We start from the raw sequence: 72,089 nt of genomic DNA, 5'->3' as shown, positions 1-72,089 counted from the left end.
TTAAGGGGAAGGAATAAAGGGGGACTTTGTACCTATGTGTCAAATCGCCTAAATGATTTGATAGTAAAATCTGATACAAAGTTCGAACATTATCAGATACTGCAGATGACCGTTAAGGGTTGCCAAAAAATACTTCGGATACATTTTTACAATAATATCCCGAGACCAGAAGTAAGTAAGATTCTAGAGGTTATATGCCAAAAGCTCAAGAACATAGAAGAAAAACAGCATGGGGACACGTGTTATATGGGTGGGGGACTTCAATTGCTTTTTATGCCCGCATAGTCACCTGGGCATTTGTGGTCTGGGTCAAGGAAGAGATGACCCCTGTACACATTTTTCCCACACAACCCTGGGCAATTACCTCAATGATGTGATTTTCCAATTAGATTTGGGCTTTGCTAACGAATTGTGTTCTCCCTCGATCCCTTTTGAGCCCACATTCATAGGAAGGGGATGTAACTCTGTAATAGAGTTTGCCCTGATATCTAATAGATACTCATTCCATGCCCTTACCTATAAAACGTGCGATATGGCAATGAGTAATCACTTCCCTAATAGCCTATACCTCTCTTTTGCAGGACGTAACAAAAAAACCCTAATATAATGGAAACACTATATAGCTATAAACGAAACCTTGCAAAGGCGAATGGTTATGCTATAAAATGGAATAAAGTAGAGCCTGTGGCCTTTTTTGAAACCCTTATTTCCAAAAAATATAAGGATTTCGAGACCTGTTTAACTGTGACTGGCGAATGTGCTCTAGTCAGTGAGGCCTTCCTTAAAATTGTGGATGAAATACGCAAACTTCTTACAGGGCCACTAAAACAGGGTAAATCTAAGACGTTGGGATGGTTTGACTCGGATTGCAGTAAGGCCCACGCTCACTTACTGATGATGACTTACTTTGACCTCCTTGTAAAACAGAAGACTCCGGCGAAATGTACGGAAATAGGCTCTGTTCGTCGTAAACCAGATTGGATACATGCCCTTACCCGGCCCGATCTTTTGGAGAAATTAAGAGTCAGCAAACCCGCATTAATAGGTCACACTCTGACAGATAATCAGCACTTCTGTGAGTGGCTGGCAACATTTGGTTCATCCTTGGACCTAACGAAGAAAACTAAAAAGTCAAGTTGCACTAAAAACAGAAAAAGAGTGCTCCATGGTTTTCATTATCCTTAAAAACAGAGTTAGGAGGGGTGAGGTCACTTGAGCGGAGGTGGCGAAGGAATTACGAGGCGGTCGCCCGTGATACATATAAATTGGCACGTAGGAACTACCATGCCGCAATCAAATCGGCAAAAAAAGCATATTACCTAGAGGTCCTCTCCTCTTCTGGCAAGGGACATAAGGAGATTTTTAAGATAGTTAATAGTTTTACCAATCCCATAGCACTCCCTCAGAAAATTCCCCCCTCTCTCCCGCTTTGTAACACCATAGCTAATTACTTTGAGAAGAAAATCTTAGACATTGTAAAGGATTTTCCTCCTGTGCTACCCTCCCTGACGAATGCAGAAAAAATGAGGATGGGTATTGTGACAATCAACACCCCTCGTTTTGACTCATTTGCGCCTATTTCTCTGGAGGATTCATATCAGGCCATCTTAGCAATTAAATCTGGATCTCCATTTGATCCTTGTCCGCCTATGGTTTTGCGGGCATTGGTAGAGGATATAAATCCAACCATTAATAGTATTATTAATTCCTCACTAGCTATGGCAGCAATCCCAGATGATTGGAAACGCGCAGCGGTCATGCCACTTCAGAAAAAAGCCCTACCAGATCCAACCACTCTTTCCAACCTGCGTCCTATTTCCCTACTCCCTGCGGTGTTTAAGTTGACGGAGAAATTCGTTAATAACCAACTTACGAGTTTTCTTGAGGAGAATGACATCCTACACACCGATCAATCAGGGTTTCGATCCAAACATTCGACTGAATCTGCCCTCTTGTTTACGGCAGAGACTTTACGAATGGCAATGGACCAAGGGAAGAAGGCCGTCTTGATTTTACTCGATCTATCGGCGGCCTTCGATACGGTCTTTCACACGATCCTGGTAGACCGCTTGAGTAACGCAGGTATAGGAGGAGTGGTGTTGGCTTGGCTTACAAACTTCCTCACCCAGAGACGTCAGGTTACGGTATTAGGCGACTTCAAATCTGAAGAAAAAGTCATCAGCTCAGGGGTCCCACAGGGCTCTAGTTTGAGGCCTGTACTCTTCAATCTTTATATGGTACCCCTGATTGAGCTAATCGCCTCTTACCAGATTAGTACTATATCGTACGCTGACGACACGCAGCTGATCCTGGTGCTGGACAGAGAGCTGCCTGGTGCAGAGGAAAACCTGAAAAATTGTCGTACGGCTACATTTGAGTGGATGAATAACAATCACCTCAAATGTAACTCAGGGAAGACAGAAATATTACCTTTTGGGTCTCAGAATCTGTTTTCCCCTAAGCAATGGTGGCCTGAGGATGCGGAAGCTCCCCCTAATACTATCTCCTCTGCGCGAAACCTGGGCATCAAGTTTGATGATCAACTATCATTTAAGCAGCAAGTGATAGGTGTGGCCAGCTCGTGTTTCCATATTATAAAATCACTTAGGAAGTTTTTTGACCTTCTTCCTCTGGCAGCAAGGAAAACAGTGGCAGTATCATTGATAACATCTAGACTGGACTACTGCAACAGCCTGTATGCAGGTACCAACAAAGCAGTGCTCCACAGGCTGCAGATAGTCCAGCATGCTGCTGCCCATCTTGTACTTCGCTGGCCAAGAAGGTCATCTGCTTCGGCCGCGCTCAAGACCTTACATTGGTTACCCATTCTTAAGCGGGTCCTATTTAAGGTCCTCGTCATTACTTTTAGAGCCTTCCAGTCACAAGGACCGAGATACTTGGTTAATGGCTTCAAACACTATCTGCCAGCACGCTGTTTGAGGTCTTCTGATCAAAATCTCTTGGTAACCCCCAGATTTAGGTTGGCCACTAAAGGGGGGAAATCTCTTTTTGTACTAGGCTCCAGAGCCTGGAACAAATTGCCATCTCAGCTTCGGCTTATAGCTAAGGAGAGCCTGTTTAGGAAATCTTTGTAGACATGGATTTTCTCCCTTACTGATGCGGCCTGTATGGCACTGGTGTAAGCTTGCAATATGTTCGAAGTTACCTGTTGTCCACCAATCTTTTCCAGCGGGGTTGGGTGTTGAGTGCCAAGATGCTCCCTGGAGCGGTAGTAGCGCTATACAAGTGTGAATTTACATTACATTACATGTTAAAAAGTGAACCGAGAAACATGGTGGAAGTAAGACTCGTCAGAACTGTATACCAACGTGCTGTTAAAAACCGTAAGAGCCAACTGAAACAGGAAGCATGGCAGGCGTTACATCAAGCCTGCCTATCCAAAGATAATATTGGTTTTTGGAAGGCCGTAAATTCCCCTTTTTTCGCAGATAGGGTAACTGACATAATAGAAGTGGCAATCACCGAAGACAGTTGGGTCAATTATTTTAAAGAACTCTCCAAGGCAGATGAGCCAACTGAGAATCTCAGATTAGAGGAAACTGGAGGAGATGATATTGTGCCCCAGGAAATATTCCCAATTAACATCAAATTCTCATTGATGGAAGTACAAACCGCCATAATGACAGTGCCTCAGGGAAAGCCCCAGGACCGGATGGGGTCCCAGGGGACATATATAAATCTAACATCGAGTTATGGGCCCCACTTTTAACTAATGTCCTAAACAGCTGTAATAAAAGTGGTTTTTTTCTCACATGGCAAGAGGCTATCGTGGTCCCTATCTTCAAGAAAGGTGACTGCAATGAACCAAAATGCTATCGCCCAATATCCTTATTGAACTCACTCATGAAGGTAGCCGGGAGGGTCATACTCAATAAATTACAGCTATGGGTGAAGGATAAAGGTATATTGTCCCAGCTCCAATATGGGTTCAGGGCTGGGCTTGGCACAACTGAGCAGCGCCTGAACTTAGCGTTGATTATAGCCAAGTATGTAGTGGCTAAAAAAGAAAATTTGTTTTTAACATTAGTCGACTTAAGTTCGGCCTTTGACTGTCTAAATCATGATAAACTTTGGTCCATATTACTGCAAATGGGCATAGAACCAGATCTGCTGATTTTTTTATTTTTTTTTATTTTTATTGAAATAATAAACACTAAAAATAACAAACTACACAAGGCATGAACACGGTCATGGGTCCATGCAATCGGTGCTCCAACATTGCAACATATACAATACAGCCGATATCCGTAGTGGGGGGGGTAGCGAGGAAACCATCAGCAATACAGTGAAAGTCAATACTTGAAATGTCAGTTAGGGGGACAGGGTAACATCAGGAAGCAAATCATGTGGGGGGTGCATATATTCCCACGATATGAGTTCCATTGTGACCAGATTCTACCCCATTTCCTGGGCGTGCCCCGTGACAGATACAGTTTTCTCCCGAAACATGCACCAATCCATGTTCTCCTCCCATGATGATACAGTAGGTGGCCTATGGGAACCCCAGAGCTGCGCAATATCCCTTTTTGCGATCATATTACCAAGGGTCGCCCAATTGATCTGCGCCGTATTATAATCATTGGGTTCCCAGACATTCAGGAGACAGCGCCTGGCTTCGGGCATTAGCGCCACACCAGTAACCCCTTCCATCACGACATGCACACGGGACCAAAACTCAACAACCTCCGGGCATTCCCATAGAATGTGGAGGAAGGTGCCAGTCATGCCGCAGCCACGCGTACACAAATCATCCAAAGAGTAACCCATGCGAACCAGGCTCGGACCAGTGACGTACACACGATGGAGGATCTTAAGTTGAACAAATCTAAGGCGAGCGGGTATGGCAACCTCCTTAGGCGAGGACAGGGCGGATTGCCAATCCTCATCATCCAATTCCAGACCGTCGGTGGTCCACGAAGCCCTTAGGCGTACAAGCAGATCAGCCCTATTGTTTATCAGCTTCTTGTAAATCAATGAAATTGTGCTATCGGGCACATATCCGTCCAGGATACGATCTTCAAGAGGTGAGGACTCAGGAATATCTGTACCCACAGCAAAAACCGACAATAGGGCATGACGGACCTGGGCGTACCTGAAAAATTCTCTGTCCCCGAGTTCGTATTCCGCCTTTAGTACCTCAAAGGTCTTGACATTGCCTTTTGACCAGAGATCCCCCACCTTGCTAATACCAATCATATCCCATTTATCAAAACCTTTAGATCGCCACAAATTACCCAAACCTTCGGATTCATACAAAGGGGTCGCGCGGGTAAGTCTATCACTCCATCCAAGAGCCGCATTCGCATCGTGCCACAGACGTACAGCAGTTTTGGTGGGTCCAGCCAGTGTTTTACAGAGCCTCTTGGAATACAGCGCCCTATAGAAGTTCCCCCCCGGCAGAAGGTGTTTATCCATTGCAAACGCCGGGGCAGTACCGGGAGCATATGTTGCGTGATTAACCGCACTCATTATGAGAAGCCCAGTAGTAGCGCCTGATGTCAGGGAGGGCAATGCCTCCGTCGTACCACGGAAGCGTGAGTTTAGACAGGGCGATGCGTGCACGTCCATCCCAGACCAGTCGTCTTTGCAAACTCTCCACCTCTCGAAAGTAACCCGAAGGAACGGGGTCAAATGAATTCTGGAGAGCGTATAAAAATCTAGGCAGCGACATCATTTTAAAAAGAGCCGCACGACCGAGCGGCGACAGTGGAAGCTGACGCCAGCGTGCAACATCAAGCTTCAGCCGTTGGAGAGGGGGCAGCAAATTACGCTCATAGCGAACGGTGGAATCCAAGGAGCCATAGATCCCCAGGTATTTAAAACCAGTCTCAGTTACTTGAATTGGAAATCTACGAGGCAATGGGGGGAGGCCTCCAGCCAACACGTAGACACAGGATTTAGTCCAATTAATAACGAGACCCGAGTTCTTTCCGAAGGAAGTCAGGACATCGAAAAGTACATTAAGGGATTTCTGAGGGGAGGTAAGATACAGGAGGATGTCATCAGCATATAGCGAGATACGATCCTCGAAATCGGGAGCCCACCGGATGCCCTTTATAGAAGTCTCCCAACGGAGCCATTCAGCCAACGGTTCCAAAGCGAGAGCGAAGAGCAGCGGAGACAGCGGGCAGCCCTGTCGAGTGCCCCGCCCGTGTGTAAAAACACCAGACACCTTCCCGTTAACCACAACCTGAGCCAGGGGCTTCTCATAAAGGAGTTTCACCTAGACGATAAACACCGGGCCGAATCCAAACTTTGAGAGAGCCGCCCAAAGGTAAGGCCATTCAATGGTGTCGAAAGCCATGGTAGCGTCAAGAGAAGCTAAAATGGCCGACTCAGTGAGAGTCTCAGCCCTCGCGAGAACTCCATGGAGTCTCCGAAGATTAAGGGCGGTGTTTCGGTGTGGGAGGAAACCTGACTGATCCGGATGGACCAAGTCCTCGATCACCTTAATCAAGCGATTAGCTAACAATTTAGCTAGAATTTTGGGTTCGGCGTTAAGCAGGGAAATAGGTCTGTACGAGGCACAGCGGTCACGCGGCTTACCCTCCTTATGGATGACCACGATGGTGGCGAGTCTCTGATCAGCGGGAAGGGAACCAGAGTCCAAAGCCTCAAGGAACATCCCCCTTAAGTAGGGCGCCATTTTGTCGGGCCGCAATTTATACAGTTCAATGGGTAAGCCATTGGGGCCCATTGCTTTGCCAGAGGGGAGGGAACGTATGGCCACCGCGACTTCGTCAACCGTAAGGGGTGCGTCCATGAGGTCTCTGTCATCGTCGGAAAGGCAGGGTAACGCAATGTCCCGAAGCAACAACCGAGAGTCATCCTCGTCTCTATCACAGACCAAGGCATACACGGTTTTAAAGTGGTCAACAAAGCACTCAACAATCCCGACTGGGTCAGTCACGCATTCACCATCAGGCCTCTCGATCACAGGGACAACACGATTCACTCTTTCTTTCTTATTTAGCCACGCAATCAGTTTACCGGCCTTGTCCCCCACATCATACAACCTGCCCTGTTGCTCTCTGCTCATCACCTTCGCCGCATCAGTGACGAGGGCTCTGTAATCGGCCTGTTTCAAACTGAGGGAATGCAATTTTGAACGTGTTACTCCAGAATCAAGATCAATCTCAAGTGCAGTTATGTCGGTTTCACGGCACACAAGTTCCTCATCTTTAGCCTTCTTGGCAGCAGCAATCAGTGACAGTGAATGCGCACGAATAACGGCCTTGAAAGCCTCCCACAGTGAAACAGAAGAAGAAACAGACCCAATATTGTCATTGAAGTAATGGTCCATAGCTTTCACGAGTTCAGAACGGGTTTTAGGATTACGGAAATACCAGGGGTTAATGGGAGCCACTCTACCCGCACTGCCCACCCCAACCACAAACCGAAGCCACAAGGGGGAATGATCAGAAATACCCCTGGGAAGATGACAAACCTCACTGACGGAGGAGGATTGGGCCGATGGCATTAAAAAATAGTCTAACCTGGAGAGGCTACCATGCGCCCCAGAGTGGAAGGTGTATTGAAGCTGTGTAGGGTGCATCAACCTCCAGCTATCTATCAGCCCAAAAGGGTCCAGCAGGTCGCTCAGCCACATGTGAGATCTAGCCAGATCCCGGGGGGGAAAACGATCAGCAGTGCCGGAAACAACAGAGTTAAAGTCCCCACCGAGGATAAGGAGACCCTCTGGCAGCCCTAGTATGACCCTACCCACATCAGCATAGGTGGAGGCCTGTAGGCCCGGAGGGATATATATCGTGAGTATGGACAGTGTCTTCCCCTCCCATCTACCCGTGAGCTCAGCATAGCGCCCTCTGTCGTCCAGTAGCACTTCATCGATTTCAAAGGGGAGAGAAGACCGGATGAAAATGCCATCCCCCCTGGAACCAGAAGTAAAACCAGAGTGAGCGACTAGTCGGTATCCACGTCTATTCATAGCTTGACATTTGTTACCTACCAAATGCGTCTCCTGCAGAAGAACAACATCGGGGGAATGGTGTCTGAGGAACTGCAACACCACCCCTCGCTTTATTCTGTCTCCCAAACCATTAACATTCCAGGATAGTAGTCTCAACTCACCACCCTCCATCCCAGAGTAGGAAGCAGAGCACCCCACTCACGAAACTCAACGACCTGAGCATTTAGAAAAAGCAATACAATGCCTTGTGAAAAGAAACAGTCACACACACACCCCCCCGTCACCCCCCCACTGAAACCCGTTACAACGCCCCCCACCCTGCACCCCTGCGTATGACTCAAAAGCCACCCCAACTTGCAGTGTGCCTGTCGCCCGTCATGAAACTACTCTACACCAAGAACCCAGGAGGAGGAAGAGTCCCCATCCACCCCCGCCACCCTCAGGCTAATCTAAAATAAAAAACAAAAGAACCAGTGTCCAGACTCAGCTGAATAGTTCGAAAGTTCAGACGTCAGGATCCACAACATCACTCCCGCTCCGGCGAGCCGCCGTTGGCGCCGCCGGGGTGCACAGTTCGACCATCCCTTTTTGGCAAAGAATCAAGCCAGTCACTGACACTATCCGGCGTTCAAAGAAAAGCGTTCGTTCCTCATATTCGACACGAAGTCTGGATGGAAAAAGCATGGCATATTTGAGGCCCAGGTCCCGCAGCCGTCTCTTGACTCCCTGAAACCCCAGGCTTGCAGGATAGCGTCCCTATCCCTAAAGTGGAATAGTCTAGCAATAATGGGTCTCGGGGGGGCACCCGGCTGAACCTTCCCGCCTGGAACTCGATGTGCCCGCTCAACCGTGAAAAAGTTAGTAAGTCCGGCGGGAGCAAGATAGTTCGGGACCAAATCTTCCACAAGGAGGGCGGTTGTAGAGATCTCGGGATTTTCAGGGACCCCGAGAATGCGCACGTTGTTGCGACGGGACCTATTTTCATAATCCTCCAGACGACGGGCCATCACGTCACGAGAAGAACGCAAGTTCCCGATCTCAGTCTGAACTTCTGAAACATCTGCAGTCAGGCTGGAAGTCTTCAGATCCAGCGCCTTGACCCTCTCGTTGGTTTTCGCCAGGTCCGCTCTAATCAGCGTAACATCAACGGCCACCGTGTCGATCTTAGAGGCAAGTGCCTCATATTGCTGTCCCATGGAGGCCTTCATACTGTTGATGGCACTCATGACATCATGCAACGATACTTCAGAGGGCGCAGCAAAGACAGCCTTGGGATCGTCAGGAGTACGACCAGCACCACTGGGGGATCCCTTGATGTGGGAGTAGTGATCCATAATATTCGTCTGGGTTTGTCCTCCACGGAGCGGTGTCTTAGTGTTGCGTCTCTCCGCATCGGGTTTGGTGGCCATATTGAAAAAAGGACCCCGGCGGGGCCAGCGCGACCTAGTGAAAATGGCCGGTCGTGATGTGATAAAAAAAAACTGGACCAAATTAGCACAAATGCCAATAATGCTAAGAATAAGGCGATCCGTCGGGATGGCACACAGTGGTGTGATAGCACCAGGCAGGATCAAGGGTAGATCCGAGCAGCCGTCCAGGTGATCCGAGCCGGGAGTAGGAAAGCGAAACCGAAAGTTAGGCAGAGGCCGTCTGGGGAAGAAACCCCTCCGGCCGTTGTTGTTCAACTACTCCCCGGCCTGAAGAGCAACCGAGCCCCCGGTCTCGTCTCGGGGCGGGCCGCAAAAGTCTAAGACGACGTAAAAGTGGATCCCAACGTCCGAATTCGATTCTTCAAAGAATGTTGGGATCAGCCAGAGTCTGTCTTCAAAAGCCCATCTTTCAATTCAGGATGTAGTAAGGATATTTGCGAAGGGCGGCGCGGGTCTCGGGAGCTCTGTGCTCACGCGACCATCTTGGAGGCCCACGAAGCTCCTCCTAGATCTGCTGATTTTTATTAAGGAGTTACATCTGGGGGCTGGGGCGAGGGTACGGTTTGGGAACCAGGGCGAGTGCACCTCTAATTTTGACATAAAAAAAGGAGTCAGGCAGGGTTGTATACTCGCTCCACTCCTTTTTAACTTCTATATAAATAGTGTAGCTTCCCATTTTACCGAAGATAAGCAGGATTATCAAGTTAATAATACCCCAGTCCCCATTTTATTATACGCAGACGATGCAGTAATCATGGCACAGACACAAGTTGGCCTTCAAAGATCCCTTGCCAATTTCTCAGAGTATTAGACCGATAGAGGTCTAAAAATAAATATAAGTAAGACATTCACTATGTGCTGCACCACCAAAAGAACCTCTACATGTAAAATTCATCTCTCAAACACAAAAATAGATACAACTGATACTTTTTCGTATCTGGGTATCAACTTTGATAAGAAAGGGACCTGGTCCTCGGCGGCCCAAGCCAGAAAACTGGCATTTTCACGAGCAATTGGGGCCGTTCGAAACTTTGCAAATACATTGGAGGGACGTCCTGTGCCAGTGTTAGTGGACATATAAAAATCTAAATGTGTCTCCACGGCGACATATGGGGCAGGCATATGGTGCATAATAGAGCCCCACAACATACAGCTTTGCGAGAATGCTTTTCTTCGCTATTTATTAGCCGCCCCAGGGTCCACTTCTACTTATGTGTGTCACAAGGAATTAGGTCTACATTATATTTCAGATCTTATCAAAGTTAATCCCCTTCTTTTATGGCATAAGTGATGGTGTACTGATGAGACAGGCCTAAACAGAGATATAATTACGGACAGTCTTAATCTCGAGGGAGCTTTAAGAATCAACTGGATTATGTACGTAAAGAAACTATCCAACAACATAGGACACCCTGAATACTTTCATTCCCCGAGTAGTCTAGAGACCGTCTCAAGGAAGAATCTTAAAGAAAGCTGTTTGCTCTTTTTAGAGAGTAAACATTGACTGTTAAAGAAATATAAGACTTCAGTCATGGAGAACCATTTGATTCTCCAAGGACAGGGGATCCAGCCTTATTTGATTCAGACACAAAGCGGTTATTCTCGTATGCTACTCACACGATTTCGGGGGGGTGGACCTTTTTTAGACTGGTCACATTTCCAGAAGTAAATTGTTGGTCTAGAAATTTGATATTATGCCCCTGCGATGACACCTCTGTTCAATCTACGTTACTGTCTACTTTTTTGTAAATTCTATACCCTGCCGAGGATCATTTTTTAAATTCCTGTGATGCGAAAATGGGGTTTGAGACAATGTAGAATAGCTCTCTTAAGATTACAAATGTTGGAAGATGAATTGACAATGCATTCTGTGTCTTTGTTTTTAAAAACTGTTATTAGATACAGGACTTCAATGAACTGATTTAAAATAATCTTTCAAATTACTGTAAACTATTTTTAATGTTTTTCTGGATTTATGTAGACCATGAGAATGTGTTTTAACTTTCTTTGCTGTGCTTTTATGGTTTTTTTTATAATCAAAATCGAATAAAGCAGTTTTTGATTTGATTTGAAGTTGGACCACTTACTTGATTAAAAAATCCATATCAAGTCGCAAGAATACAGATCCATATCAAGTCGCAAGAACACAGATCTATGTGTTCCATTCATGTTGATAATTTTCACAGAAGTAAAACTAGATTGTTGACAGCACCATCTCCACAGCTGACAGGATATGGGAGGAGTGTGACTAGGCCCAAAGACCTACTGCAGTTCGCCACTCACAGACACTTATGTATAACTTCACTCAGTCACTTACTTCACCTTGTCACTTTATCTTTATGGCACTGATGTAATTTGATGATTATTGAATTTGACAGCCCTACATGATTTACAGAGTAAAAAAAATATTTAATGTCAAATAATTTCTTGCTACGTGCGTTCTATCCTGAAGTCTATAAAGAAATGTATTAACTTGTTTTTGCATGATTAATACTACATAGATTTAAAGCAACTGCTCTACCCGACAGAACCATTTGTAGTTTGCTTTATGTATACAGTTTAGAGGGACACAGGGTTACCTCATTGACTCTTTCAATTCACAGACAGGGCAGTTACTAGTTGAAGTGCATATGGGTGCGGCCTGCATGTTGCAAGATCCAAATGTTCGTGGTCCAAACCACAACACGCTGAGGCGAGGGCAGATCAATGAAGTGCCCTCCGTAGATAAGCAACACACAACCGCAGACCTGAGTTCTGCAACAGGAAGTAATAACATTAAAAGACAAGTTAATTAGCAAAGGATATCACCTATCATAAAATAAAGAAACCTAACAACACTGTTTGACACAGATCAAGAGGGCCGCAGGAGAATGATGCCAGAATCACATGGTACAGCACAACCTGCCCCACTGATGGCAGTGCCAATGTCATTAGCACAGCTACACTGAGGAGCAGCATACGGCGCCAAGACTGGGGAGACCCACAAGTGCAAGGAACCAAGAGGATGATTTAATGAAAGATGGAATGCCCATCACAGGTAATGCAGCTAAGCGCTATATCACTCACCCGTACTACTCACACATGGGGTAACTGGGGACACAGAGAGAAGGTGTTCTGTCCAACTGTGTTTCCCCATCAGATTTGGATAGCCTTTACACTAGAACCAGTAATCCTAGCGCATACTGAGGGGTGGGAGTGAAGAAGGAATAGAGATAGTGATGGATAGCTAGAGAAAGATGAAGAAAGAGTGTTACAAAATGATTATAACATTATGTATGTATCTTATGAAACACGCAAATGTTCGTTTATAACATGGTGTAAGGTGGGCTCCACCCTGCACCAAGGCATGATTTAGTATAAATAGCTGCACGCTGTTCACAAACCTGCTCTCTCTCCTCTGGAAGGATTAATGTGTCCAGTGAAAGAGGGATGCACTATTAACACAAACAAGGTATGTAACAATGGTGGTGTCTGCAATGATCTGACAGCAACGTGCTTATATCATGTTGTTGACGCTATTTCACAAGCGCAAACGAGGGCTGCAGTAAGACTGCTGGATTGTAACCCCAAGGCAGAGAGCAAATAATAATATATTATTATAAGACCACTGCATGAGCGCACTTTTGAAAACACCGCACCGCATGATGATGTCCATGTCTGAAACCACACTCTAGAAGTAAAAGTTTCGAGGTTGGAGGGGGTGGGGGGGTGCTCATTGTTCCAGCAATATATAGTGTGGAGATGGAGGGGCTCTAGGAAGGAGTGAGAGAACAATAAAGCCTCGTTAACAAGTAAATGGTCTTTTACAGACCTGTGAAGTACTTGGTGTGGCTGCAGTAAGACAGACGCCAGACCAGCCAGCCCACAGCAGCTCAAAAACTGTGTTTGTGCCGGGGAGGTTGTCTCACCCCGGGATGACACACACAACAGGGGTGGGGGAGGGGGCATTGCGCGCCTGATCTGTTGAGCACCCAGTGTGGGACTCTAGTCTGGCACAGAGCTCCAAGGGCACGCCAGTCTGCGCCCTGACGCACCCAACGCCCAACTTTCTAGCTAGCTATCCTTCCAGCTGTGGTGAGTCACGGCTGGTTTATTAATCAGCCCAGCATTTAATTGTTGAAATTAAGCCGCCACGACTAAAATTACTGAAGAAAATCTGTGGTATGAATCTCCCACACTAACTGTCAGCCCCCGTACACGCGGCTGATGACCGCCGAAGAGATATTCTAAAAGCTTTTCTGTCTAATGTGTCATTGAGCACAGACTCGGACATGACATTTCTAACACTTTAATAGACGAAAAAACTATCTTCTCTTCTTACAGAGACCTCATTTAGACCTATTTGGAAGGCTGGTCGTCCGGAAACTGTACAAGACATGCAAGCAGGGGCGGCTGGTGACATTTGAAAGTGGTGAGCTGTAAACTAATTTGCATATTGCACCGCAGCGAGCGCAGCGAGCGAGCGCAGCGAGCGAACCCGAACCACCTTGCATCCATCCATACATCATTCATGCATCCACCCATCCATCCATCCACCCACCCACCCATCCATCCACCAATTCTGCATCCATCCTGCATCCATCATTCATTCATGCATCCACCCATCCATCCAGCATCCATCATTCATTCATGCATTCACCCATCCATCCACCCATCCATCCTGCATCCATCATTCATTCATGCATCCACCCATCCATCCATCCACCCATCCATCCTGCATCCATCATTCATTCATGCATCCACCCATCCATCCACCCATCCACCCAGCATCCATCATTCATTCATGCATTCACCCATCCATCCATCCAGCCTGCATCCATCATTCATTCATGCATCCACCCATCCATCCATCCACCCATCCATCCTGCATCCATCATTCATTCATGCATCCACCCATCCATCCATCCACCCATCCACCCATCCATCCTGCATCCATCATTCATTCATCCACCCATCCATCCATCCACCCATCATTCATCCACCCATCCATCCATCCACCCATCCATCCATCCATCCACCCATCCATCCACCCATCCACCCATCCACCCATCCATCATCCATCCTGCATCCATTCCTGCATCCATTCATGCATCCACCCATCCATCCTGCATCCATCATTCATTCATGCATCCACCCATTCATCCATCCACCCATTCACCCATCCATCCTGCATCCATCATTCATTCATCTACCCATCCATCCTGCATCCATCCATCCATCCATCATTCATTCATGCATCCATCCATTCACCCATCCATCCATCCACCCATCCATCATCCATCCTGCATCCATTCCTGCATCCATTCATGCATCCACCCATCCATCCTGCATCCATCATTCATTCATGCATCCACCCATCCATCCATCCACCCATCCTGCATCCATCATTCATTCATCCACCCATCCATCCACCCATCCAGCATTCCATCCATCCATCATTCATTCATGCATCCATCCATCCATCCATCATCCATCCTGCATCCATTCCTGCATCCATTCATGCATCCACCCATCCATCCATCATTCATTCATGCACCCATCCATCCACCCTGCATCCATCCTGCATCCATCATTCATTCATGCATCCACCCATTCATCCATCCACCCATTCACCCATCCATCCTGCATCCATCATTCATTCATCCACCCATCCATCCTGCATCCATCCATCCATCCATCATTCATTCATGCATCCATCCATTCACCCATCCATCCATCCACCCATCCATCATCCATCCTGCATCCATTCCTGCATCCATTCATGCATCCACCCATCCATCCTGCATCCATCATTCATTCATGCATCCACCCATCCATCCATCCACCCATCCTGCATCCATCATTCATTCATCCACCCATCCATCCACCCATCCAGCATTCCATCCATCCATCATTCATTCATGCATCCATCCATCCATCCATCATCCATCCTGCATCCATTCCTGCATCCATTCATGCATCCACCCATCCATCCATCATTCATTCATGCACCCATCCATCCACCCTGCATCCATCCTGCATCCATCATTCATTCATGCATCCACCCATTCATCCATCCACCCATTCACCCATCCATCCTGCATCCATCATTCATTCATCCACCCATCCATCCTGCATCCATCCATCCATCCATCATTCATTCATGCATCCATCCATCCACCCATCCATCCACCCATCCATCCACCCATCCATCATTCATCCTGCATCCATTCATGCATCCACCCATCCATCCTGCATCCATCATTCATTCATGCATCCACCCATCCATCCATCCATCCATCCTGCATCCATCATTCATTCATCCACCCATCCATCCACCCAGCATTCCATCCATCCATCATTCATTCATGCATCAATCCATCCATCATCCATCCTGCATCCATTCCTGCATCCATTCATGCATCCACCCATCCATCCATCATTCATTCATGCACCCATCCATCCACCCTGCATCCATCCTGCATCCATCATTCATTCATCCACCCATCCAGCATCCATCCATCCATCCATCCATCATTCATGCATCCATCCATCCATCCGCCCATCCATCCACCCATCCATCATCCATCATCCATCCTGCATTCATTCCTGCATCCATTCATTCATCTACCCATCCACCCATCCTGCATCCATCCTGCATCCATCATTCATTCATGCATCCACCCATCCATTCATCCACCCATCATTCATCCTGCATCCATTTATTTATTTATTTCTGGTATTTGTAGAGCGCGACACTCATCCCAAGGGATATCACGGCGCTAAAAAGAGAAAGGGGACTGCTGAAATTATGCGGGGGGAGTTAGTTTATAGGGAAAAGGTGGGTTTTGAGTTTTTGCCGGAATTGAAGGAGGTTTGTAGTGTGTCTAAGATCCATAGGTAATTCATTCCATCGTTTGGCCGCTAGATGTGAAAAGGCTCGTCCACCCGTTCTTGTTTTGTAGATGCGCTTGGGTTTTGCTAGGGCTGAGTTGTTGGATCTTAGGTTCCGATTTGGAGTATAGAACTCGATTTTTCCTTGCAGGATTGTAGGGCCTGTTTTGTGGAGGGCTTTGTGCGCGTGACAAAGTAGTTTGAAGGTGGCTCGCTGGCGCATTGGCAGCCAGTGGAGTTGTTTCAGGCATGCTGATGCCGAATCTCGTTTGCCTTTGTTGCATACCAATTTGGCTGCCTGGTTTTGAAGGACCTGTAAGCGGGAGAACAGTTGCTCGTTCATCCCTTCGAATAGGGCATTGCCGTAATCCAGGCGGCTGACCAAAAGGGCATGGGTAATTGTACGCCGACAGTCCAGTGGGATCCAGGAGAAGATTTTAGCTAGAAGTTTCAAAATTGCAAATCCTTTACCCCAGAGTATGCGTACGTGGTCTTTCATGGACAGTGCGTCGTCCATCATGATGCCAAGGTTTCTAGCATACTGTTTCGGGGTGGGGGCTGTTCCCAGTGTCGGTGGCCACCACGTATCATTCCATGATAATTTTGCTCCTCCGAACAGTAGTATTTCGGATTTTCCGGCATTGAGTTTAAGGCAGTGGTTGCGCATCCAGTCTGCCATTTCGGAGAGGCAGCTGTGTAGTTTTTTTTTGGTTGTTTCTGATCTTTCCGATCTTTCGTCCATGGTCACCATCAGCTGTGTATCGTCGGCATATGAACATATGCCGATGCCCCACTTTCTTCCAATGTCAGCCAGAGATGAAACGTAAACATTAAAGAGAGTGGGGCTTAGGGAGGCCCCTTGTGGGACTCCACAGCCAATGGGACGGGGTTTAGAATGGAATTGGCCCATGTGCACTGCTTGGGAGCGGTTGCTCAGGAAAGATTCAATCCATTTTAACGCTGTGGCTTGTACTCCTTTGCTCTGGAGGATGTTTAACAGGCATTCGTGCGACACTGTGTCGAACGCTGCCGACAGGTCTAGCAGTATCAGAGCCACCGATCCCCCTTGATCAGTGATGCATCTGACACTGTCCGACACTGCCAGCAGCGTAGCCTCAGTGCTGTTGTTAGATCTGAAGCCGGTTTGGGTGGGGTCCAGAAGCGAGTTGTCCTCCAAGTATTTGGACAGTTGTAAGTTGACCATTTTCTCCAGTGCCTTGGAGAGGTAAGGGAGCTGTGAGATCGGCCTGTAGTTCTCTGGGTTGAGGATGTCGGAGCCGGCTTTCTTCAAGAGGGGGGTTACAGATGCGTGTTTCCAGGAGTCTGGAAAGGACGCGGAGGCGAGGGACTGATTGAAAAGTTTGGTTATGAGGGGGCAGAGTGTCGGTGCAATTTCTGAGAACACAAAGTGCTGGCAGGGGTCAGCAGGAGAACCGGATTTAATTGCTTTAAGGACTGCCAACACCTCCTCTTCGGAGAGTGGTTGGAAGTTGGTTAGACGTGGGGAGTTGCCTGTGTCTAGATGGACATTGTCTTTGTCGGATGTAGGTGGATGTACATCAAAGTTGTCGTAAGGGGTGGTGGGATGGGAGGGGGTGAAGGTGGAGTAAATTTTATTAATTTTTCGGAAAAGAAAGTGCTAATCCGTTCGCATGCTTCTGTTGAGGGGGTGAGGGTTTGCGAAGTACAGGATGGATTGCTGAGCTCTTTCACGATTTTGAACAACTCTTTTGCGGAGTTGTGGTTTTCGTGAATTTGTTGCGTAAGGAATGCTTTTTTTGCCTCTCGAATGGCAAAGATGTATTGTCTCCTTTTGGTGGTATAGTTGGCTCTGGTTTCAGAGTCTTTGGTTTGTCTCCATTGGTGTTCTGTCTTTTGACATTCCCTTTTAAGGCTCTTAAGGGTGGGAGTGTACCATTTTTCGTTGGTGGATGTTTTTTTCCTTACTTCTCGCAAAGGTGCTATTTTGTCCAATGTTTGGCGGATTCCGGTTTCTAGCCGGATAACGTTGTTACAAATAGATGAATTGTCTGGTAAGGAGATATCCATTTCGCGAAAGTGATTTTGGAAATTGGAGTCGTTAATTAATCTCCAGGCTCTATTGGAGGTGAGGGGGGTAGGTCTGGTCTTTACGGGTTTGCCAGGAAGTTTCAACGAGAATGAAAGCATGAAGTGATCGGACCATGACAGGGGGAGGATTTCCTTAAGGGTGGTCGACTCGATGTTAGTAAAAAGGAGATCCAGGGTGTGCCCTGCAATGTGCGTAGGGCCATCGACCAGCTGCTTGAGTTGCAAGATTTCCATGTCGTACTTGAGCTGTGTCGATCCAGGGGCATTGGTATTTTCGTAATGGACATTGAAGTCCCCAATGACCATGTAGTTTTTGTGTTTTAAGCACAAAGGGAGTAGTTGGTTCAGAAGTTTGGCGCTGACGCTGGTTTGTTGTCCTGGTGGATTATAGACAACTGCGCCTGCTAGTATAACAAAATTCTCTGCGAGAATTTTAAATGATAATAGCTCATGTTCGGGATATGCATTAATTGTCTCCGTGAGACATGTTAGGTGGTCCCTGAAGATCACAGCAACTCCACCTCCTTTTTTCTTGTTTTGTCTATTTTGTGTGATTATTTTATAATCAGGGGGGAGGGCGTTGGCTAGGTCTGGAGCACTGGCGTCGGATAGCCATGTTTCGGTGATAAAGACCAGGTCTGGAGTCTTAGAGGTTAAAATGTCCCATATATCTAGTGCATGCTTGGGTAGGGATCTAGCGTTAAAGTATAGGCATTTTAGTTCCCGCTGGTAGCTGGTAGGGATTGTGTGAAGATCCGGTGGGAGTTGACCCAAGCTAGTCCATTGACATGAGCGGCATGAGATAGGTCCGTATGATAGGCCTGGGCCGGTTTGACTGCAGTTGGTCGTTGTGGTGGATTTGGTCAGAGCTAGTATTTCGCTGCGGTTGTAACAGATGGTATCTGTCCTGGATAGGCTGGAGCCTGTAGGGGGTATGGCCCCTAGTCCCGGTCGGTCGCGGACGGGCGCAGACGGGCTTGCCTTAGGCGCGCCTTCGGCGCGCAAACGTCGCGCCCGCTGCGCTCGCCCGCTGCGCTCGCCCGCTGCGCTCGCCCGCTGCGCGACCGAGAAATACACATGTTTTATGGTGCTCTGGGGTTGTGGGACAGAGGGGCGTGGTCTAAGAATGGGCGTGGCCTCCGCTCGTGGCGGGAGGGCGCGAGGGGGGGAACGCGTGTGACGTCAGCGCTGGCTCCGCTGAGTGCACGATGGTTCTGTCCGGTAAGTAGGTTCAAATGCACAAGTATTCTGTGACAGTATAATGTTAAAACGCACAAGTATTCTGTGACAGTATAGTTTAAAACGCGCAAGTATTCAGTGACAATATAGTTTTAAAACGCACAAGTATTCTGTGACAGTATAGTTTAAAACAGATTTCTCAGTGACACCAAATTATTTACAGTTCAATTGCCTTACTCCCGGCTTTCCGCCTCAGGAGTCGATCCTTAATCTTTGCTGAGAGCCCTAACCCGGCGCTTTTTATGCGCGAGTATTTGTTGGGGGCGTGGTCTAAGAATGGGCGTGGCCTCCGCTCGTGGCGGGAGGGCGCGAGGGGGGGAACGCGTGTGACGTCAGCGCTGGCTCCGCTGAGTGCACGATGGTTCTGTCCGGTAAGTAGGTTCAAATGCACAAGTATTCTGTGACAGTATAATGTTAAAACGCACAAGTATTCTGTGACAGTATAGTTTAAAACGCGCAAGTATTCAGTGACAATATAGTTTTAAAACGCACAAGTATTCTGTGACAGTATAGTTTAAAACAGATTTCTCAGTGACACCAAATTATTTACAGTTCAATTGCCTTACTCCCGGCTTTCCGCCTCAGGAGTCGATCCTTAATCATGCATCCACCCATCCACCCATCCTGCATCCATCATTCATGTATTTTTATGACCATATAACTTGCACACAGCTTGTCAGTGTTTAATACCAGTCTCGAAACTTGTACTCCAGCACCACTGATACATGATTAATATTAATTGTTTTTAAAACATGTATTTATTCGACACCAATTTCACACCTTAGTCGGAACATCATTTTTATTTGTTTTTTAAAATATCTATTTATTTAACACCAAAGTAAGTCATGTATACATTTTTATGGTTCGATAAGAGGCTCGAACCTGGTTTCCCAGCACCAAAGTCGGCCGTGCTACCCGTCAGGGGTTATGTAACCGGGCTATGTATTGACCAGCCAATCCTGGCGCTGTATGCAGAGCCAGGATTGGCTGGGGGGGCACCATGACTCCTCGCCCAGTCGCCCTGTGTAACCCCGGGGGCTGCGGCCCACCCCCTGGTCCTCTCTCTAAGGGGGAATTCACAAGAAAACGATCTGCGCATGCGCGGGCATGTTTGTGCCCAAAAATACACTTGCGCAGCTGCAGCAGCCCGAACCTTCCCCCCCCCCTTGCGCACTCCGGGAAGGTCGGGTGTCTCCCGGTTTCCCGGCCGGCAGATAGCGCTTTTAAAAAAAAATAATTATGTTTGGCTTCTAGTGACGACGTGGTGGGTCCATGGGGCTTAGTGGGGCTACGCCCCTACGCCCCAATGGACGTACCGCGCCTGCATGCAAGGACCACTTGGACAAACGAGGGGGAGTCGCCGCATCCATTTATCATACTTGTTTACATATTTATCGATATTAACTTTCGCCCTCACTTGCTATTACATGCAATTTAAACAGCAGCCAGCACCAGTACTTAATTTGTGTAAGAATGAGTGCCCGTGCCCAAAGCTCTCCTCAGAAGCACACGGCCAGCACTGTTAAATGTCTGCGCGCCGTAAACCGAGGCTGAGTGGTCTCTTGAATCCACCTCACGTATCTTTAAGCCACTCTGAGACACGCCCTGCCCCTTGATTTCACTCCTGGAAGTTCCTGATGTCTCCCTTCATGTCAGTGGTTTTTCCGTCTTTCTCATCCTTCTTCTTTCTACTTTATGTGTTTTCCCTCTCCTGCTCCTGGTAAATGACTGATGAGAACTGATAAGTGCTCATCCCTAAAAAACACAGGGGCATATTATCAAGAACGGCGATAAAATTATCGCCGCTTTAGCGGCAGGAAACTGCCGCTAAAACGGCGATAATGGGCTTGATAATATGCCCTTGTGAATTCCCATAGCTGCCCAGGTTAACACCAGAGAGAGGTTGTTATCAAAATAAACCCCTATGGTGCGAACTCCAGATGACGCTTACGGGCTGGCACCATTCATTCAAGGCCAAAAGTTAGAAGGTAGCCCAGCTGCTGGCTTGCCCGTAGAACAGCACAGAATTTCCATTTTGTCTTTATTAAACTTTAAGGAGTTGGTGCTCAACCAGAATGAGATATCTCTCAGACAGTTATGAAACGTATCCAGTGACTCTAGCTGCTAGTTATCCAAGGTAAGAATCAGCTATCATCCATGCATCGATAAGTTGACGTCATATGATCTGGTGAGAGCTGCAATAGGGTGCAGATAAATGTTAAAGAGTGTTGGGCTTACGCTGTGCCCTGAGTCACCGTATGTTCCACTGCTTTCAATGCAAAGCAAAAAGGGGGAGGGGGTAGTACGGCTTGTGTTCAGGGTTTGATTGTGATTACAAATCGACCCGGGCACACAAAAAAAAGTGGCCCACATTTGCATATTGCCTATCCCGCAAAACACTGCTTCTGTGACATTTTTATAAAAAAGGGGGGGCTAAACAAAATGCACAGATTATTTTACTATGGTGAAACACACTTGAAAATAAGTGAGGCCACTTTTGTTAAGGCCCCCTACCCCGCTCTATATGCATATATTAATGGCCCAGCGAGAGAAAGGAAGTCACACCTCTGCCCGTTGATAAAAGGGAGGTAATGGACACCCATCTGCCTCCAGAAAAGTCACTCAGGCACCCACTAGGCCTGTGGCGGCATCTTAAGAATGCAGAAACTGCCCAAGTCGAGCCCCAGGCTCCCAAAAAAAAACATCAGTCCACAACTGCAACTCGGATACCGGCCCCTCCGCCATTGCCCGAGTGCCCAGTTACCAATCCGACCCTGCTTGTGTTCTATCTTCTAGATAGGTAATCCAGCCAAGTGCTCTGCCCCTCACCTCAATCTCCTGCAATCTTGAGATCAATATCTTATGATTCACCGTGCCAAATACAGCTGATAGATCAAGAACAACCAAAGCTTCCGTTTGAGCACAGTCCAGTACAGGGGCGTAACACAGGCCCCTGCAGCCCACGCGGTGCAGTGGGGCCCTCACCCTCCAGGGGGCCCCATCAGCACTGCACTTCTGCTGGGTGACTCTAGATTGAGCCCGGAGGGGGCCCCTTCGCGTACCCTGCAGGTTCGTTACGCCACTGGTCCAGTACTATTCTCAGATCCTCTAAAGCGAGCACTAATGCAGATTCAGTGCCATGAGCAGACCTGAAGCACCCGTACACCAGAAGAGTTTCCCAAAACACTGACAATGTCTTCCTAACAAATATTTCAAGATTTGTGACTGGAAAAGGCCGCTGAGATATGGGCCTAAAGTTTCAGGGGGCTAACAGATCCACTGTTGCTTTTGTGTTTTTTAAGTGGAATTACTAGTATTCCTTTTCAAGGAGCATGGGACCTGCCCTTTTCCAAGGACTGGTTACGTACTGCTGGGAAGCAGATAGTCGACTAGCATTTTCTAGGCTTTAGATGGTAGAGGATCTAATAAAGAACCCAAAGAGATAGACATTGCTACCGCCCTGAAATCGTCCTTGGACATAGTGCTAAAGGATTCCAGGTCACTTGTACAAACTGCTGGTGTCTCATCCAAAAGGCCATCACCCACCTTTGAGGATTTTGAAAAGGATAAAAGAGGATTTATGTCAGAAATTATGTTCCGAACCTAATTACAGAAAAAGTCTGGCAAATTATAGTACAAGGACTAGGAGAGTGTAGTAAGTGTTGCTTTCCCTCTGCTGAATAAAACCTGTGCCATTTCCTTTCTAGTTGTTTACAGGGTAGTTTGGTCTGTCTCAATGCTCAGATTGCCAATGGGCAGAAGATCGTTAACAAATTTGAACATGAAGGAGTGCTAATTGTCCTCAACATGCAGCTTAGCATCAAACCATACAACTCATTCGAAGACATTAATGTCTGTTGTGCAAGCTAGCTTAGACCACGCTCTCTGAGAAGCTGACCCTATGGACTTCAGTCAGGAGACATTTTGGCCGACCAATAGAGAATGACATCAGTGCATGGTTGGACCAGCTCAAAGGCTGGATGTCCAGCCAGACAAGGTCGTCCAGTGCAAAAATAAGGTCCATTGTGTGTCCACATGAATTTGTAGACCGAGAAACCAATTGCTGCAATCCAACATTTCAAGAAATCCCTGTTGATTTTTGTAATACAAAGCCAACTTGTCCTCAGCCTAAATATTAAAATCACCCGGAATAAAAAATTAGTGTGAAAGGGCAACATGACGCAAGGGTGTCTGTGTTGGCGTACAGCTGCTGTTTGTGCATCAGCGTAGGGGAGAAGACATGAATGTGCCTTATATTGTAAATACAGCGCATTCCTGCTAATTTATTTTGACGCATGATAGCACAGAAGGAAAGCTTGGTGCGCTGCTGTACGCCAAAATATAGTAAATGAAGCACCCAGTGTCTATAGTATTTGAGAGATGGGAAACTTGAGAATACATCATAGTCACCATCCGTCGCATTTGCATAACAGGTATTACTATATGTTCATTGTGGTGTGATGCTTTATTTTGAACAGAGTAACAGTTTAAAAGCGTTATTGATTTATTGAAAAACCCAATGAAAATATTTTTAAATGGATAAAAATCGTGTGATCATATTTTTGTTTTTCAACGTTCGTTTTGAATAACAGTGTTTTTTATTGGTGAAGCTTGTATTTCTTCCACTAGATTTTAATCATATATGCATTATTTAAGTCGGGGTGTGAGGTGCGATAAATGTGGTTTTCTCACAATTAACAATTTGCCAGAAAATGTGTCCTAGTTGTAAGATCAGGATTCATTTTCACCTCCTTGCATGTTTACTGATGTGAACTTCGCAAAAACTTTGCTGTTAAGTACATGTTGTGTTCTACTTTCATTTGATAATTTGCAATGCCATTTTTCACAATAATACTTTTGCTTAGCTGTATAACAACCCAGCGTTGAAAATATATCTTCAAATGAAAAATATGTACTATTATTTTGATCAGAATAAGTATAAACTGAGGGGCATACTTATTAAAGAGTTGTGTAGCCCCTGTGCCACGCAAAGGTTGCACGAGTGATGCAACTCTTTAAGTTAGATTTATCAAGCCTTGCAAGGCCACCTTGAGAGGGCCTGCATGGCTTGATAAATCCAAAGCAACGCAGCGCAGAACAAATCGCTGCATTGCATTACTCTGCCCCAGAGAGGCGTTCCATGGGTGGAGCTTTGGTGTTCCCACGCATCTACCCATGGTTTTTGGCGCATTCCCAGATTTATTATAAGTGGTAGTAGGCCTGGGAATGTTCCAAAACTGCTATGCTTCAACCGGGGAAGTGTAACATGGAGAAAGATGTTTATTTCTCCTTGTTATTTTCCTCTTTCTATGTGTGCTGCATTCTGCAACACACATAGAAAGAGGAAATGCCTCTGGGGATTATTTTTGTGCAGGAAGGTGTACATTCCCGCACAAAAACAATCCTGCTTCCAACACAGGCAACCTTGCACCATGGTGCAAGGGTGCCTGCCCTGGTGCTAGGCAGCACGTAGCACTGGGAAAAAACAGGAATGTGCCATATAATGTTAAATACAGCACATTCCTGCCTTTTCCCTCTCACGCAGCGCAGCATAGGTCATCAAGGTGGCCTGCTGCATGACTATTTGATAAGTATGCCCCATTGAAAGAAAATAATGCCTGTGTGGATTGTTTTTTGTGCAGGAAGGTGCCCTTTCCTGCACAAAAACAATCCCGCTTACAATGCAGGCACCCGTGGTCCATGGTGCAAGGGTGCCTGCATTGGCGGTAAACAGCCAAAAGGGCGCCAGTGAACGGAAAGAGCAGGAATGCATTGTATTATGTTAAATAAGGTACATTCCTGCCCTTTCGCAAAGCGCAGCGTAGCAAGGTGGCTTGCTATGGTGCGTGAAAGCTACATAAATATGCCCCTATGTCCTGTTTACGCAAGATGCCTTTCACTCATCCTTTTTATTTTTCTAAACATGACCGGATACATGCAAAGTGTTTCATTCATGTGAATCAAATGAAAAATAGATGCTATGGTGCAATAGCGTCTTAACTTCAATTTTCCATTTTTAGTTTACATTGTTTAGATCCTTTCGATTGTTAGTTATATTGTTTATAAACATAAAATACTATTTGCTTTAGAGGCACTGTAATTTAATCTGTTCCCTCGTGTACAATTAATTCTTTAAGAAGCCAAATGAGTATCCTAGTACTGTGAGATTCTATGAATTCTTCAGGTTAAACCTGATATGCGCAGTGGTGACCTTATTAAAAGTATGAAGTGAAAGGAATCTAAATGGATGCATTGTCTAGCCAAGATGTGTCCCTCAGGCATGTAAAGGAAAGAAGGACAAACAGTAATTTTAAGTTTTCAAAGTTAGGTGTCAGCACTATTTAATATATCTGATGACAATGCTGGAAGTCACATCGCCAGGTCTATGTCCACAGAAAATGGCAAGAAGTGACTTTGATTAAATTAACCAAATCTCCATTGGTGTGTGCACTGGTTATTTCCTTTGTCCAATGGTCTTTGATTTCTAAGAGGCCTTCTGAGTGCTTTTTACATTAAAATTCACACTGGCATCAGTGAGTTTAATGTGCTAAGAAATTTGCTACCAAACTTCCCAGATTTCAGTAAAGCCATTATGGAGCTGTGGAGTTTGTGAGGACCAACTCCCAGACCATATACTCTTTATGGCTTTACTGCACTTACAATGTCTAAGAATGAACTTAGACACTGTAGGGCATAGTGTCCATGCAACTGTACCCTCACCTGGGGGCTAGAGTACCCTGCTAGAGGGGAGACCTACCTAGGCCTCAGGCAGTGAATTGCAGGCATGGCACACAGGGATGTGTGCCATGTCGACTCTTCACGTTTCTCTGCACCAAAACACACAGCCTGCAATGGCAGAGTGGGTGTTAAGGTGCAGGGTCTTGAAGGGTGGCATAATAAGTGCTGCAGCCCATGGAGGCCTTCCTTGGTCACAGTACTCATGGTACCCTTTACAAGGGGCTTTCCTGTGCCCAGAGATGTGCCAATTGTGGGTACAAAGGTACAGTTTTGGGGAAAAAACACAGGCCCTGGGAACCTGATTGGGTGGGACCCAGGGCACATCACGTCAAAGTGCATCAAGTGTCAGGCTAAAAGTGGGGGGTAACTATGCAAAAAGAGGCATTTTCTTACACAGAGAGTCCCATATTGGTGCAAATGTCCCATAATATGGTATTACACATCTCTTTCACAGGTTACACCACAAAGAAGCGGCAGGTCTTAACACATTTAGACACACTTTTTTGAAGTACCTCGGGTCTCCAAACTTATAAAGGAATCCTTTCTCTACTCCCTGGGTCTTTAACATTACCCACAACATCTGTGTTTGATCAGAGTCGCCCGACCTCTGGGAAGCTTAACAAGAACCTTATTGACGTAAACTGAAATGCCATGCAATACAATTGACCACCTGGGAGTTGCAGACCCCCTTTCCTTGGTGGTCTTAATTTCTTCCACAATATACTGGCTTTTTTTGGAAGTCCATATAAAACTATTAATATTACCCTGTGTTTTGTGAATAGAGGGGCTTATTTATGTGAGCCCTGAATTACTTTTGCACCGCGTAAAGTGGTACATGCGCGACGCAGGGCTCTCAATCTGACTTATGTAGCCAATCAAAGCCACCCTGCATGGCTTTGAGTGGCCTCATAAATCTTGAGTAAGGCAATGCAGTGCAAATTACGGTGTCACCTTTCTCTGCACCTGGAATGCGTTGAATGGGCATTGTGATGGATTTTCCCACGTAACACCCATGGATTTTGACGCTGCCCCAGATTTACAAAATCATGTAAACCTGGGGAAGTGCCAAATCAGTACATCTCCTGAGGTGAGGCATAGTAAGGAGAAATATCTCTATTTCTTCTAGTTTTTCCGTCTTTCTGTGCTGCAGAAAAACACCTCTTAGGATTGTTTTTCTTCAGGAAGTTGTCTCTTCCTGAACAAAAACAATCCTGCATGCAACAGAAGCACCCTTGCATCGGGGTGCAAGGGTGCCTATGTTGGTGTTAGGTTGCTGAAACGGTGCCAGCTCAAGAGAAAGGACAGGAATGCATCTTATAACATAAATACGGTGCATTCCTGCCCTTTCAATTTGGCGTAGGGCAGAACAGCAAGGTGCCTTGCTGAGCTGCTCTATGCCAAAATCCCATAAATGTGAGCCAGAGTTTTTATCAACGATAAAGGAATGCAATTAAACAAATAGGACACTTTTGGTAAGATATTCATTTTCACCAAATTGGTTCTGCCATAAATGGTCAAGGAAAGATTCTGCCATCTTTTGAGAGTTGTCTTAAACTCACTGGACACTTTATTTTATTTTTTTTTAATTTTATTTTTTCGTTGCCATCACATGGTATTAAATGACAGTTATTCAATCAGCAGAGCAGCGTCAACATTCAGCTGCTTACGATCAATAGAGCAACTTTTGCATTTAACTCCCCCCAACTTAAAACTTGCTACTTCAAGGGTCAAAGTTCACGATCCGGCACAGTAGTCCAGTGCAACATCGGTGTGTCCATGGGCCTCTAGCCACTCTGAACGCAGTTACTGGTATTAACACTCTCGCCTGTACTTACAGTTCCCAAATCCTTGTGACAGGCTCTATACCTGGGTCCCATCCCTTCCTCCCCCCCCCTACTCCAGATCCTCCTCATCCCCTGAACTGTCTCCATCCTCCTCCTCAGGAAGAGGCTCACAAATGTCCCCCCTATATGTGTTCCATGGTGTCCAAATTCTATTCCATTTGCGCGGATTATGTCTCTGTTGATACACTGCCCTCTCTGTCACCATAAGCACGTCCATATTCCTGCACCATTGCGCCAGAGTGGGTGCCTCAAGTGCCCCCCAGTTTTTGGCAATATCACGCTTTGCCATCATTACGCCAATGACCACCCAACTCTTTGCATGTAGTGACAAGTCTGTTGGGCCCCACACATTTAGAAGGCAGATTCTGGGATCAGGCGTGAACGGGTTCCGGAGGGTTTGGCTGATCGTGCGTGTTACACGCCTCCAGTAGTCCCGTATACTTGGACAGGTCCATATAGTGTGGAACAATGTACCCTCCTCCCCACAGTTTCTCAGGCAATACGGGTGGTCCGCTCTGTGTATTTTATATAGTGTCGTGCGGGTGTAGTAGACCCTGTGTAGTATCTTGAATTGGACCAGCCTGAATCGGGTGGAAATACCTGCCTCCCTGGGTGATGCCAGGGCTGCGTTCCAGTCCGCCTCGACCAGGTCCCCCATCTCGTCCTCCCAGTATTCCTTCAGTTTCCCGAGGGGATCCGGCAGGTTGTTTAACAGTTTGCGGTAAGTGAGGGAGGTTGCACTTGACTCCATGTAATCCGTAAGCAATCGGTCCTCTAACGGAGCCGACTCCGGAAGGGTAACACCTGGTTCCAACACTGACAAGAGTGCGTGCCTAATTTGTATGTATCTGTATGTTTCGGTCACCTCAAGGTTGTATTGCTCCCTCAGGGTCGCAAAGGAGAGCACGCCGTCCCTTGTCCACAGGTCGCCCACCGTAGAGATCCCAATGGTATCCCATTGATCAAACCCTTTTGAACTGCGCAGGTTACCGAGGGCTTTGGTATCCCATAGTGGCGTGAGTTTAGTAATCACTCCCTCCCATCCCAGCCGTCTTTGCGCTTTGTGCCAGATGGCTACCGTGTGTTTGGTAGGCCCTTCCAGCTTCCTCGCCATACCTTTGTTGTAGAGTGGGGCCAGAAGGGTGGATATGCCCAGTTGGCGTCTATCCGCCTCATATGCAGGGTCGTCCTGTGCTGCGTGGACCCACTGGTTGATCACCTTGAGGTGTGCGGCCCAGTAGTACATTTCAAGGTTTGGGAGGGCTATCCCCCCACTATACCAGTCCCTAGTCAATTTCAACTGCGCCACCCTGGCTGGTTTGTCTCCCCACAGAAGGCCGGACAGTTGTGCCGACACTTGGCGGAAGAAGGATACGGGGACCATCGCCGGCGTATTCTCCAGAACATAGAGGAAGCGAGGTAGCGCCATCATTTTGAAGAGCGCTGCTCTACCTAGAAGTGTCAAGGGGAGATTCCTCCAGAGGCGCACGTCTGATTTGAGTCTGTCTAGTTGGGGCTTAAGATTCAGTTCAAGGAAGGTTGAGTGGTCCCTTGTAATCTGTATCCCTAGGTACTTAAAGGAGATGTGTTCTACGAGCAGTTGGCAATCCGCAGGCAATGCTGGAAGGTCACCCTGCACCATATAGAGTACGGACTTGGACCAGTTAAGTTTGTAACCGGAAGCCGCACCGTGGCGTTCGCACAGTGCCAGTAAGACCGGGATACTGTTCACGAGGTCCATGAGGTAGACGAGCATGTCGTCGGCGTACAGGGATACCCTATCCTCCCAGCCACCTCCCCACTGTATGCCTTTCAGCAGCTGGGTGGTTCTGATAATCGTGGCCAGGGGTTCTAGTACTAGGGCGAACAGTAGTGGCGAGAGTGGGCATCCCTGTCTCGTGCCCCTTGCCAGCGGAAACTCCCTTGAAATATGTCCGTTCGCGGTTACCCGCGCCACGGGATCGGTGTACAGTAGTCTGACCCACGATATGAACGTCGGGCCAATACCCATGTGTTCCAGGACCGCAAAGAGATAGTGCCACTCCACCATGTCAAAAGCCATTTTAGCATCTAGTGACAGTACCGCTGCCGGTTCCTCCAGCTGCGGGGCTCGGGCCAGCACCCCATGTAGCCGTCTCAAGTTCAGCGCCGTGCTCCGGTGTGGCATGAAGCCCGACTGGTCTGGGTGTATCAGGTGTGCTAGATGGGACAGTAGCCTGGTGGCCAACACTTTCGCAAGAATTTTACTTTCGGCGTTAAGGAGGAAGATCGGGCGGTATGATCCGCACTCTTCAGGGGGTTTGCCGGGCTTAGGTATCGCGACTATTGTGGCCGTGCGCTGGTCAGGAGGCAATCGCCCCTGCACCCGACACTCCTGGAACATATCGAGCAATGGTGCGGAGAGCGTTTCGGACATGAGCTTGTACCACTCTATCGGCATACCATTGGGGCCTAGCGCCTTCCCCGGGTGTAGTGCAGTTATGGCCATCTGTATTTCTTCCGCCGTCAGGTCGGAGTCAAGCTCATCCCGTTGGTCTGGGGAGAGAGTGCGGGTCGGCACTCCTATGAGAGAGCTCTCTGCCATCTCTCGTGTGACCTCATAGTCAGGGGAATACACGGAGTGGAAATGGTCCGCCAGGAGTTCCACTATCCGTGCCGGACTGGTTTGTATCTCACCACTAGGGTCCTTCAGTTGGAGTATGGCCCTCTGACCTCCCCGCGCCCTCTCCAGCCACGCCAGAAGCTTCCCTGCTTTATCACCTACGTCATACACCCTGCTCGCAGTTGCTGACATATTTTCCCTCACTCTACGGCGCAGAAAGTCGGTATGACGCTGCTGGGCTAGTTGGAGCGCATGCTGGGTGTCCCCAGTCGGGTTCCCCTCGTGGTCCTGCGTCGCCTTGTCAAGCTGGTCCTCTAGGCCCATCAGTTCCTGACGCTGTGTGCGTTTGTGCTGTGTGATCACTGAAATCGCCTGTCCGCGGAGTACTGTTTTGTAGGCCTCCCACAGGATTGTAGGCGACGCCACTGATCCCACATTCTCGGTGAGGTAGGAGCGTGTATTTCTTTTCAAAGCCTTGGCTATGCCTGGTTCCCTGAGGTAACCCGGGTATATAGGGTAGACTCGTCTGAAAGTCCGTTCCTGATTGGACAGTGTCAGTGTCAGCGGGGAGTGGTCGGAAACCCCTTGCGGTCTAATCTGAGAGTCAGTGAAAGTAAGGAGACCCCCTCCCCACGTCAGAAAATAGTCAATCCGCGATAGGCTGTCGTGGACTGCCGAGTAGTATGTGTACTGCCGGTCAACTGGGTGGACTCGCCTCCATATGTCTACTAAGCCCTGCGCTTCCATGAAGTCATGTAGTTTGGAGTGTCCCGGTGTTTGTGTACGCACTGGGTGTCGGTCTAGGGAGTCTTGTGCCACTGCATTAAAATCCCCACCCATGACGAGATCCCCTTCTGGAAGGTCTAATAAGAATCTCCCTAGTTCCGGGAAGGCTATGGTGTGTAGTGCCGGCGGGATATATACCGACACCACGTTAAGCGGCTTCCCCTCCCACTGCCCATGTACCAATGCGAAGCGCCCCTGTGTGTCTACTGCTATTGATTGGGTTATGAACCTGGATGAGCGGTGAATTAATATCCCGGTGCCCCGGGATCCCTTCGTGAACTCAGAGTGAACTATCATACTGTAGCCTTTCCTGTCCAGGGCCTTTGTGGCCGTGCCGGTGAGGTGCGTTTCTTGTAGCAGGACCAACTGGACACTTTATTTTAATTATTTTCTGAAATAAATCCCAACCCTGATAACCTATTTCTTTTTTCATCAGGTTACATTTGCAAATCTTGATTCAAGTGCATTATCTCCATCTTATCCCTATTAATTGCATACCCTGAAATCGCCCAAGCTCTTGAGCTAACACCTCAAAACTACAGATGGGAATACCTTTAATTCAGATATGCACTGTAAGCATGGATCTCACCAGCGGAACAGATGAAAGAAGAGACCCCCTTGGCGAGGAGACTGTTAGATGCCAACTAACAACGAAGGCCATATCATTAATGTAAAATACATTGCTGACAAACACACAAGACATCTTAGGAAAGTTTAGAGACACCTGGCAAAAAGTTCTCAGTGACCTGGATAATGGAGACTGGAAGGAAGCTCTACAATTCTGAAGAATGCTGGTCATAAAAGCTAACTTCCGAAATTGTGGCCTGCAAGACAACCTCTTGCGCACATTGTGGGTTGCTCCAAACTTCGAACATACTGGAAGGAGGTGGTATTGAGACTCAAGGAAGCCACATATACACACATAGATTTACAAGCACTGCTAGTATTAATATGAATCTGGAGACACTCAGACATAACATACTACTGAAGAATTTTGATTGACTTAGTATTTATGACTGCAAAGAGGGGTATAGCCCAGAAATGGGTTGATAAAAGGGTACTGAAAATAGTGGGTTCGAGGTATGGATCTCTGTGTGGTTCGAGAAAAAATGATTTAGAAGGGAAAGGCTTGCCCCCAAAAATTTGAAAAAATATATTGGGTGGATAGACCCTGACAGGAAAATGACGAGGAAGAGGTATGGATGGGTCAGAACTGGAGGAACAGACTTGAGTGGGAAATTATGGATCAAAGGAGATACAGAATGAACAGAAGGGGGCCTCCTGACTGGCAAGAGCTGTGATGATCATTATGCATTGGTAAATTGGGTGAATATTATGTAATTAGCCGGTTTTGTGGGGGCACGCAAAAGATGAGATAAAGTACCGAAGTGGCTGTAGTCATTGAAAAAAAGGTTCATAGGGATTCATTTACATTATCAGTGCAAACTATAAGATTGTCTGTATATAGGTCAAGGTCTTTTGAGGAGGGACTGATAGTTGGTTCTTCTCTTATCCTATGTGCAAATGGTTCAATATATAAACTAAAGAGAAGAGGGGACAACAGGCATCCATGCCTGGTGCCTCTATTGATATGAAATGTCTCTGTCCAAGCTCTGCTGACCAGAATTCTAGCTGAAGTGATAACATAAAGAGATATGAATGGTGAGTTGACAGGGGTTGGCACTATGAAGCAATTTCACAAAATGTATTTACAACATGATTATCATAGTCATTGTAAGCGGTGCTTAAAAGAGCAGGAAGTTAATCACCTGACAAAAACAAATTATGTATGTGCTCAAATAAAAAGACACGAACAGGATAGCTGATGCGTACTCGCGCTGCTGACTAATACAAGTGTACGGACTCCCCAGATCTAACCCATATGGGCACATGCCTTTGATAGGAATTATAACGATAAGCCCGAAAGAGGGGAGTTGATTAGAAGCGTTGTGTCTGTTTATTGGAGCACACACACAACATGTTATTCATGTGACAGAGATTGCTTTGCTTAGGCCTATATACTTCGAGGATGTTGTGAAAAACCGTTGGAATTGTCTATGATGACAGGTTACGTATCAGCAAGGATTGCAGGATTGCAGCTCTGAAGAAGTCTTGGGGTACTTCCTCTAGGATGAAACACGTCTTGGCTACAGAAACAAAGAAAAGAATCCAAGTGTGATGAAAAGATAAAAAGAAAGAGACCACACACGAATGAAGGGCACCAACTTTGTCCAATGTGTATTATTTGACTTAATTTATATACGTGAGATCGCATGTGCTAGGGATTTGTATGACGTAAAGCGCCTGCTTGTATTAAAGCCCCAGGAACTTTGCATCTAGTTAAACAGGCCCATAAAAATCACACTGAACCCAGTCAAAGCCCTTTGCTGCGTCAAAGGTCAGTATCGCCAGTGGCACCTTATGTACTGTTGCCAAATCTATGGAGCCTATTAACATCAGCATTAACTCTTGCATCTACCTCCCTAGTAGAAAAACGTTCTGATCCTAATGGATAATCCCGCACATCACCCTGCCCAATCTTCTTGCCAAGAGGCTTGCAAAGATCTTATAGTCAGCATTTAGCAGGGAGATTGGATAGGAAGACTCACATAGCTTGCTAGTTTTATTTGGCTTTCAGGATCGCTGTAATGGTAGCTTCACACCAGGATACTGGTGGCTCTTTCCTCCTCAGCAATATATCATTAAAAGGGATCTTAATAAGGGGCAGATCTCTTTAACAGTATTAAATAAACTTCTCCCAGAATCCCGTCTGGCCCCACAGCCTTCCCCTTCTTAATCCTCCTGATGGCTTCACAGATTTCTCCTGCTGACATTTTCTGCACTAATTGCACACTATTCTCTTTTGATAGATAGGGAGCTGAAAGGAGTCTAACCATTTTCTAATATCCCATATTTCAGCTGACAAATTATTCTTATTCAGCACCTGTTAAAACCCTTCAAAAGCTGTCTGGATTTCCTCTGGCTGTGTTAGTTCCTCCGCTGTCTTGCCTATTTTAATACAGTGGATATCATTACAGGTTGCTTGAGTTCTTGCTTTCCAAGCTAATATTTGCCTGCTATTTCACCAAATTTAATCTGCTACTGCCTGCTGGTTTCCCATATCTCCGGTTGCTTTACTTCAAATATAGACATATCCTCTGTTGTCCATTGATCTGTTGGTATTGGTTGGCTATGCAAAGCATGTAATCAAGACAATATAATCGGAATCAGAAAAGTGCTTTATTCGATTTTTGCATACAAGTAAAAAATCATAAAAGCAGCATTAAATAGTGAACAAATTCACACTTAGTCATATTTTTGTAAACTGTTCCAAATATTAATAAAACTTTTCCCTCAACAATAGTTAACATGTCATAGTGTTCCGTTTCCTCATAATGCTCTTTAAAAATACAATCATGGTACCAATACAATTATCATTATCCAACTGTTGCAAGAATAAAAACGCTGGGCAATATTACCGCCAAGCTCCCTGTTTCAGAAGGGGTTTAATCCATCTTCTGCGTTCCTTTACATAGTATTTACAAAATAATGCCACATGAATGGTAGTTTGCAGGGAAAGATTATCGCATGGGCATAGCACCAATTTCTCGACCAATCATTTATAGTTGGAAATGTTACCAGGCGATAAAAGGTCTCAAAGCTCAACCTGGTTAGGTCAAATCTATCAAATCCCCTTAAACAAAATGCCAGATAGGGTTGGATGGTATAGCACGTTAAGGACATTTGATGCTGAATCACAGTATTCTTATTCATTTCCCCAGATAATCTAAGCAGTTCAAAGTGGTTAATACATAACGTTTTCAATTCTTTTCTGGATAAACAAGAAATCGTCTTTGGATTTGCATAAAATTCTGGTCTGTTTAGGTCATTTGCCAAATTGTTTATATAATTTAGCCATGGAATGTTTCCGACATAATCCAGGAGCATTATGTCCTTAATGATTTCTTGGTTTAGGCCCAAAATGGGCGAAGACCAGACTCTGTGCCATAATAAGATTGGTTGTATTTTTATGAGGTCTGTAATATACTCAAGTCCCAGTTCGCTATGGCAGTTAAAAACTGAGGTACTCTGGGGGACTGCTAAAATAAACCTTAAAAAGGCGTTTTCAACTACTTGTAGAGGGCATACGTTGTAAAAAAAAACAGATACCTGCCCCATAGATTGCTATGCTTCTACATTTTGCTGTGTAAATTTTTAGTAAAATCTCTGGAGGTCTTTTTCCAAGCTTTTGAGCAAAATTCATTAGCGCAGCGGTCGAACGTTTAAACAGGAGAGTCCTGCTCTTGACCGCGGGGGCCCACGATCCTGATTCCTCGATAAGTATTCCAAGATAGGAAAATGTGTTAGTGGATCCAATTTCTTTCATCCCCTACTATCAAATTTTTACATTCATTCCCGCCTTTCCCACACGTCATCACAACAGTTTTCCTAGAATTGAGCTTTAGGCCCCTACTGGCCATAAACTCCATAAAGGTGGAAAGTGCTCTCTGTAAGCCTATCTTGGTTCTGGCCATTAGCACCGCGTCATCCGCCTAGAGAAGGGAGACAATCTGCTTGCTGTTATATATTGGTGAGTCTCTTACTTTGGCCCCCAGTTCCTCCTCCAAAGCGTTGTACAAGACAATATAATTATTTCCCAGGGTGTCCTCCAGCTTCTTTTCCTCATGTCTATGATTCCTTACCCCTTTGGAAACTGAACCCTTAGATACGCTTTCTAAGCGTCCCAGACTACCCTCCCTGTCCTACTACCATGATTTTGGTCCAAGAACATCTTGGTAAGAGTCTGTAGGTTAAGTATAACATCCTGGAGTGAGAAGAACCTTCACTCCAATGTCCGTCTGGTCCACGGTGGACACTTCTTCTCTTCATGCTTTGTGTCTAACCATATTACTTTATGGCCTGAGAAGGTATTTGGGATATATTTAGCTTGTATCCCTTTGGAGACCAATTTATTAGCCACAAACTAGTAGGCTAGTCTAGAACTATGGTTATGAGTTCAGTAGAATGTGTAGACTCTTGCAAATCCAATCTTTTTCTAGTCCTGATGACTTTTAATCCTAGGTCCTTAACATATTCTTAAGGCTACTTGTCATCTTGGGTGAGCTTATTGTCAGTGTTCCATCTCTTGACACTGCATACCCCTACAATGTGCAGCTTGTGCGCTAAGAAGCATTGACAACTGAGTCCTTGGTTTATTAAAGAATGCCCCCCTCCCTGGGGTTTGTGAAGTGCTTTACTGAGGTTTCATGATTTATAAAAAAAATTGTCAATTGCCATAAATATCCCTGGTGCCAGTGGTAGGTTTACGATGAATAATGCATTTGTGATTCACGGTTTCTGTAAAATATCCCTAGTAGCAGTGGCTACACTGAAAAAGAACTCTGCACAATCTACAAAAGGCACGAGCACTCACCAACGTGTTCTAACGGCCACGCTGGCCGCACCCATCCACCTACTCCAACAGCTGCACCTGCTTCTGCTGCAATGTGCAGACACAGCTATGAAAGCCACTTCCACACCAATGGAGGTGCTTGGTCTCGTCGCATCATGCATCACTTATCTGCTCCTGTCTCCTGTGACGATTTCCTGTTAAACACTTTTTCCTCCCTCCTTGATGGCAGCACCTTCAGCCTCCGGGTCTTTGTGACTTTATACTTCCTGCAAATTTTGCTTTCTGAAAAAGAAAAGGGGCGAAGAACAAAACAAAGTAAACAAGGTTTGATGCAAACACATGGCGCGCCGCCTGCATAATCATAAACCTCAGCACCTCAGAGACTCACATAATACAAATGTTGTGGTTGTTTGCATTATAATGCTATTGTTGGTGTTACAGGGTCTTGTAAAGAGACACTTTGTGATTTTTGGCATTATTACCCGAGCGCGAGCGCAAGAGACTTACAATATAAAGGGACATGAAACAGAAAGATGAACTTTGTTAACGCGGGGTTTCTGGTCTCTAGTTACCTTACCAGATCCCTAATCATGTCGACTGAATCGTTGGTACCTGTCATTGAGTAAAAGACAATCTACTACTAGGTTAGTCAATTAGGAACTTAAACCACTCTAAAGAACCACTTACCACTGGGAAAGGTTAAAAAGTTTTAATTCAAAGTCAAAAGTATCTGGAGATACAAACATCACAGAATAAGATTCAAAAGGTATACAGGTATTAGTACAAAAAGGTACTCTCTGAATATTCTCAATCGGCAAAAGGAAATTATCAAAAATATCTCAAAGAACATGAGTGTTGCAAGAATCGCTGTGAGTTGCAACTTGAGAGTCATTTACAGAAAAGAAAAATATAAGTTAGTCTGTCCCTACACTAGACTAAGTGACATCCCTACTTAACAAGATCTTTACCTAAAAAGGTGTCAGCAGTGGTGACTTCCAAAGAAGATCACACACTTCTCCTAGTCTCTGAACCAAGTTGGTTTCTTTCAGTTCTCTATCTGCCTACCCATCCGCTCTCTAAGGCTTCTCAGATCATCTGCCCTAACTCCACCCCGGGGGCTATCCCTAATACAAAATCACATCTCCAATAGAAACGCCCCTGGGGACGCCTCTCACGTGGTGCAGTTTTGAGCGGCAAACTCCGTACTGGTGCTCCTCGGGACTCTTCATTAAAGTTGACCTTGCTTCCCAGGCTTCTTCTTCAGCGAGACAGTACCCCCTAAAATTCCTGAAGACTCCTCCAGGCCTGCGCCTGGCTCTCTTGAACAAAGGAACAGTTCATCATAGTACTGATTAGGGCTCCTCGCACCTGCGACAGACACATACACTGTGGGCCTCAAATTCCAACCTCCATCATATCTCGGACCATAAAACATGTGTAAGGATTCTCAGTTAGTGCCTAGCACAACTTTCCCCTAACGAGCACATTTTAGATCAAAGAGAATGACTTGGTCTTTTCAGGCCTAGTTGATTTACATAAAGCAGGTCTCTGCCTTCTAAAACATTTCCTTTCTTTGGTTTAAACAGTATTTTAACTAACACGTATTACTATAGTATAATGCAACGCATCTATATAAAACATATATTTCAATTCTATGATTAAATACTTCTAAAAAACAATGTTAACCACGTCTCACATCAGTTCAGCAGCACTTTATCTTTACTGTGAATTGCCCTGCGGCCTACACATTCTCATTGGTTTGCTAGGTTTCATTTCCTTTACACACAATCACTTAACATGAGAAACGTGAAGTTTCACATCATTCTAACATTTCTACATTAGTTTCCATACTGCTATAAGTACCTCTATGCTAGCTAAACACTCTTATATAAGTTCACTCTATGAATATGACACTCGTGTGCAATAAAATTTAAACTAACACTACGTGCTTGTAAATATGGTGTACTTATACATTTTTCAGATTTGTGCTCTCTCAGTCCCCCCTTTGATGACTTTCAGGAGTCATCACCATCAAAACACCATCTCTAAAATGTAGGATCTTTCAGACTGAAGTTGTTGCAATACCCCCTCGTTTCATTGTATCTAGAGCCTTCCGACTCTTATATTGTGTATCCTGCATCGCAGTCAGTCTTTTCTCCTGTTCCCTCATGGATCTCTGCAACCTGCTTGCTCTATATCATTGGTACAGTCGCACCAATCCCCACAAAGTGATTACACAAATCACAATTATGATGATGGGTTTCAATATGTACCAAATGATACCCTTTCCTAAATTGGAAAACCAGCCTCCAACTTTACCCATTCCTTGACCTACTTTTTCCCATACATTTATCTTTGTCAGATCCTCAATCTCATGATGAATCGCAGTAATATTTCGTATGTACTTCTCTAAAGGTTTTGAATTGTCTGGAATGTAAGTGCAACATTCCTGGACCTTCAAAGCCTTACAGACTCCGCCCTCCTTGGCTAACAGAAGATCTAAAGCAAGTCGGTTCTGAAGAACCATTGCTCTTATCGATTGCATCTCTCCCTCCACCAGCATTAAGGATCTAGCAGTACTGGCAGATAACCTATCTACGACTGTAGCCAATCTTCTAATTTTTATGTCATTCAGTATCAATCCCAAGAGAGGGAATGCAGCACCGAATACATCCCCAACTACCTCTTCAGCACCTAGATCTCTTCTCCGTCTTGTTGGTATTCCTCTCTTTGTCGTTTCTAAATTCTCAACATGGTATATTTTGGGGAAGACAATTGCTAAATAGCATGATCCGTACCAATTATCTGGTAGTTTCACATATGCATTTCTTCCACATACAAAATATACATTTGGAATTGCTTGCATCTCCTTCAAAAAGTCTTTGGAGTAGTACTCCAATTGGAAAGCATGTTCACAACTGACTTGACCTACAAACATATTCTCATAATAGGAGTAACTTCTGTGAATGCACAGTTTCCCCCGTTTCTCCTTGTCTAAAGCAATTGGACCAAGGCTATCCTTTCTTTGATGTATCCTTTCTTCCTTGGTCCAGTCTGTTTCCCATTGTCCTGAAGCTTTTAGAATCTTTTGCCTCCTATATCTAGTATCCACCTGCCCTATAAACTTTTTCTCAATTTCTGACACTTGACAAGTCAGATTATTTCTTCGGGCATGTGAGGTATCTAACGTTTTCCATGGAATGAAAAATTTCTGTAACCTGTCTTCGCACTTGTAATAGTCCCACTTATTCAGATGCTTATAATTTGGGACCTCTGGCAATGTCGAGTCAAAATTTGAGAAATAATACTCGAACCCATCTCGTCCATAGAATATGCTCAACAACAAACTACATGTGATTCCATACGTCAATGGAAGATGATGGTATCTGATACCCTCATCCACAGAAGCTGGTAATTGCATACAAACGTAGCAATTCTTCGCCTCCATGACATCAATGTATTCGTAGAGCAACTTGGCATAAGCATTTGACCTAAAGTTCCCCTGTGATTCGTCAACATGTAATCTTTTGATCTCAGCATCTAGCAAAGCCTTTTCTTTCTCAGTGTTTTCTCCTTTTACCCCAGCAACAGTGGTAGGCTTTTGTGTTGATGCTTTCTTTGTTTCTGATCTTGTCTTTGTTTCGTTCTCATGTCCCACTATATATGATATAGTAACTACTAAAACTATAAGAGAAATCACTACCACTAAAAGTGTGCCTACTATGCATTTTGCCCTGCGGTTCGGGTTGCCAGTCTCCATGATCTCAAACAGTGTAGCTCTGTTTGTCGTTCTCAGCAAAGTCCCTTACTTCTTCTCAATGTCCTTTTTGCTTTGCACAAAGACTCCCTTCATTTGAACCACAATGTCTTTCTTTGAACCACACTTGGAAGCTGACAATTCTCTCCCGCAAGAACAGTCATTAAGTTCTGTAGCAATAGACAACTCTAGCCCTTCTCCATCCACTAAAATGGAAGTCCATAGTTTCTGTCTTCTTACATTTGGCACTAGGTTATCCTTTTGATCTGTATTAACAAATGTTCTTTATCAAAGTCTTTTTAGCAATCTGAAACTATGCGTGTTCCCAGAAGTTCCACCACTAGCTCAAATATTTCCATACGGAGAAGGACTCCCTCCAGTATTGGACACCTTGAACAGCAACACGGAAACTCAACAGTCTCAAATATCAATTTTCTTATTCCGCTCAGGAGAGGAGGATAGACGATGTTGAGTGTCAGCAGTCTTTCGACCTCCAATCCTGGCAACAGGAATCTTACTTCCACTGTGATGATTGGGTCAGTTCTGGTCAGGGTCACTTCCCTCACCCTCCCAGCTCTGCGTCCCTCAGACATCTGCAGCGAGGTAGGTCCACTCAGGTGTAGAGTATCTTCTGCTAGGCACTCGTACTCTCCTTGATCTCCTTAGACCCTCCTGCTCTTGGTCCGATACACCTTCTTCCAGATCCGAATCTTCGGATATAGGAGCAAGAGTTTCTTCTCGAGCTAGCTTCAGGCTCGGCCTCCTTCTTCTTTCAGGCCAAGTAGCTGCCCCACTTCTTGTTCTCCTATTGCTTTCCCTCCTGCTCGGTTCCTGATCACTCTGTTCCTGATCTGTTTCCAAGTCACATTCACAACAGCTCTCTCCTTCTGTTGCAGCTTCAGTTTCGCTACCGCCTTGCCCTTCTTCTTCTGGATCTGCAACGCTCCCAACTTCTTCAGACACCCCCACGGCTTGACTGATCCCCTCTAATGGTTCACCATCTTCAGCTGGATTCTCATCCGTGAAGGAGCTGTTTCTTCCAGGGGTGCTGGAACTCTTAGGGTGTGGGAAGCGTGTATCCAATTCGGCAGGCCTCCACACTTGACAGCCGTATTCGTGGTCAGTATGACCTGAAAAGGTCCTCTCCAGCGCACGTCTAGGCAGTTTTTCCGGACGTGTTTCTTCACCAGCACCCACTCTCCTGGGCACAGGTCATGACACAACTCTCTTGAAGATGGGACCTCAGCAGCCTGCACCTGGAAGGACACAGAATGAATGGCGTCAGACAGTCCTTTGCAGTAATCCAGGATCAGGTCATCTGTAATGTTTAATAGTGTCGCAGTTGGTACAGAAGGAAGCCTCATTGCCCTCCCCATCAGCACCTCGTGTGGAGAGAGACCTGTCCTCCGGTCGGGTGTGCTGCGCATGCTCATCAACACTAAAGGCAAAGCATCTGGCCAACTCAAGGAAGTTGAAGAACACACTTTGGCAATTCGACACTTTAGTGTCCCATTTATCTGCTCCACAATTCCTGAAGCCTCTGGTCGATAGCTACAGTGCAACTTCTGACCAATGTTCAATGCGGCACAGAGCATCTTCACAATTTCACTGTTAAAATGTGTTCCTCGATCAGATTCCAGAGAGCCTGGCACCCCGTAGCGCGGGATCAATTCTCTAAGTAACAGTTTTGCTACGGTGAGTGTATCGCACCTACGTGTAGGGTATGCCTCGACCCACCTGGAAAATATGCATACGACCACCAACACATACCTAAGGCGGTTGACTCTAGGCATTTCAATGAAATCTAATTGCATTCTGTTGAAAGGCCCCCCAGACCTCCCAATGTGACTCATGGTAACTGGTGTTCTTTTCCCTACATTCAGTTGCTGACATGTGACACATCTCCTACAGACTGCTTCTGCTGCAATCCTGAACTTTGGGCAATACCAAGTTTGCCTAAATACTCTCAGCATGGCATCCCTTCCTAAGTGTGTTGGACCATGTATTTGTCGTGCCATTGGACTCACTAATTCCTCTGGTAACACTTCTCTTCCATCTGCTGAAACCCAAAAATCCATTTCACTTCTCACACAACCTGCTGCTTCCCAGGACCTTTTCTCTGACTCAGGTGCATTTTCTTGCATTTGTTTCAGATCTTCCCATGTATCTACGGTCTCTAACATCATATTGACTTCTGTTTTTTCCTATGCCCCGCCTACTTCCACCTCCGTGAAAGTATACCCTTGCTCCGCACAATAGCGGGCAACTTCATCTGCATATCTGTTTCCTTGTGACATAAAATCTGTATTTTTAGTGTGAGCTATACACTTGACCACTGCAATTTCAGCTGGACCTTGCAATGCTTCTAACAGCAGTCGTACAAATTCCCCATTTCTGAATGGCGAACCAGAGGAGGTCATGTAACCCCTCTGAGACCACAATTGCCCGAAATCATGAACTACACCGAAACCATATTGGCTATCGGTATAGATGGTGACTCTCTTTTTGCTACCTGCTATACAGGCACGTGTCAATGCAATGATTTCTGCTACCTGAGCGGAGTGTACTCCTTCCAGGCAAGCGGCTTCCACAACTCCAGTAATGGTGCAAACAGCATAAGCTGCTCTCAACCGACCAGTATCGTCTCTTAAGCATGAGCCATCAACAAAGTAAATTTCATCAGGGTCGATCAATGGCTCATCCACAATATCTGGTCTGGGCTTCGTGCATAGTTCAGTCACATCTAGGCAATCGTGATCTTCACATTCTTCGCCTTCTATATCATTAGGAAGTGGCATCAATGTAGCAGGATTCAAGACCGAGCACCTCTTAAGGGTCACGTTCTCTGCAGCAAGAATAACTTGCTCATAGCGCGTGAGCCTACTATTGGTCAAGTGCTGCGTCTTGGTCCTTGTCATTAACAATTCTACCGAATGCGGTACATACACCACTAATTGATGTCCCATTACTATGTTCTCACACCTCTCAATGCTGACACCTGTTGCAGCAACGGATTTGAGACATCCGGGCAACGCTGCGGCTACCGGATCTAATGTAGCCGAAAAATATGCAACTGGTCTACGGGCATTTCCGTGTACTTGCGCCAACACTGATAACGCACATCCTTCTCTTTCACAGCAGTATAATGAGAAAGTCTTCTCATAATCTGGCATTCCCAAAGCCGGAGCACGACACAAATCCTCTCTCAGTTGTAGGAACGCCATTAGGCACTCGTTGTCCCATGGTACCGGATCACTCACCTCCTTGTGCGTCAGTTTCTGTAAAGGTTTTGCTTTCAGTGAAAAGTTAGCTATCCACTGTCGGCAGTAACCAACCATTCCTAAGAACATCCTAACTTCTCTCTGTGTCGTTGGCGCATTCATTTTCATGATGGCCTCTATCCTGTCTGGAGACACCTTGCGCTTCCCCTTCTCTATTCGGTGACCCAGATACTGTACTTCTGTCAGACAGTACTGTAATTTGTTCGGAGATACCTTATGTCCATTCTCAGCTAAATGATTCAGTAAAGCAATGGTGTCTTCCTTACAAGCTTCCTCTGTTTCTGACGCAACAAGTAGGTCGTCTATGTACTGGACCAGAACCGAGTTCTGTGGCAATACCAGACTTTCAAGGTTCTTCTTCAACAGCTGACTGAAGATCGAAGGGCTATCTGTGAACCCTTGTGGGATTCGACACCATGTTAAGGCGCGATCTTCCATTTTAAATGCGAAAAGATACTGACTGTCTTCATCTAATGGGATGGAAAAGAAGGCTTGACAAAGGTCTATCACTGTAAACCACTCAGCTTGGAATGGTATTTGAAACAGTATCACTGATGGATTCGGTACCACTGGACAACATGAAACCACAATGTTGTTAATCTTTCGAAGGTCCTGAACTATTCTGAACTTCCTACTAGGTTTCTGCAAACCCATAATCGGGGAGTTACATGGACTACCCACGATTTCTTTCAGTATTCCCTGTTGAATCATTGAATCAATCACAGGTTTTATTCCTGCAATCGTTTCCTGGGACAGTTTATACTGAGGCGTTCTTGGAAATTCAGCGTTTGGTTTTATCATGATCTTCACTGGTTCCACCCCTTTGATCAGTCCCATCTCTTCCCCAGTAAAATCCCATACTTCAGCTGAGACAGCATCTCTTAGGTCACAAGGAAGGTCTTCCACAGTCAGAGTAGGATACAGTTCTATACATGTTCTCTCATTGGCACTCTTAAAGGTAGCATCATCATCTGCGGTCTGTACCTCCACACCCTGAGGGGTGCAGTATATGGTGCAATTCAATTTGCACAACAAATCCCTCCCTAACAGACATACAGGACTAGAATCACATACCACAAACTGATGTTCATTTGTGTAATTCCCTATTTTCACTGACACTGGTTCTGTCAAAGGACTAGTCATTCTTCTATTTGCGACTCCAACCACCTGAATTGTTTCCCCCGACATTGGTAGGTCAGGAACCACTGCTGATCTCAGAGTTGATCGAGTAGCTCCAGTATCCACCAAGAATGTCATCGGGCACCCTGCTACCTCTGCCTCAACAAATGGCCCTCTCTGATCTACTTCTAGAACTGCCCCGAGGGTACAGTCCTCTTCTCTGTTCACACGTTGACCGGTCATTGGGTCAATGTAATAACATTTTTCTTCTTCAATAAAAAGAGGCATTTGTTTATAGACTTTTCCCCCTGTCGCGATCTTTGGTGGCTGTGGAAACTAAGCTCGTGGAGCCGAAGTCCCCCCTTTGACCACCTTGCTTCCTGGGACTGTCGCCCTTTGAACTGGAACCTCCTGAACTTCCTGTTCTAATTCTAGTTCTCCACTTTCAGGGTTAAAGGGACACTCGCGTCTCCAATGTCCCACCTGGTGACACTGGTGGCACTTTGTCGTTTTCTTTAAAGTGGCAAAATCTATTCTAGGTCTCTGACTTTCTTCACTATCCTTGTTCTGACCATTCGACTTCCGTCCCATTGTCCCCGTTCCCTGTTTCTGCTGTCCGCCCTTTCCGGCTGACTGCATCTGTACCACCATCAGCTTCTCCTTCATTTTCTTTGTCTTGGAATCTATCTCATCGCTACAGTATCTGGCATACCTTAAAATTTCATCTAGTGGTTTGTTTTGCCAACAAATTAAATGTTGCTGAATCATCAAACAAATATCAGGTCTCAACCCCAAAACAAACTTTGACACAAACTGTCCTATATCTTTGGGATCCATTACATCGAGTCCACTGTATTGTTTGAATGTTTTCAACAACCTTTCATAGAACTCATGAACTGTCTCCTTTGGTTCTTGTCTTGTTCGGTCTATTTTTACCCAATCTATGTCCTGGGGTGGTACCTTATCTTTCAGCCAAGCTATTACCCTTTCATACTTTTGCATGACAATTTCAGACGGTCCATTTGTCTGAGCATCCCTCACTGGTTCAGTAGTTGGCCATTCAACACTAGTCTTGCACGATGTCCACAAGTCCGATGGGACCACAATGTCAAACAAAGTGTTCCAATCAATCCACAATACTTTCGAGATCTTTATAAACCTTTCTACCTGCTTATACCACTCTACTGGATTGTCCCTTAACTTCGGAAATGAGTTGGTAAATGCAGCTAAATCTCCTCTACTCCAGGGCACATGTACATAATTCCCATTTGATATTTCTCTCAAAGGGAATGAATCCATCTGCATCAACCTTCCCTCAGGAGACGTTCCATTCGCACACCGCCTAACAGTTCCCCTTTTGGACCATCTCTCCTCCCATTTGTCCAGATCCCTCCACGCTCTTATTCCTGCTATTAGTTCCCTTATGTGTGTTTTCAATCCAGTTGTCCTTTTTTCCTCTAAATCCTGATCTGAGTATTGTAACCTATGGTTACTCTGTAGGGTCTTTGTTCTGGACAAATCTACCATGTACCTGTCTGCCAGTTCAGACAGTTTCTCATGAGTCGCTCTCGCCTTTCGAGTAACATCTTTCGCTATGAACAGCAACTCATCTTGTTCATACAAGTCGATCCTTTCTAAGGCCAACGTACCATCTATGATCTCATCCAAATCAGATTTTAAACTGGTGACATCAAGTCTTTTTGTCCTTATTGTAGCTTTCAGTATACCATCTCTAGGGGGTCCATTTCCATCTTTCCCATCCCAGCTCCGAGTCCTACGTCTGGGCTCAGGTGAGTTACGTGGAGTCCTCCCATGCTCCCACCCCTCCAGGTCCCATGCTGTTCCGTCCTCTCTGGGTGGATGATGAAACACTCCATTGTGCCTCATAGTCCCACCTTCCCCTTCATGCCTGGATTCTCTGGGTTCATGGTAAGACATTCCATTACTCCCCCTTTCTTCACAATTGGTCTGTGACCTCTGATCACCCGATGTATGGCAAGATCTTTCATTGTTCCCCCTATTCCAGTGTTGCACATTCTCCCCTGGCGCGTGATGAGTGCACCTAAACCTATCTCTGTATGCTAGTACCATTTGGTCTCCACCCTTTTCAAAGAGCCGAGACATCTCTTCACACTCCATGCTTCTACCATCTCGCTCCTGCTGGTCCCTCCCATCATTAGGACGTATTACTCCTCTGTTCTCCTGGCTTTGACCCTCACGTCCCTGACTGCTTTCGCTAGCCCCGCAGTGAGATACTGTCCATTGCCTCAATTTCCCCACTCAGCTTCTGCTCTTGACCTATTGCTCTGCGTTTCTGCGGACCCATCCCATTCTCTCAAGTCAACTCTTAACTCTTTAAAGGATTTCGGACGTGGTCCCCTTAGGTCCATCGGTCCTCTTTGACCCCCCTGCTCTGTTGCGGGGCTCACTGTCGGTTCGAATGGGGTGTTCCACGTTACCGGTCCTGGCAATTGCTTCCAGGCATTTGTCGTGTTATTCCTCCTTTCCATCTCAACCCTTTCTCTGTCTAACCATATCTGTTCTTCCTCTCTCCCATTCTCTGGGTTGTAAATCGATACTATGGGTCCTATGGTAACGTGTACTTGGAGAGCATCTGGCAATCTACAAGGTTCAGCCCTCTCTGCGGTTGGCGTTTTCTGTACCACAAACCTTCCGACTACACTCTGTGCTGTACTATGTTGAGGTGTCTCCCCACCTTTGATAGGTGTCCATTCCGATATAGGAAGTGGTACATACCCCTCTATGGCAGCCCCATCTTCCCTTGCGAGTCCTCTACTTTCAATCTCCCCAACTCTCGGAGGCGGTCTATCCATCAGTAATCTATTTATCAAGTTGTCCTCCGAGTCGCTCTCCTCATCTTCTTCCATGAGTGTCTTTTCACCTGCCACCTCTCTCACTGGGTACAACTTATCCACCTCAATAGCCTGTACCCTCCATCTCTTGGCGTCCTCATCCCATTTGGAATCTCGCACTGCTCTTACCGATCGCGTCAGACTTTCTTGACGCCTATTCAGATTCCTGTCGTGCGCCGCCCTAATCCATGCGTTAAGGGCCTCAAACTGGGTCGGTCTAGGCGGGGGTTTCAATGCGGACATGGTTGCTTTTAGCCGATGTAACACCTCTAACTTAAACGTCCCATACTTTGGGAACGACATTTCCTCATTCCCTTCCGTAAGCTTGTTCCAATCCCCAATCCATAATATAGTGTGCAGCCCAACATTCGCTGCCATATAATGAGCTGGTGTACCCTCTGGCGGTGCCTCTTGCCTGTAAAAAGACTCTCTCCTTTTTCTTTTAAAAATATCCTTCAAACATTTAAAACACTTCATTTTCAATCTACTAGTTTCTGTTTTCTCCGGTTTGTTTACTTCCTGATGACAATCCACCAATCTCAGCACTGTTCTTCGCTAACTGGCCTATCAGAGCGTGACTTCTCAATGACGTCGCACCAGCCGCCCAATCCCGTCGCGGCTCTTGCCGACGTCACACCAACCGTCCTATCGCGTCGCGGCTCTTCACTATCCACCCTATCTCAGCGTGGCTCTTGCCGACGTCACTCGTCCCCTCCTTTTTCAGCTCGTCTCCGCGTTTATGCATGCGTCCCATTCATACTTCGAAAAAATGATTACTTCCGTCCAAGCGATCACTTTTCTTTGACTGTACGCCCACAGTCAATCTGTAATTGTCACCTTAACTGGCGAAATGACTTTCCGTTTACGTCCAGACAATCGCCTTCTCTGATAGGTTACTTACACACAGTAACTTTCGACCAGCGTCCGTTACTCACACACTCACTCTTGCACTCCCCCTATCTCGGTTCTGCGGCGGTCAATGGTACCTCATGACCTCCTTACTCTGGTCGACAATTACTCTGGATGTTCGATACACCCGAACCACTTAAGCTCTACCCCGAACTTAAGATTTTACCAGGTTGCGCGCGCTCACAACCTTCTCACAATCACGCTACAGGCATTCAACTCCGCAAAACATTAGAATACAAATACAACACAAAACACTGCAATCTGTTCACGGATGACCCTTGTTATACTCACTCTCCTCCGATACTGCTGCTTTTCTCGCACCGTCAGCACCCTCTTCGGCACGCGATTCTACCGCTGCTCATCTCTCGATGTCTAGCTCTAGGGGCCTTGGGGTAAGCTAACCTAGTCTAGATTACCTTCCTCAAGAAGATAACCATCCTACACTGCTACCAACTTCGAAGTTCAGATGTTTATTGTATACGTTTGGAACTGTATCAAACATCGTCAAAGTACATGATTATTACGCAACTTGTGATGATGTCATGATGTATCCAATGTTTTCTTGTTCTGTAAAGGCCAGTCTAGGCATACAGGTAGGTGCTGCCAGTGAAGTTGTAAACAGTATATCAATAATAAGAAAAACCAATAGAGAATAAAGGGGGGTTATAGAAGGGGGGAGGGAGTATGGTGAGGGATGAGAGAGGTGCGACATTGCATTTAAGTTATCTCACAGAGATGGGGAGTGTAGCTGCTGCCAAGTGTTTTGGCGTCTCTAGTGGAATGCAGGGTGGGGTCTGGAAGCAGCGCCTGCCGTCAGGGCACCAGATAGTTCGGTGTCCGCGCCGTAACAATTATCTAGGGGTGCAGGGCATGGTGGTCAACCAGTGGGGTTCCAGAGACTGTATGGGTCAGTGGGGCAAATGGCATCATCAAAAAGGTCTAGGGCCCGCAATCTTGGTGGCTGCAATCTAGCACGTTCCAATCTACTTAGATGATCTACTAGTGGTTTCCACAATTTCGTATATTTGGTGTCCCGCAGCTGTAGGCGTGCTGTGAGGAGTTCCATTGCCACTGTATGCCATAGAAGGGTGAACACACGTTTATTCAAGGCGTTTCTGCCTTTTTCCAAAAGAGAGCGATGGTTTGCTTAGCGGCACTAAGCATGTGGAGACTGAGATGCCGATCACGGCGAGTCATGGCTCGGAGGTTCACCAGTCTGAGGCCCAGAATGATCGTGAGTGGGTTTTCAGGCAATGAGTAACCTAGTACCCGCTTAATATAGCTGAGGACCTCTTTCCAGTAAGTGGTCAAAAGTGGGCATGACCACCAAATGTGTATGAAATCACCCAGGGTGATAGTGCAATGCCAACAGAGGGGCGATGAGTTGGGGGACATTTTATGTAGCTTGTGAGGTGTATAGTACCATTGTGTCATTACCTTGTAGGCAGATTCTTGCTGGGGGATGCTATGGAAGATCTTTGGAATGTCGTGTCAAAGGCGGTCCCACTGGGATGGTGTAATGTTGGCATCCGGCAGTGACCGCCACCGCTGCTGGTAGGGATGAGGATTAAGGCATTGCGAGTGCTGAAGGACTTGATACGTGCGAGATATTAAACCCCTAGAGTTATCGAATGTACGGGCCAGCCGCTCAAACGAAGTGAAAGGTAGTGTAGCCGCTTTTGATAGGGAGGATGCCTGTGTCCAGTAGTGTAGTTGTATGTATTGAAATCTTGCCTTCTCCGAAAGCTGGAATTCCTGTTTGCATTGGTCAAAAGTTCTGATAGAGTCTCCTATAAATAGATCTCCTATCGTTCTACAACCTCTGTCCGTCCATTCTGAGAGGTAGGGCGTGCGGAAGGCGGGGAAAAATGGGGGTTATGAGCAATTGGTGTATGTGGAGATGGGAAGGAGGTGAGGCCTCTGCTGCACGAGGTAACCACGCATGATCCCAGAGAGGGCGACAGGTGACCGCCCTGTCCATATGGAACCATACTTTCTCACTTTCCCAGGCCATCCACTCCGGTAGGAAGCAGAGATGCAATGCCCAGTAGTACTCCAATAGATTAGGGCAGGCTAGCCCACCTCTATCTTGCAGGAGCATGAGGATTTTGCTGGAGAACCGCGGTTTCTTTCACCCCATATGAACACGACTAGTTCACGTTGTAGGCCCTGGATTTGGTGTTCAGGGATGGTGGGTAGGGTCTGGAATAAATAGAGTATCTTTGGGAGGATTGACATTTTGACTGTATTGAGGCGCCCCAGTCAAGAGAGTGGCACAGACTTCCACGCCCTTAAGTCGGTTAAGACAGCAGCTTTCAATTCTTGCCAATTAGCTTGGGACCAGGTGGCCAGATCAGGGATCAGGTTGAGTCCCAGGTATCTAATGGAGCCGGTTGCCCATTGATAGGGGACAAGAGCTTGCAGATCTTTAACTTCATCCTCTGTAATCGTGAGGTTGAGAGCCCATGATTTTGCATGATTGATTTTAAGCCCTGAGACTCGCTCATATGATTGGAGCAAGGTGTGCACCGCTGGCAGCGAGCAGCGCGGATTGGACAATGTGAGGAGAAGGTCATCCGCAAAGAGAGCAATGTTATGATTGATGCCACCAAGGGTAAGATCGTGAATGTCAGGCGACTAACGGATCATGATGGCGGTTCTACTACAAGGGCGAATAATAATGGGGACAATTGCCCCCCTTGCTAGTGCCCATGAGGACGGAGATGGGTTGCATAAGTTGGCCATTGAATCATACCCCAGCAAGCGGTGAGAAGTAAGGAGACATGATGCGCGCAATCATCTATGGGCCTAACCCTATTTTCTGCAGAACAGCTCGAAGGAACACCCAGTCCACTCGGTCAAACGCTTTCTCAACGTCTAGCGAGAGTAAGCAGGAGGGTATCCTCCAATGGTGCGCTTTTCCAAACAAATGCGCAACTCGAGGCACATTGTCTGTCCCTTGGCATTGGTGAATAAAACCCACCTGGTCTGGCTCAATGAGGCCAGGGAGGTGGGTGCTGAGACGTTTGGCTAGTATTTTAGTATAGAGTTTGAGATCCGTATTCAGTAGGGCAATAGGGCGGAATGAAGAGCAGAGTGTGTGGTCTTTTCCCGGCTTTGGGATTAGGGCAATTTCAGCCATCGCCATATCTGCGGACGGCCCGTTTGTGTCTGTAAAGGAGTTAAAGAGGCATATCATGTGCGATTGAAGTTGCGGCAGGAAAGCACGAGAAAATGAGACTGGGAGTCCACCCAGACCCGGCATTTTGCCAAGTGGGAGGTCTTTAAGGGTGCTGGTGAGTTCCTCAAGTGTGATAGGTTCTTCTAGTAGTTGAGGGTGGTAAGGGTTAGGAGGGGGCCATTCGTAGGCATCTAAGGTAGCTGATATTTGATCTAAGTCAGGCGTGTCTCGCGCATAGAGGGATGTGTAGTAATTTTGAAATACTTGAAGTTTAGCAGCTTCTGAAATGGCCCAAGACCCATCTCCTAGCTTTATTTCAGCAATATGTGCTTTAGCTGCCGCGTGCATAAGCGGCGTGCCAGGATGGGGCCCACCTTGTCTCCTCCGTCGTAATAACGCTGTCAGTGCCAGGAGAGCGTGTTCAGCTTTGTTAGTTCTGTGTACCTGAAGCTGGCCCCTAAGTATAGCTAAAGGCCTCTTGCGTCTCGCCAAGGGACGCTCCTGGTCTATTCTATCAAGTGTCTTTATTTCGCACGTGAGTTTGTCTTCAAGCAGGCGGGCCTCCCAAGCCCGAGCAATAGCGAAGGATGTGATGGTGCTGCGAATCAAAGCCAAAGGACAGGAAGCAGTGTGTCTGGGAGGTCATTAATCTCGAAGTAGGACGAAATGGCAGCCTGGAGGTCTGCCGTATCTATGGGGTCCCGGAAAAAGTGGGGGGAACCGCCACCTAATAGGCCTCTTGGGGCAAGAGAAGCGTTCATGAAGAAGAAGCTCAACATGTGGGTGGTCAGAGATCGAGATATCTGACAGGGAGGCTGAAAGAGTGTCTTTAACCAGGGAGTGGGAAACAAAGAGATGGTCAATGCATGAGTAGGAGCGGTGGACGTGTGAATAGTAGGAATAATCACAGCTATCAGGGGAGTGGTAGCGCCAGATATCTACAAGACCTAGTGTAGTGAGTTGTCTTTTTAGTGCTGCGGACATGGCACCCATCCCATAGAATGAGCCCCCACTGCGGTCAAGTCCCACAACCCATACCAGATTAAAATCTACCCCAGTATGAGGTCCGAGTCTATGTGTGCTATATATTCCCGCAATATTTCCCATAGGAAAGAGTCCTGGCCCCTGTTCGGTGCATATGTGTTGCAGAGGGTGTGAGTGCGGAGCCCCATTTTGACCACTACTTTAAGAAATGTGCCATCGGTGCTGCGGGACAATCCAGAGTCTCCCTGGTGAACACCCGTCCGACAGAGGATAGCGACACCCGCTGTCCTAATGGAAGCCGAGCTCCAAAATTGAAGAGGGAATTCTGGGTATGTCAGCTCTGAGAAAGTGGATCTCCTGCAAGTAGATGATGTCCGGATTTTGCAAGAGGAGATATCTCCATATCTGGCGCCGATTGTTGGGGGAGTTGAGAGCCTTCACCTTAAGGGATAAGAGCTTCAAGCAGGGTACAGAGGTCATTGTCGCAGAATGTCAGGGGCATGCGCTGCCCCAGATAGTGAGCGTAAGGTAGTGCGCAAAGCAAGCTGACTGAAGCCTAATGAGAGGCCGAGGGACCCCATGATTGCGGTGGTCGCTGCGGTGTAGTGAAGCGGGAAGGGGCAGGTCGTCCAGTGGGGATCTCTCATGGTGCCTAAGGGCCCCCCCCCCCCCCGCTGGGGGTATGGGCAAGGGAAGGGGAGACAGGGAAAAGGACAAGGGAAGTCAAAATAAACCAAGGACAACAACAGCAAACATGGCTAATAGAGCCTATTCCAGTTTAGGGAGAGGCCAGGCACAGTGGCACAGGGCCGTCCCGAAGATGTCACTCTCCAAGAAATAGGAGTGGGGGCTGGTCATCGTTGTGTAGGTCAAATGTTTCCTGCAGGAGCGCGGTCCGGGCCACCGTCGGAGCATATGTGGAGCACTGGATAGTGGTGTCAATTGGGCAGCTGGGATGGAAATGAAGTGGTAGTCGTGTATTTGCAGTCGGGCTGCCAAGGGGGGGAAAGTACACATCCAGCTAATTAACGGGTGTAGTATCCAGTTATTTGTTGTCAGATGTTTGAGAACCTGGGGAGACTGACCTCTCTCCAAGGATCATATATGCTGGATTATGTCCTGTTTTTCTTGTGAAGAGCTGCATCGTCCCCGGGAGGAGGGATGTATTGTGTGGCGCACCGTAGTCCACTCTGGCTTCAGCGGGAATCGAGTCTTGGGGGGCATGTGCATAGGACTCGCCAGAGGTGTGTCGGGGATCTGAAGTAGTTGAGCCGGCTCTCTATAGGACCGCAGCACCCGTTGCTTGGATTCCCACTGGAACTGAGAGCAAAGGGGTGCCCCCATTGGTATCGGATGTTGAGTTCCCGGAGTTTGTCCGTGATGGGTCGGAAGTCTCTGCAGCGTCGAAGTGTTGTGGGAGCTAAGTCTTGGAACAGTTGGATGGGCGTCCCCATGAATAAGATCTCAGGTTTGTCCCTAGCGGCTTTGAGAATAGCCTCCTTCTCGGTGAACAAATGGGCCCGTGCCAAGATGTCAGGGACGAGACCAGGCCGCCCAGGAGGGCCAAATACTCGATGCGCACAGTCCAAAGTGGGCGGGGAGGCATTGTCGTCCCCCCTGATGTCATGAAGCAGGTCGGCCACGAAGGTCATGATGGCTGGGCCTTCCGCCCCGGTCGGAATCCCCCTCAGGCATATGTTGTTCCAGTACCGCCTATTTTCCAGGTCTTCCTTCTTGATCTGCAGCTCAATATGTTGCTCTCCAAGGATGGCCAGGCGCTGCCATAGGTGTTCCTGGTCTTCCGTACGGGCATCTAATGTCTTCTCCAAGAAACTCTGTCACTCCCTTGAGAAGGCCTGGAAAAAAGACCCAAACACCAGCACCACGGACGCCTTCAAAAACGCCATCCGCATACACCACCAACTGATCCGGACTGCCAAGAAAGCCGCTTTCAAAGACCGACTTGACAACAACGCCCACAACAGCAAAGAATTATTCAACATCGTCAAAGAGTTTACCAACCCCAATGCCAACTCCAACGACATCACCCCCTCTCAAGCCCTTTGCGACTCCCTAGCTTCGTTCTTTCACGACAAAATCGCAGACATCCACAACAGCTTCAACAACCAACCCGGAGACCAACCCACCCAACCTTCTGCCGTACCGTCACCCCCCCTGAGCATCCTTAATGACTGGAACACAATCTCCACTGAGGACACCATCCGCCTGATGAACTCAATCCACTCAGGATCCCCCACAGACCCATGCCCTCACCACATCTTCAACAAAGCAGACTCCATCATTGCACCACACCTCCGAGATGTCATCAACTGCTCCCTCAACTCCGCCACCTTCCCAGACAGCTGGAAACACGCCGAACTCAGCGCCCTTCTAAAAAAAAACACAGCTGACCCCACCGAACTCAAAAACTACCGCCCCATCTCGCTCCTTCCATTCCCGGCCAAGGTCATCGAGAAAGCTGTCAACAACCAGCTCGCCGCCTTCCTCGAAACCAACAAATCCCTCGACTCCTCTCAGTCCGGCTTCCGAGCCAAACACAGCACTGAGACCGCACTCATCGCAGCAACAGACGACATACGAACTCTTCTGGACAATGGAGACACAGTCGCCCTCATCCTCCTCGACCTCTCCGCAGCCTTCGACACAGTCTGTCATAGCACCCTGCTACAACGCCTCAGAAACATCGGAATCCAAGGAAAAGCACTGGAATGGATCACCTCGTTCCTTTCCGGAAGAACCCAGAGAGTCCGCCTCCCACCATTCAAATCTGAGGACACTGAAGTCATTTGCGGCGTGCCACAGGGATCCTCACTCAGTCCTACCCTCTTCAACGTATACATGAGCCCCCTCGCGGCCATCGCCCGCCAACATAACCTCAACATCATCTCCTACGCTGATGACACTCAACTGATCCTCTCACTCACCAAAGACCCTAACACCGCCAAAACCAACCTACATAAAGGAATGAGAGAAGTAGCCGAGTGGATGAAGCAGAGCCGTCTGAAACTGAATTCCGACAAAACAGAAGTCCTTATCTTAGGCACCTCCCCCTCCGCCTGGGAGGACTCGTGGTGGCCAGAGTCCCTTGGAAAAGCACCCATCCCGACAGACCACGCACGGAACCTGGGCGTCATTCTGGACTCCTCACTCTCGATGACCAGACAAGTCAACACCGTTTCATCATCCTGCTTCAACATTCTTCGCATGCTCAAAAAAACATTTCGCTGGATCCCCACCGAAACTAGAAAAACGGTCACCCACGCACTGGTGACAAGCCGCCTGGACTACGGAAACACCCTATATGCCGGTACCACCGCAAAACTTCAGAAAAAACTCCAACGCATCAGCCAGACTCATACTAGACATCCCGCGTAAAGACCACATTTCTGGTCACCTGAAAAACCTCCACTGGCTCCCCGTCAATAAGAGGATAACATTCCGCCTTCTAACCCACGCACACAAAGCACTTTACGAACTTGGACCCGAATGCCTCAACACACGACTTTCCTTCTACACCCCATCCTGCCTGCTACGCTCCTCCCACCAAGCCCTTGCTGCTGTACCTCGCATCAACAAAACCACCATGGGAGGAAGATCCTTCTCCTACCTGGCGGCAAAAACCTGGAACTCACTTCCCATTCACCTTCGCCTCACTCAGAACCACCTAACATTGAGAAAGCAACTTAAAACCTGGATATTCGACGAGTAATTCCCCACCCTTCTCCAAGCGCCTTGAGACCCTATGGGTATGTAGCGCGCTATATAAATTAACTGAATTGAATTGAATTCTCGAGGTCTGAGGTACTGGGTTTTTAAGAACCGGTACAGAACCGGTAACCCAGCGGTGCCAGGGGATCAACACCCAGAGACCTCGGGTTCTCCTGAGTCAGACCTACAGAAACTTCAGAGTCTTCTAGGTGAAGTCAAAGATTAGTTTATTGGCTGCAACCAAGGTGACAGGGTCCTCGAAGTACAATTCGAGTATATTCAGGAGACTGAACACTTTCACGAAGTTAGGCTTCTCTTCTTATACACAATATTCAGCCTTGGGCAAAACATTCCTTGGATTCGTGGTATTTCATTTATGGTTACTGATTACAAAAAGAAAAGCAGAGTCATGATGACATGTACATATTTCACGTCGTGCTGCCCATAACAAATCATCCGGCAAGGCCCAACATTTCATCAGATATCGCTGGACCCCTAATAAAAACGGTCACCTCCCCATCATAAAGCAAGTGAAGAAAAGGAGTGGAGAAAGATGTGAGCGAGATATGGCAGGTGTGCGCGCTGAAATGGTTTTATGGCTGGTTGGGCCTAGATGCTATCTTGCTCGGCCACTGGGAGGGAACTGACCTAACGAGTTCGGCCTGGGGCAATGGTTCTAACTTGTACTGAGGTCAGGAAGAAGTCGATTAAGGAGTAGATTGGGGCAGAAGTCTGGGGGTTCGTGAACACAACTAGTATCCAACAGGAAGAAAATAGGTATTTGAAAGCAATCCTGAGGGCGCCCCCCAGCACGGCTGGTTTTATAGCCCACAGGGAGCTAGGGAGGCCTTATTTGGAAGACTTGGTAAAACTCAGGCCAATAGTGGCCTGGTTACAAATATGGATAAACCCAGATGCGCATTTAAGCAGAGAAATTCTATTGGACTGCCTAGGCAGGACCCATTCAATGCGCATCCCCTGGCTCAAATACGTGAAAAATACCCTGGAGGATCTAGGGATGGGGAATCTCTTCACGAACCCAGCTACTATTTCAGCACAGCACAAGAAGCGAGTAGGGGAATTATTTTTGGAGCAAGAAACCCAACGGCGAACTGATGCTGAAGGAGTGAAAAAGACTGTAAGGGCCCATGGTTTGGTAAAAAGCGTGGAGGGTATGGAGCCTTACTTATTTCTTCTACATAATGCACAGGACAGATTTTTAATGTGCCGTTTCAGACTGAATCTGCTCCCCTTCATGTTGGCTATACCTGCCGGGTTTACTTCATCTATTGAGCAGAAGGGTCCCTGCGGCTGCGACAATCGGTCTCCGCAGGATACCCTTCATTTTGTTTTGCTTTGTCCCTATTTTTCCATGCCTAGGCGTAGATTCCTTGTAAATATCTTAAAAAAGGCCCAATTGGAACACGCCAGGGATGCCCTAGTATTTCTGTTAAAAGCCTCTGACCCATTAACTCTATGTAGCATTTTGAATTTTATCAAAGTCGCAATTCGTTTAAGAAAGACGAGGGGAGATGAATGAAAAATTGTGATTTGTATTTATTTGGCCCTTATGTTGGCACTGTTTTAGTGTATCAATTATGTACAAGGATCCTAATTAGTATTTAATAATGTTTTATTGTTATCTGTGTATATAAATGTGCTTTTATGGTGTTTTTTAATCACCGAATAAAGATTCTTGAATTGAATTGATTAAGGAGTATGTGTCCTTGTGGAATCAAATTCAACTGGATTAAGGCCTATGTAAAGGGCAACATGCAGCTAAGGGTTAAGAAGGAAAATGACGATTTCGAGGTGAAATCGTCACTCGAATATGCCGAAAATACATGTACTTGATGTACTCGTCATTCTCGGTCTTTTGATACCAAAATCGTCCCATTTCGACGAAGTTTTTATTCTCGGGTCCAGAACTATTATGAATCTAGATTTTTCAGAACCACAGGTCGTCCACTCACCCACCCAGCTCTCCCACGTCTTTTCGGAGTTCCTTGACACAGGCTTTAACCTCAGTGCGTATGGACCCTATTTCAGATTTGAGTTCATGCATGAAGAGGGTCATAAAGGATTGTGTGACCGGTTCCGAGGGTCCTCCGGCTGCCGCCGCCGTATCTGGTGTTGAAACCAATCCCGGTTTGTTCCATAGGGCCATGACCGTATTATCCTTAGAGGCTGTTGAAGGCTCTTTTCCGGACTTTGAGCGGGTCATAGTCACTTAGTGGAGGCGTCTTGTGCCGTAGGCCTCGGGAGGGGCAGCGCTGTGCCAGCAGCAGGCTGTTCCAAGCAATATTTGTGGTCTCAGCTCCTGAGACCCGAAGACGTTTAGGAAGGGCGCAGCAGGGAGAAATCCAGCGTAGTTCTGTAGTGGCTCAGGACGCCACTTCTGGGGCCATTGAGTAGGTGCAGGGCCCGAACGATGTGAGGCTGCAAGTGGAGCAGAGACCGGGTCGGGCAGGCTCTAATGCCACCCCTCTGTCCACACAGGACCAGTGAGGGCCAGTCCTCCAGGGCTAACCTACGACGTGCAGTGCATCAGTCTCCCTCGAAAGCGCCAAGGGGATTCTATTAGGAGGCGAGGGAGCGGCTGCAGAACTGTGCTGAGATATGATGGCCACTCTAGCGTACCAAGGCGAGCAATATGAAACCTTGTGGCTCTCAGTCCAATGGACAGTATTCAGTGCGGAAGCATCAGTGGCGCCTATGCTTGCTGTCTGTGGGGCTGCATGAAAACACCTGCAATGTCGGGGCGATATTTTAAAGAGCTATATGATACCCCAGGGAGTTGCGCAGGTATCAACATCTCTGATCCCTGTAGGGGCCGCTGGTAGGGGCCTAGCGTCCGCAAGTCCTCCTTCAGAGTGTAGGTGGGTCCCACTTGTTTGTCGCCGCACTCCCAGAGAGGGCCCAGTGCCCTATGTGGGGTTGATAATGTCCTGCTACTCCACGGGGTTTTGAAGATGGCTCAAGGGTGGTTCAATATGCCTCCTACGATGATTCAACCGTCTGCGTTGTGCCTCTCCACAGTGACACAGGAGGGAGGCAGGCGTGCAATGAGCAGCAGGGTCCGGGAGGGTGACAGTGTCCAGTGGGGTAGCTAGGCCTCAGCCCTGTGCAGAGACCCGTCTGGCCCCGTAGAGCAGTGCTGCGGGCCTGAGGGGTCTCGCCGGGCTATGCAGGGGTCTCAGGCCCCAAGAGGGTAGTATGCTGATGTGGTCCCAGGTGGTGGTTGGTGGCGGCCCAGTTCATCAAGATGCTCCCCGCCCAGCAGCGCCTGCACCCCCTAGCCTCCGTACCTGCGTGGCCTCGGTGTCTACAGGTTCTGCCGCCGGGTGCCGTCCTTCTAGGCCGAGATGGAGTAGGAGGTTTCTCGGGGTGGCAAAATGGCGGGCGCACTTCTGCCCACCGGTCTTCGCCCTCACTCTATGGAGCGCCGTAGAACAGGCTGAGGGACCCACAGCACCAGGCCCCCTCCGGGCCGTGATTACTTCCCACTGAAGCTGCTCCGCTGCTTGGCCGGACCCTGGTGCCAGTGGGGATATCCTGCTCGGGCTTATGGGACAGGCAGGCCAAAATGGCAGACGTCTCGTTGCAGCTTGTCCTGTTGAAGGGCCTAGTAAGGAGCAGCAAACGACAGGCGGTGTCAGGTCTCCCCAAGACTGCAGTTGCACGCCCCAAGAGCCGCTCGATCTCTCCTCTCCTACGTGTGTCGCTAGGGGCAACAGTTACAGGTGCGCTGGACCAGGACAGCCAAGATGGCGGGCAGGCTGCTGGAGGCCGGGTCGGTCCTCCCTCGTGGCGTGGCTCACCGCTGTCTGGGATATCAAGTGGTTATCGAGCCCCGGGAGAGTTTCTCAATATGCTCCGCTATGTAGGCGCACCCAGTCAGGGCACTTTTAGAGCCTTCTTGCTGCTTATTATCGCTAATAATGTCAGCGGCGGCCCAGAGCTCAAACAACGTGCGTCTCACTCCATGTGCAGCGAGACCACGCCCCTAAGGAAATATTTTTATGCTAGAGGTATCAGAACATGCAGGGCAGCTATCATACAAAGTATTGATCCAACAGATCCTCAATTGTACTGTAAATTGTTAAAGTATCTCAACCTTCACAAACTGGCTCTTAAAAATCAAAGTCCCATATAAATGAACAGTTTTACAGTAAATGACAATTTTAAGAATAGTCCTGATGCTCGATTACACTAGGATGAAAAAGGCGTAATGTATGATTTTATGGTATGGGGAGTCTCAATTTATATTAATAATGATAGGTTTTAATGGATATTTAATCAATGAATGGACATATGTAACATTGTTACTGTTTAAATTAACCAAACAATAAAGATATTGTATTGTATTGTATTGTATTGTATTGTATAGCCATAGGGTGAAGTGAGGGTGTGTGGGCTAAAAACTGTAGTGTAGAATGGTGACACAAGTTGGTTTAAATAGGTGAGGTGATATTCCGAATCAATCAATTTAATGAATGAGATCACTGGTCTAATTTAAAATGTATTGCCTACTTTGGGTTATAATGGTCTACATAGCCTGGTGAACTAATTGGTCAACATGCTTCTTGCCTTTTTTATGGTTTATATAGCTTTTTACAGAAATCATGTATTTCTCTGATTATTCTCAGAGAGACTTCAAACCTGTTTTTATCTCTCTTACTATTTCCATCAGTAGCACACTTGTTTCACTCCCAACATTCTCCAACTCTGAAGCAAGACCCTCTGAGGGGCTCCCTAAGGGGGAGGCATTATGACCCCCTTCGCCATTAATACTTAATCCCAAGACTGGAGGCATCTCTTGTGATTCATGAGGTAAGTCCTGTAGGGCCTTCTTACTGTCTTCTGTTACTAATCGTTGCATTGGGGCGAAAGTTATTAGATATGCATATCGCCACTTGGGTGTTACCCCCTTGGGTCACTTGGTGTTCACAGGTGTTACCATTGAAAATCAATAAGAATGGACCACTTGTACCTGCAACCAGGGATCAATGTGTTCTACCCGTCAGTACTCAACAGAGTACTTAAAAAAAAACTCATTCACGTAGGCAGGTCGTATGGCAGTTTATCTTGATTCTCCGCCTTTTGCTATTTACGTGACAGCATCATCATTGGGTCTCTTTCTGTATGCTTCCTCCAACTGGAGGGAACCACTGGTTTGTTCAGTAGTGATCAGAAATCGGTGGTAAGTGAAGTGGTGCTCAAGTGAGGTGAAATGTTAAAAAGCCTTCCGCATACTACCATAAATAATTTATTCTGTCTGGTGTATGGGAGGGAAATAAAAACAAGCGAGTGGTTCGTGCACTAAAGGATTGAGTATGAATCATCTGCACTATTTGACTGTGTCCAAAACGTTGGTCGACATGTTTCAGCCCCAATCTGTGCCCCTGAGGGGGGTCTGTGGGCTTTCTTCAGGACCGAAATAGTGAGAAAAGGGTATTGTCCTAATCTGTATAATCAGTCGCAGAGTGAATACTCTGAGGTATAAGGTCAGTGATACCTAAAAGGAAAGAGAGTGAATAATAACATAGTGAAAAATAAAGGATGATAATGTCTCTCATTGTTCAACTTAAACATATGGTATTCAGGATAAGCAGACTAGAGAAAATGGCAATACTTCATATCTTTCAGCAAACATTAAAATGGCAAATGTTTAAAAGCTGTGGTGCCCCATTCCAGATTCAGAAGATAGGCGTTGAGCGAGCGATCTACTGGTGTCTTCTTATTAACAGTCTCTAGGTTCAGTTTCTATTGGGTGGAACGGTTGGAATAGGTTTAGAAGGCATGTGTACGTGTTCCATAGCTATGTTGTTGGCGATGACTGTCCTGGTGATCATCTAAAGATCTATGTGCTGTACAGCTACATACTCATTGTAATCAGTATTTAGTTCTTTGTTAAGGGTATTGACTTGATGTTGATCGTCTTTCCCTGTTAACTACTACATTCAGCGAAACTTATCACGATTGGGTGTCTATTCGAATGCACATGTGTCTCTCAGTGATCGTAATCTCTGTGCTCTTGCAATGTTTTCTTAAAAATGTGAGCTGTCACAATTCCGTTTCGTAAGGAATATACGAGATATCTATATGCGTGCGTTAACTCTCTGTGCAGGCTGAATATATTTGAGAGATGATTGATTGCAAATATCAGCATTTTTGTGTCACCCGGTAGCGGAGGTGGAGGTGCGGTTACGTAGATATTGCGACCTCTGTGCTCCTTCCTATGTTCTATGTTCTAGCAATTCTGTCAAGCGGGCGTGTACTTGGTAATAGGCTCTGGGGTTCTTAAAAAGCAACAGACATGGAGGATGGTTGTGTGTAGACAGAAGATACGCTGCCTACCTAGTTCGGGTACCTATATGCGTGCATTATCGCTGTGTACCGGGAAAATATGCTTGAGAGAGCTTTCAAGGCAAATATCCGCACTTTTATGTTAGTTATTGTTACCGGGTAGCGGAGGCAGAGGTGAGGATGCATAGATATTGCGACCTCTGTGCCCCTTCGTGTGTTCTACTTTCTAGCAATTTTGTCAAACGGGCGTGTACTTGGTAATGGCTCTGGGATTCTTAAAAGTAACCGCACCGCCACCTCCGCTACCGGGTGACACAAAAATACTGATATTTGCAATCATTGATCTCTCAAATATATTAAGCCTGCACAGAGAGTTAACACATGCATATAGATATCTTGTATATTCCTTACGAAACGGAATTGTGACAGCTCACATGTTTAAGAAAACATTGCAAGAGCACAGAGATTACGATCACTGAGAGACACATGCGCATTCGAATAGACACCCAATCGGGATAACTTCTACATTCAGCGATGCTTAACAGGGAAAGACGATCAACATCAAGTCAATACCCTTAACAAAGAACTAAATACTGATTACAATGAGTATGTAGCTGTACAGCACATAGATCTTTAGATGATCACCAGGACAGTCATCACCAACAACGTAGCTATGGAACACGAACACATGGCTTTAAAACCTATTCCAACCATTCCACCCAATAGAATCTGAACCTAGAGACTATCTTAATAAGAAGACACCACTAGATCGCTCGCCCAACGCCTACCTTCTGAATCTGGAATGGGGCACCACAGCTTTTAAACATTTGCCATTTTAATGTTTGCTTAAAGATATGAAGTATTGCCATTTTCTATAGTCTGCTTATTCTGAATACCAGATGTTTAAGTTGAGCAATGAGAGACATTATCATCTTTTATTTTTCCCTATGTTATTATTCACTCTCTTTCCTTTTAGGTATCACTGACCTTATACCTCAGAGTATTCACTCTGAAACTGATTATACCGAATAGGACAATACCCTTTTCTCACTATTTCAGTTTGAAGAAAGCCCACAGACCCCCCTCAGGGGCACAGATTGGGGCTGAAACTTGTCGACCAATGTTTTGGACACAGTCAAATAGTGCAGAGGATTCATACTCAATCCTATAGTGCACGAACCACACCGCTTGTTTTTATTTCCCTCCCATACACCAGACAGAATAAATTATTTATGGTAGTATGTGGAAGGCTTTTTAACATTTCACCTCACTTGAGCAACACTTCACTTTCCACCGATTTCTGATCACTACTGAACAAACCAGTGGTTCCCTCCAGGTGGAGGAAGCATACAAAAAGAGACCCAATGATGATGCTGTAACGTAAATAGCAAAAGGCGGAGAATCAAGATAAACCGCCATACGACCTGTCTACGTGAATGAGGATTTTTTAAGTACTCTGCTGAGTACTGACGGGTAGAACACATTGAACCCTGGTTGCAGGTACAAGTGGTCCATTCTTATTGATTTTGAATGACTAAAAAGGAAGCCGAATGTATCATAGCTCCTTCTAGCTCCCCCTCCTTTGATTTTTTCATTGATTATCATAGCCATTTTTCAATTTTCCCTGAGCAATTTAGAAGTATGATGTCAGAAGGGGGTCAGGCTTAATGGTTTAGTTAGTCAAGGGGACTTTCCAGCCTTAAGTTTCTTATTTTTAGTGCCTCCACTTGTGCTTTTTTAACCCCTTGCTCTTATCTGCTGAGAGATTGTTTTAACACTAGTGTCTTCGTTCGTGGGACACCCCCATTGTGGCTCCCAGTTTGGAAACAAGCATAAGCCTGGAGTAATTTACTATAGCCTTATAGCCTGCCGTAGAGGCCTATACCAGCTATTAAAAGCCCTCTCCTTCGGCGAGGGCCTTTAACAAGGGAGAGGGACTTTAACAGCCGGTATAGCCCAGCTACGAAGGGTTATAAGGCTATAAAACATTCTGCCACTAGAGGGTAGACTGATCTAACAAAAAAAGAACAAAACCTTATGGGAGCGTGTGCTCCTCAAAGCCTTTGTTCAAAGCTAAAGCTGTGAACAAAGAAACATTGGAATGTTGGAGCTCCAGGCTTATACCAGGCATTATAAACCCGGAGCACTCCATTGTTTTCAATGGAGCTCCCAACATTCCAATGTTCTAATTCACCTTAATGCAGCCGATTATTTTCGTACAGTGCACATCCTGAACTCACGTATTAAAAGGCACTCTCATGTGTGATAACGAATAAGAAAGAGGCTTAAAATTTTTTTTTGCCTAGGATCACACAATTTGGTCAAGTGCGGAAGCCAAGATTAGTCCCTGTTTTTTTGATTTCACATTATGCAATTCACCGACTAGATGGCTACTTCTTTCTCTCCTTTTCACCCAAAGGTTTTTACTTTGTTTTTAATTCTTACCAAATTAGGATAGAGTGCTGGTGACAGGCAGAAGCCACATCGAAGCTCGGCTCGTTTGGGGCTCGAAGGTTCAAGAGGACTGAGCTGAGCCAGAGCCAGGCCTACGCCTGGAGCCTAAATCGAGCCTTAAATGGCTCGCACACTTCTACTGGACATGCTGTCCCTCCAATGTTCTTTTCTTGTAATAGGGAATGATAACTGGAGGTACTAGTCTCGAAAGAAATATTCTGTTCTAGTCGTATCTGTGGAATCCGTGTAGGTACCAAGGACTTTTCTTTCGATGCTTCTGTAAGTGATGCCATTGAGTTAAAGCTGAGGGACTGGGTATCTGCAGCAAGTGCAATGATCACAGCAAAAATACATTACTTTTATACATTATGCACAAGACTCGTAATTTTTTAATAGAATGTGTGCACCGGCACTAATCACTTTTTTTTTAAATGTCTAAGTGTGCAAATACCGAATAAGGTGTTCTGAGACTAGCTGAAACGTTCAAGACCAGGTATTTTAATGACTCAAAAGCTGAGTTTTATGAAGCCTCCTAAACATCATCAATGCAAATGAAACACTGCTCGCGATACAGTGGTAAAATGTAGCACAAATATACCCATGCACCATTTTAGATTTAAAAACAGCTAGTGTCACTCTACACGGTCTAATCTTGCTCTTTGTATCCAGACTTGAGGGGGAGGGGGATGTCGAGACAAGAAACAATCGAAACAAAATCGCTTTCCTCCTTTCTTAAAAGAGGCACACAAATGTATGTTTGGGCGAGGCGTACGTTCAGAGTGGAGTTCCCCGGGGATATTATCTGCCCCTGCTTTTCTTTGGCATCTGCATAACACCAAGCACGCCAACTGTCGCCCGCCCTGCGTGCTCGGTCTTCAAATGCTGCGGACACCCACTTTTTGAAAAATACGAGCTGAAAGGGAATGGGGATTCAACCTTCTGAGAGATGTTTAGACATAATTCCATCACGCAGCACGACACAACAAACTGGCGAGAATAAAGCACTGCTTTCAAGTTATCACCGTGGCCAGGCCTACGATTACAACCACAGAAAAATAAAGCTACTCTGATTTATTTCACCGCGGTAATGGACGAACAGGTGAATGTCCATTACTTTCTCGGATTACTTGGGGGGGGGGGGGGTTCCTGTTTGTAATCAGAGTCGCCTCAAATCACGGTGGCACGAGCCATCACTGGCTCGAAGAGGACCACTGTAATTAATTATGTATTACTGGAAAGTCCCACACAAATTGGAATTTACAGAAGCTTCACCTCTTGCAAAACTCGCAGCTGCAGGAGTGACGTACTTACCTAGAGATGCGCTAATGACTTGAGACATGACACCCTGAGCATGGAGTGGAGGCATGCCTGGCTTCCGGTGCCTACCAGAACAAAGCCCGCTGCACTAACCATTATTCATCAGTGTATCGGTGGGCCGGACCGCAGCAGCAACAAGTCAATCCATCAATCAGTACTTGTAAAGCGCGCTAATCACCCCGGGGATTTCCAGGCGCTAAGTGGTGGGGAGGGGCTACTTGAGGCTGCTCTGAATTCGACGAGGGAGAGGTTCGGGTGTGGATGGGAAGAAGTAGGTCATGACTCGAATACTGCTCGGGACCTTCTCTTCAAGGACAAGCGTCTTCTGGAGGAGAAAATAAACACCAGGAAAAGAAAAGGAGGCTGGTTGTTTTACATGGTTCAAGTTATGAAAAAAAAACTTTAAAAATACTGTGATAGACAGATGTATTTTTCTAAGCTATTGGAAACGCCAAACGGTAATTGGATGTTAAACGAAGCATGCGGATGAGTCTTATCGGGGTAAGTACCCGGTGCAATGCGGCTGCTGCGCCAATGGTAGGTACACCCCTGTTGAGATGGTAGACATATGAATGATATATAAAGTGCATATTCGCTCGATCATTACACGATCTCACTTCCTGCACTATTCTGCTTACTATGAAATAAATAGTTTATTAAAATAGCCATATTCTCCATAGTAACACCTGTGACATTAATCTTAGAACAACAAGAAGTGGGTAAATGTCTCGAACCCCTGCTTACTTTGTAAAATAATAAGGGCATTATTTATGAGATGTGACGCATCGTTGCGTGAAAACCGTGATGCGTCACTTCTCAGTGCGCCCTCCTTGCGACATGATAGATGTCTCCTATTTACTGTATGACGCATCATGTCGCAAGGAATGACAGATACATCAGTATTACTGACATATCTGTCGGCACAAATCTGACGCATTGCTGGGGTGTGTCTGAAAACAGACGCATCTCCAGCAATCTGTCCTTTCACATGGGGCAAACCCCATGTGAATGGGGCCTGCTGTGAGGCATGAGTAACATATTGATGCAGTAGCGTCCTAGAAGTGGCGCTGTGAAATCTGATAGATTCCACTGCGCCACTTCTATGAGATTTTGATGCCGGGGAATGTCCACCCTGCATACATTATACCAGACGCAGGTATAATGTAGCGCAGGGGGTTACAAAGTAACGCATCTGCCTAGATGCATCACTTTGTAAATAGGGTGCAACAGGGCACATTTATTACGCCACCGGTACGTCCCAAAAAGTGACACATCAGTGGCACAGAAGTGTTGCAAGGGCTAAAGTGTCGGTGCCCAAAGAGCTGCCTAGAAGCCGCTGCCGGGGCTATTTAATGTCAGTGCGTAAACACCAAGGGGCAGATTTACAAGCCCCTTGCGCCTCATTTACGCCGGCCTTGCGTCACTTTTGTGACGCAGCGGCAGCGCAAATCCTGCTCCATGGTGCAGGGGTACTTACAACGTGATGCATCTGGGAGATGCATCACATTGTAATGCCCTGCGCCACATGTAGGCGTTCCAGTGCAGGGAGGGGCGTTCCGGTGCAGGAACGCCTCCTAAAGTGGCTGAGTGAAATCTACAAGATTTCACTCACTACCTTTTAGGCCCATGCTGCGTCAAAACCCTGCGCCTGTCTGAAGCAGACATAAGGATTGACGCAGCATTAACTAGATAGGGCCCCCAGAGCATTGCTGGAGCTGCGTCGCGCTTGTGACGCAACTCCAGCAATGCGTCACTTTTACGGCACAGATGCGTCACGCATCTGTGCCGTTTTTGCACCATGGTGCGTCGCATTGTAAATGCGGCGCATCCATGATGGCGGAGCTGTGGCGCACAATAACTGGCACATCCCTGCTGATTTGCAGGGATGCGCCAGTTATTGTAAATATGCCCCCAAGTCTGAGTAGCCTTGAAACCCCCTCAAGCCTCTTTAGTTGATTATCAGCCACTCTCTGCCCCTTAATATCACTTTAGGAGGTTCATGCTTTCTCCATTCGTGAAGATTTATCTGTTTTTCTCTTCCTCCTTTCCTGTTTGTGTGTGCTTCCCTCTCTTGTTTAACGCTCAGTAAATGTCTGATGAAGAAAAAAAGGGCAGGGCCCCAAAAATGAGTGCTGGTGGACTGCACAAACAAGCCATCGTCTCAAATTAAGCTCTGATTTGAAAACTGATGATCAGCACAAAACTAATGCTGGTATTTGGGATTTTGATAGAAAATGTCTATAAATCGTTTAACAACTAAAAAATAAGAATAGGATGTTCGACAAAACACAAGTAGTGCACATTTAATTTGGAGAAACAATGCCTAGCTTTGCACCTATGTCTGACCAAACTGCTAACATCCCATTCCCCATTTCTCATCAAAAGTCTTGAATCTACAAACAAAAATACCTTTAAAATGTAATCCCAACTAACTTTGCTATTATAGGATCGAGAGGTGAAACCTTCCGTGTGAGATCTAACGTAAACATAATCCTATCGTCCTTATGTGCCTTTAACCCTTTCTGTTTTCTGCAGTGTAACCTCGGATTTCTCCTACACCTTACTGAGAATACCTTTATGAGCCTCATTAAATACCCTGCAACAAGCGTTAAATGATCTTTCAAAGGTGCTGCTGAATGCTCAGTGAATAGTAAGACCTGTGCAACAGGTGTCAAATCTGTGTAATGAGACAAAATCTCCCTTCACAGATTTGCGTGTAAGCATGTTAAAATTGCCACCGGCCTGGGGTTTGCAGAAACTGTTGAACACATTGCAAACCAATGGAATTTTAACGCCCTAGGGCAAGCCGTGCATTAGCTATACTGAGCCACACCTGGTAGGTTCCTTGTTTCAAACTCAATATTAAAGACAACAAGGTGATGGATAGAATGCTTGAATTAGCCTCAGCCACTGGCAATCACTCAGGCCGCATCCCAATCCATCCTTCTTCGCACACCAGGCCACCTCAGTTTGGACCCAGCCATATGCAAATCAGTCTTGACCTTGCTTCTCATGGGAACAGTCCAGCCCGAACTGCCAGCCAGGTCCTCCCTGAACCAGAATACAAGCAACCCAGGACCTGTTTGGCCCTTGTTTGTGCTCTTCAGCCAGGTATAGCTTGGCTCCAGTGACACAGTGCGCCCAGGACCCACATGTGGAAACACAAAACAGGGCTTTGATCCATTAAGGCCTTTAAAGCGGGGAGGGATCAGTTTTAAGACACAAGAAATATCAAAGAGCCCCCCCACCCATTAATCAATCATTGATTCCAAAAACACTACGTACACATTATTCTTGTGTGTTTGAGTCTTTACATATATTAATTTTAGGGTTCATCATTTTCATGAAAAATATATCCATCTGGTATCTGGTACAATCAAAACACAAATTAAAACGGACTGCACCAACACAAAACAAAACACATCACAATCACATATATTATAACACACAAGAAATGATTTAAGCATCTGTTAGCTGCTGAGCAAACCGAAAATATGGCTAATAGATCCAAGAACAAGCATTTGCAATGCAATAGGTCTCTCAATTGCGAGATTTTGAGCCATTGGTTTTGTTAATGACAATGCCTTTTATTTGTGTTTAAAAAAACTGCAATAATAAAAGACATTGTCATTTACAATGTTAACAGCTCAAAATCTCTCAAATGCGAGACCTATTACATTGCAAATGCTTGTTTTTTAAATCTGAGTGGTTCTACTATTAGGGATTTAGCACTTCTCGAATCCCTTCCGCCTCCTGAGAGCTTGATTCCATTTGCCATGTATTGAGGACCAGAGTTATGGAGGGCGTAGTGTGATCTGCAAGCCACCTTCAGTTGAATCCAAGCTTCAACTGAGAGCCGGTTGAGGGATCTGAGTGAAGGTGTGAAGTATCCATACAGATGCGTACATCATCATCAGGCTTAGTCTGCAGACGCACAAATCCACCACCTTAGTCTGCTTAGGGACCACTAATAAAACAAATGCATCTGTCTGAATGCAATAGCAAATCTGCAACATTACTGTCAGACGTCAATAAAATATCTGCACAATTAGTCTGCATTAGGGCCCAGCAAAAATCCATATCATTAGAACGATGACGCGGCTGCAGCAGTGCTGTTCGGAGGCCAGCACCAACTCCCGACACCACAAAATTATTCACAGAGACAGAATCTCTACCATCTGGATTTATATTCCAGTAGACACAGCATCTAGATAAATGGTTAAACACCTCCCACTGTAAAGCTCGATGTGGATTGTCCCCCACCCCCTCCCCGATATGCGCCTGGTCAGAGAAGGACCTATCACTGAGCTAATAATAAACGTGCTCGGACTATTTGGGGAATATTTAAGGTATGGCTTAGCGCACCTTTGTGACGCAAGCAAAAAGTAAACAAAAGTATATGTGAAGTGTTCATTACCGTAGGATGAGGTAATTCGCTGTTTAACGAACTGGGCGTAAATCTTGAAGGCGCTACATTTAAAGACAAGACAGCAAATGACCTTTCTGATTTCGGGAACCACACTATTTCCCCCCCCCATGCCAGCATTAATTTGTCTGCGCTCAGAATCAGGCGTTCCTGCAGCGAGGTGGTTAAAAACATACATTTATTGAGTGGTGCTTTCCAAAGATGCTTGAACATAAAATTTATTCTGCCAAAGGCAGCCGTGAATGTGAAGGCAAACGGCGCCAAAGTCACCTTCTTGTCTGCGTCAGCTGAGAAGTGAGAAAGTCCTCCAGCTCCACACAGTAGCATCACAGTGGGCGAGGCTACAAGTGGCAGTGCTATGCGATGCCTGCAAAAAATCTATTGTGCATCTAAAACCTGTACCTAACACTAACCAGGTGTGTCCGGCACAAAAGAAGACACCATTACTGTCCCAAGAAGGAAGGCAGTTAGAATGAAACAACCACCTGTGCACCTTGGATTTAGCATAACCTTGTCTTTTCATTTATCGGAACACTGGGTAAGTGTTGCACTATTCAACTCGCAAGGCAGAAATATGTGTCCAGTGTTTCAACCAGCTACTAAATAAGCAGAACTAGAGGTTGCATTTTTTATTCACAACTTCACTATGTAATTATTTTTTTGTTGTTTTTTTTAAAAGTCCACCAGGCTTACCTATCCTCTGCTTCAGAAACCCATTAACCTAATTCTCAACAAGCTGATCGCCCAATACCACTGCCAGAGAGCTCAGGCCGAGGCTGAGGCCAGGAAGCTTGCTGCATGAGA

Source organism: Lissotriton helveticus, chromosome 4_1 (assembly GCF_964261635.1).
Source record: "Lissotriton helveticus chromosome 4_1, aLisHel1.1, whole genome shotgun sequence".
Lineage (NCBI taxonomy): Eukaryota > Metazoa > Chordata > Amphibia > Caudata > Salamandridae > Lissotriton > Lissotriton helveticus.
This window is presented reverse-complemented; position numbering follows the sequence as displayed.